At 46.4% G+C, this 70,486-nt stretch overlaps 5 protein-coding genes, 1 long non-coding RNA gene and 1 pseudogene across 7 annotated transcripts; 3 read left to right on the top strand and 4 right to left on the bottom strand.

Moving 5' to 3' along the window:
- The first annotated feature begins 7,738 nt into the window (after nt 1-7,738).
- Nucleotides 7,739-12,673, top strand: LOC136486202 (uncharacterized). Of its 2 annotated transcripts, none has more exons than XR_010766732.1 (4): nt 7,739-8,091; nt 8,212-8,411; nt 11,528-11,648; nt 12,565-12,673. It is a non-coding gene; the product is annotated as an uncharacterized lncRNA (long non-coding RNA). The 2 variants fall into 2 exon arrangements; XR_010766731.1 differs by lacking the exon at nt 12,565-12,673 and adding an exon at nt 11,831-12,217.
- LOC136486201 (potassium transporter 27-like) lies at nt 9,271-13,996 on the bottom strand. Its single transcript, XM_066483057.1, has 10 exons — nt 13,846-13,996; nt 13,222-13,444; nt 12,553-12,801; nt 12,368-12,418; nt 11,407-11,667; nt 11,248-11,300; nt 11,037-11,151; nt 10,690-10,944; nt 9,790-10,595; nt 9,271-9,659 (listed from the first exon to the last, which is right to left on the bottom strand). Exons 1-10 carry the CDS (start codon nt 13,909-13,911, stop codon nt 9,405-9,407), a joined length of 2,334 nt encoding a protein of 777 aa, XP_066339154.1. The 5' UTR covers nt 13,912-13,996; the 3' UTR covers nt 9,271-9,404.
- Nucleotides 13,997-15,536: 1,540 nt separating this feature from the next.
- LOC136486203 (cysteine-rich receptor-like protein kinase 10) lies at nt 15,537-20,979 on the bottom strand. Its single transcript, XM_066483058.1, has 7 exons — nt 19,949-20,979; nt 17,337-17,465; nt 17,125-17,252; nt 16,644-16,851; nt 16,319-16,556; nt 16,066-16,219; nt 15,537-15,958 (listed from the first exon to the last, which is right to left on the bottom strand). Exons 1-7 carry the CDS (start codon nt 20,844-20,846, stop codon nt 15,677-15,679), a joined length of 2,037 nt encoding a protein of 678 aa, XP_066339155.1. The 5' UTR covers nt 20,847-20,979; the 3' UTR covers nt 15,537-15,676.
- Nucleotides 20,980-21,662: 683 nt separating this feature from the next.
- LOC136487988 (uncharacterized) lies at nt 21,663-27,470 on the bottom strand. Its single transcript, XM_066485056.1, has 3 exons — nt 27,074-27,470; nt 22,062-22,153; nt 21,663-21,683 (listed from the first exon to the last, which is right to left on the bottom strand). The coding sequence occupies exons 1-3, from the start codon at nt 27,468-27,470 to the stop codon at nt 21,663-21,665; spliced, it is 510 nt and encodes a 169-aa protein (XP_066341153.1).
- Nucleotides 27,471-34,187: 6,717 nt separating this feature from the next.
- LOC136486212 (alpha-L-arabinofuranosidase 1-like) lies at nt 34,188-40,552 on the top strand. Its single transcript, XM_066483080.1, has 18 exons — nt 34,188-34,550; nt 35,031-35,258; nt 35,394-35,448; nt 35,641-35,837; nt 36,206-36,327; nt 36,408-36,555; nt 36,935-37,004; nt 37,320-37,465; nt 37,553-37,598; nt 37,676-37,728; nt 38,245-38,389; nt 38,577-38,695; nt 38,808-38,879; nt 39,256-39,359; nt 39,550-39,606; nt 39,701-39,893; nt 39,976-40,119; nt 40,269-40,552. The coding sequence occupies exons 1-18, from the start codon at nt 34,548-34,550 to the stop codon at nt 40,389-40,391; spliced, it is 2,025 nt and encodes a 674-aa protein (XP_066339177.1). The 5' UTR covers nt 34,188-34,547; the 3' UTR covers nt 40,392-40,552.
- Nucleotides 40,553-40,654: 102 nt separating this feature from the next.
- LOC136486213 (uncharacterized) lies at nt 40,655-41,660 on the bottom strand. The gene is made up of 2 exons (XM_066483081.1): nt 41,583-41,660; nt 40,655-41,355 (listed from the first exon to the last, which is right to left on the bottom strand). The coding sequence occupies exon 2, from the start codon at nt 41,259-41,261 to the stop codon at nt 40,674-40,676; it is 588 nt and encodes a 195-aa protein (XP_066339178.1). The 5' UTR covers nt 41,262-41,355; nt 41,583-41,660; the 3' UTR covers nt 40,655-40,673.
- Nucleotides 41,661-43,786: 2,126 nt separating this feature from the next.
- LOC136487990 (uncharacterized) lies at nt 43,787-44,922 on the top strand (annotated as a pseudogene).
- Nucleotides 44,923-70,486: the final 25,564 nt, after the last annotated feature.

The raw sequence follows: 70,486 nt of genomic DNA on the forward strand, positions 1-70,486 counted from the left end.
GCACTCCGCGCCGACAAAAGCCCCTGAGCATCGGCGAGCAGGCCCTTCTGCCGCCGGAGCTGGTCCCAGATATCCCTCTCCCTTCGTAGGAATACCGATTTCCCAAGGGATCGGGTCTCGAGCTCCTAAAGAGGCAAAACAAAAAACGCACGTCAAACATTGCGAGGGGGCTCGGAGAGAAAACAACGCGGCACGGGAGAGGAAAGTACTTACCTGGGTGACACCGGGCAAGTCCCCTCCCATAATAGTCATCGCTGTCTGCAGCGACCGCACTGCCAGTTGGCGGTACTGCTCGAGGGTATCCCACCGCCCCCCCTCTGCGATATCTTCAAGGGCGAACACAGGCTCCCCCTCGGGATCAGCCCGGTTCCGCCAGAAAACACGCGGGAAGTTCCACCCACGGGGCTCGGGCCGTAGCCGGGCAAGGGCCGAACTCCCCTCGGCGGGATCTGGGACTGGCTGCTCCGCGGTACTGGCCGCCTCGACGTCCGCCGCCTCCTTCCCTTGGGAGGAATCATCAGACGAGATTGTCTGAACCAGGGGCGGCGCCAAAACTTGCTCCGTCTCCACCTCCATCGCCTCGGCCTCGACGGATCCAGGGGCTCTGGCCTCCGCCATCTCTACCTCGGTGGCCCCGGCGTCCACCGCCCTGACTTCGGAGGTCTTGGGGGCTCCGGCCTCACCCTCAATGGCCTCGGCAATGGTGGACGCCCCAGCCTCCTTCGCCCCAAGACTCACGACATCGCGAGGCGTGGGCTCCTCCTCCTCCACTCGCTCCGCGGCCGCCTCGGCACCCTTTTCCTGGGCAGCCGCCTCCTCCGAAACGGCCCCGCCCGACGCCGCGCCACGCTGCACGCCAGCCTGCGCCTCCGCTGCCTGATGGGCGGAGGAGCTAACGTTCACCTTGAGCGCCTTACGGGGCGCCAAGGCAGGATCTTCCACCAGATGCTTCTGGCTGGAAGCAAAGACACTCCCAAGGTCAGCATGCGACCAAGGGGCAAACAAGAAGTACTACGGACTCCACCAGAAAAGACGCTTACCGCGAACGGGGATGCAGCCGCTTCGACACCGCCAGCCTCCTCTGCAACGGCGGCGGTGGTGGCAGCAGCGCGGCCTCGGTGTCCACCGGTGCCAGCTGGCCTCCGCCGGACCCCGGCACCTCCTCGACCCTTCGCGGAGACAATGGGGTCGCCCCCACCAGTCGCTCGCTCCACCTCCACCGTCGAACCCATCGGGCTGACAGCACGCTCCTCCGACACCCGCGCCTCGGGCGTGTCGGCCTCGGCCCCGGGACGGGCCGCCACCGGCCCCGGGACACCTCCTCCTCCTAGGAGCGTCAGGCTCCTTGCCGGCGCCCCGGGCACCATCTCCCTAATGTCGGGGAGGTGTTCCAGGCAGGCCGTCCCCACCTCGCGCCCGCCGCCGTCGCCCGAAGAATCCGACACCGACGACGAGGGAGACGGCTCCAACGGGAGACCGTCGAGCTTCTGACGCCGGCGATGGGCGTCCAGCTTTTCGCGCGCGAGGAGCTTCTTCGTGCGCTTCGCCTCCTTGGCATCTTTCTTCTTCTTCTTCTCCTCCTCGGCGCGCGCCCTGTTCACGGCTCGCCGCCGGGCGTCCTCGGGAACGGGCGGCGGGGAGTCTCGCACGTCTCTTATCCCCTGCGGGAACGACGAAGTAAGACAATAGACAAAAAAGGCGGAAAACAAGAAGGCCGCGAAAGCGTCGGCAACATCCAACTCACCAGTGAAATGTGCCCCCGCGACTGGGCGCATCGGGAACGGCATCAAATCATCGATCTTCGGCTTCCCGTCTACCGCCTCTCTCACCCGACGCAGGGTCTCGTCGTCGGTAAGGGCGAAGGCGGACATCTTGATACCGGCAATCGGGTCGCTCGGGGTCATCTCGAACAGCCGCCGCCGCCGGGCCATCAGCGGCAACACCCTCCGGCGGTGAAAGGCCGCCACGACCACGGCCGCCGAAAGGCCACGGTCACGCAGCTTCCCCAAGGCCCGCAAGAGCGGCTCCAGCCTAGGCTGATCAACCTTGATAATGCTATATCCCCATTTCTCTGGTTGACTCTCTACAACCCGCCCGGTATAAGGAGGAAGTTCTCCGTCGTCATTGCGGAGGTAGAACCAGCCGTCGTACCAACGACGGTTGGACGATGACAGCTGGGCTGGGATGTAGAGGGACTGCCGGTCTTGGAGCACATGAAGGGTGCAGCCATCGGCCCTCTGCACCTTCCGAGCCCCCCTCGTTCCCCCCAGCTTGGTGGTGAATGTCGCTCGGAACAAGTGGAGCCACAACTCCGAGTGGGGAGCGATCCCCAAGTACCCCTCACAGACGGCGACGAAGATGGCCGCCTACGCGATGGAGTTGGGGCTGAAATTGTGAAGCTCCACGCCATAGTAGTGCGGGAGCGCCCGCATGAACTTATCCACCGGCGACCCGAGGCCTCGCTCGTGGAAGACGACTGAAGCTCACCACGTAGCCGTCGCGCGGCCTCGGCTCCGACTCGTTCCCCGGAGCAATCCACTCCGGCTCGTCAGGGTCGGTGATCGGGCGAAGAAGACTGGCCTCCACGAGCGACTGCAGCTTCTCCTCGGTGACGTCAGACCTGCTCCCAGGGATCCGCCGGGAGGATGACTGGGACCACCAGCCATTGCGCGGTGGAGGTCGCTGCTACGGCGGTAATCTCTCTCTCTCTTTCTTTCAGTCTCTCGCTCTCGCCCTTCTCCTCCCCGGCGCTCTATGCTCTCAGCAACGGCACAGAGGCAGCGAAAGCGAATGCGGAAAAGGTAAGAAGGGGGAGGGCGAGGCTCTTTGCGTATTTATGCAGGGACGAGACGAAACCACCGGGCGACGAAATCGGGGAAGTTTCCCCCAAAAAATCCGGCGCGGTTATCCAGATCCGGTCTTACCGCCCACGCGCCCACTCCCTCCTCATTAATCGCGCGTGCAGATACGTCCCGTCGGCTGACGCCACGTCGCGTCCAACCACAGCAGCAGCAGGCGCCGTTTCGCCTCCCCGAAAAAGCCGCCTCAAAAGACGCGCCTGCCGTTATTAGCCGTAGGGAGAGAAATAACCCCCCCCCCCGATTCCTTTCAGGCAAAGGAACTGGGCACCGAGCCCGCTACGGTCCAGGGGTTCGAAGGCTGGGCCCTTAGGGGTTTCGACAGCCACCCTAGGGCAACAGAGTCAGGGGTGACTACGGGCGAGCCTATACGAGGCCGAGGCCCAAGCAAGCGAAATGCTTGGGACGCCCTGTGTCGTGTCCGAGACCGGTAGGGAGGTCTCCGAATGGGATCCCACCATAGGGAGGCACCGAGCCACCGAGGCCCAGCGAACGGCCTCGGCACCCACTAGAGAAACCCTCCGGTACTCTTGGAGCGCGTCTCCGGACCGCTAGCCGACCCCCAGCGAATGGGGTACGGGCCTCCACTCGGACTTACCCGATAACAGCTCACCGGAAATGTCATCGCTCGCGCCCACCGAGGGTAGCGCGGCACATTCCACCCCTCCTTCCGAGCGAAAAGGAAGCGCGAGGGTCGAATAAAAAGTCAGGAGAATCCCCGATGGCCCTCTTGCTCCACGCAGAGGCTAAGGGACTCTTCCTGCAAACCATTGCCGAGGCCCAGCGACTTGGGCTCGCACACGAGGGGGCTCGGCAAAACAAACCCTCCTTCCGAGCGAAAAGGAAGCGCGAGGGTCGTTCAAAAAGCCAGAAGATCTCCTGACGGCCCTCTTGCTCCGTGCAGAGGCTAGGGAGCTCCTTCTGCAAAAGACGCCGAGACCCCGCGACCTAGGCTCGCACCCGAGGGGGGCTCGGCAGATAGACCCTCACGCGCGAGGGGCGAACCAAAAGCCAGGGGGACCTCTGACCGCTCTCTCGCTCCGTGCGAGAGACTCGGGGGCTCCTCCTGCAACTTTGCCGAGACCCAGCGGCTCAGGCTCGCACACGAGTGGGCTCGGCAAACAGCCCCCCGTCCGAGCGAAAAGGACGTGCGGGGGACGGACAAAAAAGTCGGGAGGACCCCTGACCACCCTCTCGCTCCGTGCGGAGGCTCGGGGGCTCTTCCTGCACCCAAGATAAAGACAAGCGACCCGAGCCCGTTACGGTCCAGGGGTTCGAAGGCTGGGCCCCCAGGGGTTTCGACAGCTGCCCCAGGGCAAAAGAGTCAGGGACGACTACGGGCGAGCCTGTACGAGCGCGCCCTGTGTCGTGTCCGAGACCGGCAGGGAGGTCTCCGAATGGGATCCCACCGTAGGGAGGCACCGAGCCACCGAGGCCCAGCGAACGGCCTCGGCACCCACTAGAGAAACCCGCCGGTACTCTTGGAGCGCGTCTCGGACCGCTAGCCGACCCCCAGCGAACGGGGTACGGGCCTCCACTCGGACTTACCCGATAACAGCTCACCGGAAATGCCGTCGCTCGCGCCCACCGAGGGTAGCATGGCATCTTCCACCCCTCCTTCCGAGCGAAAAGGAAGCACGAGGGTCGTACAAAAAGCTGGGGGAACCCCTGACGGCCCTCTCGCTCCTAGGCGGAGGCTAAGGGGCTCTTTCCGCAGCATCGTCGAGGCCCTGCGATCCGAACTCGCACCCACGGGCCCGGCAAACACAATGAAAACCCCTCACTCGAAGAGAGAAAAAGCCCCTGAAGAAGTGAAATCACTCCTCCAGGGCCTCGGGGGCTACACCCGGCGGGTGCGCTCGCGCGCACCCACCGAAACCTCGAGTACAAAACACCATCCCAACAGGAACTATCAAGAGCCAATTCTCGTCAGAACCTCAGGGGGAGTGCCTCCACTCCCCCCAAGGCTCGGGGGCTACTGTCGGATACCGTGAGAAGGGGTACCCTAAGCAAGAACCAAAAAACGACTGCTTAGACTTCGTAAAAGTCGAAACCAGCTAAACATCGCTGGCCTCGGCCGATTCTCCGACTCGCCCGAGGCCCCCTCACCGCTGACCTCAGCGATCCCCCACCAAAGGCCTCAGCCGACCCCCTCTCGTCACAGGCCTCGGCCGGGCCACCGACCCTCCGTCTCGCGCGAGGCTGGGCTCGGCAGCACTCCGCTGCCTCTTCCTTCACCCGTCCCTCTGACAAAACTGTCGTGTCGCATTAACTCAGCCAACTGCTGCCCCTGACATCGGCCGCATGCTCGGCACAGTACAGCGGAATGGCCGACGGGACAGGAGGCAGGACTGGGCAGGGGTTACCCGCCACTGTGCTAACCACTATGCACATGGTTGACGCCCATGCCTCACTGTGCTGCCAACTCCTGCTCCGAGAACAACGCAGCGTGGGGAGCCACGTCTGGGATACTGTGGCCTCGGAATCAGTACCCAGGACCAATAATTCCCTCCAAGGCCTCGGCAGTTTGCTTCAGGGGCTCGGCAGCCTGAGGATCCATGCCCGCCGAGCCCCCCACGATGGCTCGGCCTCGGCATCTGCAGAGCCACAGCTCCCTACGACGTCATCGCACGATGATGGGGTTACCCGCCACTGTGCTAATCACTATGCATATGGTTGACGCCCATGCCTCACTGTGCTACCAACTTCTGCTCCGAGAACAACGCAGCGTGGGGAGCCACGTCTGGGATACTGTGGCCTCGGAATCAGTACCCAGGACCAATAATTTCCTCTAAGGCCTCGGCAGTTTGCTTCAGGGGCTCGGCAGCCTGAGGATCCATGTCCACCGAGCCCCCCACGATGGCTCAGCCTCGGCATCTGCAGAGCCACAGCTCCCTACGACGTCATCGCACGATGACCAGCACGTCGCCCGCCATGTCCTGCATCAAGCTGTACTGGAGCCCCACGACGCACAAGATCAAGTATGACCGGCGCGTCACTTTTGCACGACAAGGACGGGGCCACTCCATCGACCATACCACAACAGTGGCCGGCTACAGGGCTCGGACACGCCACCCCCATTTATAGAGCGCTATGTATGGACGTCCCTGGTTCTCCCTTAGAGTATAAAAGGGAGGGACCAGGGCCATTTCTAGGGAGAGGAGAAAAGACGAACACACCGATAGAACTACACACTTCTACGCTGCTTGAGAACAACGCCTCAAGCAGCCCGCACCACCCTCGCCGAGACCTGGGGCTAGCTCCCTCTCTCACCTAGCTTGTAACCCCCTACTACGAGCACTCCGGTGCAAGGAACAGAAGATCGATCTCTCAGACTGGACGTAGCGCCTCGATTGCCTGAACCAGTATAAACCTTGTGTCTCTTTGCATCACCATCCGGGATTAGGGGCACGCAGCACAAATTTACTCGTTGGTTGAGGGACCCCCGGTTCCAAAACACCGACACCATGTGCATCCCCCGGTCGGAACTCCGCCTTGTGGGTTCTCCCTTCCACGGGGTTATCCCAAGAGCGCAGGCATACCCACTCGGGCAGATCAATCTGCCCATCACGTTTGGCAACCGAGCCAACTTCCTCTCGAAGGTCCTCACCTTCGAAGTGGTAGACTTCCCAAGTACATCCCCCGTCCTCACCGACCACAAAGTCACGGTCGTCACTTCATACCCGCTCGGGGACATCATCCACAACCGTGACACCGCAGGACAGATCTCTAAGTGGGCACTCAAACTCATGGGCAATGACATGAGGTACATCCCCCGTACCGCCATTAAATCTCAGGCCCTCATGGATTTTGTCGCCGAATGGACAGAGGTGTAGCTACCGACCCCGGACGTCACCCACGAGTATTGGACAATGTACTTCGACGGGTCCGTAATGGCGCCTAGTTTGAGAGCTGGAGTGGTTCTGATCTCCTCGGACGGGAGTAGGCTCTGCTATGCCATCCGCCTCCACTTTTTAGCCTCAAACAACGTCGCGGAGTACGAGGCCCTCATCAACGGACTACACATCGCCATCGAGCTTGGTGCTACGCGACTCTACGTTCGCGGTGCCTCGAAGCTAGTTGTTGATCAGGTAATGGAGTCCTCCTGCAAAAGCTCCCTCATGGCAGTATACTGCCAAGAGGAGTGCAAGCTCAAGGACAAATTCCAGGGGATCGAGCTGCATCACGTCCCCCGAAAGGACAATGATGCCACCGATTTTCTTACAAAACTGGCCGCCAGGCGGGATCCATCCCCAAGCGGGGTCTTCATCAACGATGTCCACGAGCCATCCACCCGCATCCTTGAAGGTCCGGTCCAAACACACCCCGACGCCCAGCCGGTGCCCAGGGGCTCCGACCCCGACGCCAAGCCAGCGCCTCGAGGCTCCGACCCCAACGCCAAGCCTGCGCTCAGGGGCTCCGATCCCAGTACCTCCATAACAACGTCACCCGCTGACATCGCCATATTGGCACTTGAAAAAAATTCCATCTTTTAAAGGAGAGTCACTGTGAATTCTGTTTATCGATAGGAATAGAGATTTTAGTAGAATCCAACATCTTCTTTAAATATATCCTCAAATATTACCATTCTCTATTCTGTATTTCTCGTAGTCAAAGATGTAAAGCGAGATTGACTCTCCTGTGACTATTGAAAGGGTAAAAAGATATAGATTGCGATTTATACGTAAATGATTATCAAACGGTGATTTAGAGATAACGTTTAAGAAAATCCCTTCGAGATGCTCTTATAGCCTTTAAAAGAGGGGAAATAGCGATTTAGATGATTCAAAATAGCCTGGAAAGTTTCTGCACAAGAGACACATTGACATGAATCGATTGGAAATTTGTGATTGTGTTGAAATCTTATTACGTTACAAATCTTGAGGCGGAATAAATCCCTTGCGGAAGGTTTTCCGGACGGGAAAAAAGAGAGAGAGAGAAAGGTTCAAGTTCACAGGAACAATCGCATCTCCGCCGCGTCCTCCCCGTTTACCGACTCCCTATCCGGCATCCGCCCGCGGCGGCAACGAGAATGACAACGGCAGCCGGCGCAGGCGCCCACCGCTCGTCCCCTCTTTTCCCGCAGGCCGCAGCAACACCACAAGCGCCTCCACCTGATGACGTCCCCGCTCCGCTCCCTCGTCGCCATCGAGGACCCGCCGACCCGGAACGCCCGCCGACTGCCGCCTCGTGCTGCTACCGATCCTGCTCGCCCTAGCCTTGGTCCCACCTCGTGAGCTCCTGGCCCCTCTCATATCTTCCCAACGCCATTCCATTCCGTCTGGATTCCGGCTTGCCATTGCATTATGTCGTTGTTCCCCATCTGATCCTAAGGCGTGGCCTACCTGTGTAGTGCCACAAGGAGGGGATCACGCTCCACTGCCCTGAGGTGAAGTTTGCTGCATTGCTGCAAGCATTCTAGGACTTGGTCCAGAGAAGAATTTCTGCTCTGGGTTCAGACGAAGGAACCCCCCAGGCTATGGGAGAATCCGCGTGCTGCGACTACATATTGGAAACTCTGCGCAGAGCCGCGCAGCAGTGACGAGCCCTCAGGCAAGTCCACCATTCATGTTGCTTATAAATACAGTAATGTAGCACATATCGCATCCTTACCTTATACATCTCCCCAATCACTTTGAGGTCAGTAGCTAGTATGAATCAATTTCAAAGTTCTTGGTGTTAGACGGATTCTGGGTTGATTAGAAAGAGGTATTAGGAGAAAGAGGACGTGGATATGAGGAAGATGCTCAGGGATTTTTCTTTTTGTCATTTGGTGTCTAATGGCTCGGTAATAGCATTTCCTGGAATGATGGTTTGTAAAAGAAAAAACTGATTTAGTTTCTATATATGATAGAATCTGAGGAGATTTCTCTCAACTTATTTCAAGAACAAGTGACTGTAGTACCATACGACACTAGGTCGATACTTTGGTTCAGTAGCCACATATTGCCGAAATTGGTGGCAAGCAACATGGTCCATTTGAGATATTAGGAGCTATTTGTTCAACACAACAGGCCACAGCTTGTATATGTGGGTGATTTTCTTCCAAGGCTTTAGTGGGAAGAGGTCTTTATGCTTGATCTACAAACAGGACCATATCTCTTGAGAGTTTTTTTCTTGGGTGCAAGAACATGGAAAGCTTGCGCCTTCCCTTTGATAGAGGATTTGTTTTGTGGTTCTTGGTTGGGAGTAGAATTATGGGTTCGAGACAGATTGCAGCGTTCTAAGTAAGTGGTGGCGCTCACGATATCTTGTTATCAATATCTAGAATTCTTAGGATGGTCCTCACCTTGTAAGTTATGTTGTCTTTTGCGTCCTTTGATGCCATAATGGGTTTGCATCTCCCACCCCCTTCTTTTTGGTTAGTAACTTAATATCCATGATTCTAAAATATCAGTGAAACACATGCATAAAACTGAAGTTCTGTATCCATCATTGCTGTAGTAAATCAAGCACATTAATCTCCATGAAATAAATGAATACAGAGTCCTTTTTTGGGCATCAAAGTTGTGTGCAATCAGATATCCTGTTCTTCATCCACATTCCTTAGATTTCATATGAGATTCCGACCTTTAGGATCTGGCGACGGGGTATTGACAGCATCTTCTCACCATTTCTCGAGTTCTTTCTAAGAAAAGAGTATAGGTAGTTGACAGCTATCTTCTTAATGAGTGAGGAATGGGGTCTTGCCACCACCTCACTCTCTCCAAATATGTACACCACACCTTTACTCATCTCTTCAAGGACAGCCTGTTGCTCCTGCTGAATCTTCAGCATCTCTACTATATTCATTTTGTCTCCCTGACACAAAGTTGAACAAGCATCAGTACCACCATTCGAACAGAAATTTAACGGATACTGATAAAGCCAAGTCATTACAGAATGTAGGTGTCTTTATGTTTATATGAGGATAATGCAATAGATTATTCACCTGAAATTGCATAAAATGCTTGCTCTTTCCACTAGCTTGCCTTGTGTGCTCTGAGAACGACTCTGCTAGTGTGAGCATCTCCTCAGCATAGACTGCCTTTACTTTGGGGTTTTCATAGCTACCAAAGCTCTCAGCGTGAGAACTGCGGTAGCTGGAGGACTGCTTCATCATAGGCTCACAACCCACACCATAGAGGTTGACATCCCGGATGTAGTACTGGAGATGCTCTACAAGTTTATCAACAAAGTCCTTGGCCTCCTCAAAGGGGTCTCGGTACCCATACCGTGCCACACATTGGAATACCTTATAATCTTCTCTGTCTACCTGTCTAAAGAGAAAGCGTTCTGACATGTCGACAGATGGAATTGGCAAGTGCTTCATTGAGACGAAAATGAGCACTGAATGGATGGAAGGGATCTTCTCGATGAGATGACGGAACACTGGGGGTATGCCTTGAACCAACTCAGTATAGAAGAGGCCAATCCCTGGTACTCTCTGTATGTCACGGCGCTCAAGGAGTTCTTTCACTTTGTCACGGGGCACAGAATGCTCGAGCTCAAAGTTGTATTTCTTCACATGCACATAATGCCATACAATCATCACCACCATCAGGAATGCTGACATTGCCACAGGCACATATGCCCCATGCGCAAATCGATATAGGATAGCAGATAGATAAATTGACTCAGATGACATAAAAACAACAAAGAACGCAACAATCCACCAGATACTGATCTTCCATACTAGGAGCATCACGATTGTCAACAATAGGGTTGTGACAATCATCACAAGAACAACACATATACCTACATGGAAGGAAGAGACAAAGTCACATTTCTTTAGATTTGAAGATAGGCACAATACAAATGTAACTATAATTATAAGTTCTTAGGATCTTACCATGAGCTTCCCCAATGATGACGGTTGTCCTGAAGCCAATTGTGACAAGGCAAGCGCCCAAGCACAGCAAGTAGTTTACTTCAGGGATATATAATTGGCCCGAGTATTGCCTTGAGGTGTGCAGTATCTTTACCCTTGGAAAGCAACCAAGTGTCTGGGAATGTGAAATTGTTGCGAAGGCGCAGGAGATCATGGCTTGGCTTCCAATGATCGATGCAGCTAGTGCAAGAATGAACGTTGGCCAGAACAACGAGACTGCGTCCAAGTGGATATATATAAATGTCTCGTAAAGAATTCAGATGTACATATGTACCAGTGAGATACCAAGTGTTGGATTCTATACTTACTTGGAGTTGATCTGTAGAAAGTGTTAGCCACATCCTCCGGGTGTACTCTCAAGTATGCTGCTTGCCCAATGTAAGCAAGCAATACTGACGGGACTAAACCGAAGCCAAAGCTTAGCTGAAGCAGATGAAAATGTTAGTCTTATGGATTTTTTAGTGGTATGATAAATTAATGATCTTTTGTTCTTTAATAAATATTAAATGATACACATACCTGGATTGATTTGATGCTGAAGTATCCTAGATCAGCAAAAAGAGCTTCTGTGCCTGCGATATTTGCAGAATATTTCCTCAGTATGCATTCAGTGTCATGCTGTGCAGACTCCTGATTCTAGCACAATAGGCCACTATTTTTTTGATATACAAATGGTACCTGTGAAACAAAGGAGTATGCCTCCAAGGGAGACCCATCCTTTTTTCTTGTTCCTTCTAAAATAGTCGATGATGTATTTCATATTGAATGCCCTGAGAGCACCGGTATCATACTTTATCAGGTTGTATAACCCAACGCCTGCAATGAGGAGCAGCCAGAGGAGGATGATCGGTGCAAACAAGTAACCGACTTTGTCTGTCCCGAACCTCTGGATTGCGAACAGCACCACCAAAATTCCCACGGTGATCCAGACTATCTCATCTGTGTAAAATATCACATGTCATTGTTGTGCATGCACCTCATTCATATGTACTAGAAAATCAACTGTGCCATATTTTCTTCAAAGTATAAGTTCATTCATATGTAGTCGGTTGTGTGCAGTTAAAACAGACAATGAATCCTGTGCATTTTTTTATTGAATTAGATGTCACTAATGGAGGCTCCTGGCGTCACAGCCACATATACTTCTTAGGCTGGGCCACATTAATTGCTAACGGCGACAGTTCACTCCATGTCTTCAGTTCCAAAGATGGCCGGCAGATTTGAAAGTCAATAACAGAGGCATCGAGAGTCATTTTAGGTGCACTGTATATACTTGTGGCCCAGAGTCATTTGTAAATTACACATATTAACATATATGTGGAGACCATTGATACAGATTGGATGGTAATGGGGCAACATCCCTATAGATTATTGTCTGGAGTATTAATTGGTAACAACGACAGTCTTTTGCAAGTCTTCAGTTTATTAGCTGATAGAGATGTCATAACCATAAACAGTACTAGCGTGTAGAATAAAGTTGGGACCTCAAATTTTCTGCTGCCACAATATTCTGTTCCTACTTACTTCAAGGATTTCTCACATGAAAGTGAATCTAGAACAACTTTATGAAATACGTGTCTGAGTTGCACGTTCGCGAAAAAAGAGAATATAGAACAACTTTTGAGTGCTTTCCTCATACCTGTTGTAAGAAAAGACGCCTTTTCTTTTAGACCACCAACAGCAGAGAGAACTGCGCATTTTCAGGCAAGACGAAGAAAACCGAACCATGTTAGATTATGCATATTGTACTTGATATCTGCTTGGAAATATACTCGAATCCAGATCATGGCAAATAATGTACTCAAGATAAGTTTTTTTTTTAACCTGAAATTGCAGGAGTCAGAATAGCGTCACTGATAACCATGGCGGTGGCGAGCATGGTGATGAGGAAGAGGGAAATCTTTACAGTCTTGTTCGTCTCGAGCAGCTCCTTCATCCACTCCGCTCTTGGGAGCGTCGCCGGCGGTTTGTCGCGGTTGTACTTGGAGACGAGCTCGTCTTCAACCTGCTGGTTCGGGATCAGGTTCACCTTGGCGTGGCGCGAGATGAGAGTGTAGAGCGCGAAAGTTCCACCTGGAGCAGAAGGAAGGAATCAGTTTGCTTGGGGTTTGATTAATTTGTTTGTTTTGCGACTTCTCTTACGGCATCTACTGACTGTTGCGGTCTTCTGCTAGCACATCTGATCTTTCTGCAACGGTGAAAGGGAAAAGACTGAAAGAGCATGACATTTCTGTAACCTAGCTGTTACATGGTTATTGGAGCCTCATGAGTTGGTCCAGGAAGTCCAAACTTACCATTCACTGAGATAATTACACCCATCTCAGTCTCAGATAACACCTAGCTAGCTACTAGTGTATATCTTTGACGTGACTTGATATGAATTATGATGCAGTCTCCGGTGCATGACTGGCGAGTTAGTCTCGCATTGGACTAGTATGTACTACTGCACTGCATGACAGCATGAAGCAAGGAAGTTTTTGGTTGCTGACGTACCATCACCGTCGTCGTTGGCTCGTAGGGCGATGTAGACGTACTTGATGACGGTGAAGAGGAGGAAGCTGTAGATGATGAGGGAGAGCGCCCCGAGCAGGTCGTCCGGGTGGCCGACGCCGTCCCGGAACGTGCTCGAGTACACGAACAGCGGCGACGTGCCAATGTCGCCGTACAGGATCCCCACGCACTGGAACGCCAGCCGCAGCGTCGTCCCCCAGCTATCCTGTGTTTTGTTACGCGCACAAGTTCATCGATCGATCAGCACGTGATGATCGAGGCAGAGGCAGGCATCGTACGTGTTCAAATTTTCATACGTCGATCGTCCTGACAAAACAAACAAGCTAGGGCCTTGTTTAGATGCCATCCAAATTCCAAGTTTTTTCACTCTCTCTCCATCACATCAATTTTTAGCCGCTTGTATGGAGTATTAAATGTAGGTAAAAAAATAACTAATTTCACAGTTTAGTTCGAAATCACGAGATGAATCTTTTGAGCCTAGTTGGTCCACGATTGGACAATATTTGTCAAATAAGACGAAAGTGCTACTATTCATCGGGTTGAAATTTTTTCGCAATCTAAACGAGGCCTAGTACTAGCTAAGGTAGTGCAATACTGAACAACAACCTGTCCGTGGTGGTTCGCGCCGGCGGCTCTTGTTGCGGCCATGTACAGGGAATCCTGCCGCTGCATGGTCGCCGGCACGTCGTCGTCGACGGCGGCCTCATCGCTCTCGAGGTCCACGATGACGATCTCTTCCCTACTTCCTCTGCTGTCAGCTGCTTGATCCACATTTTTTATCAAGATCATAAATGAGAGGATAAAGCTTATAACATTCTTAATCATTTCTTACATCACTTTATTACAACATCAGAGTTCTTAAACAAATTGAATGCAACATCAGAATTAAAACTGTTTACATGTAAACGAGTTTACACCGTTTAGATTCACAAGTTTTATCTTACAGCGGAAAATAAACATATGATTAGAGTTACAGCGGAAACAAAGATTAATTTAATGACATGGTGAAGCATTAACATAGTGGTCATTTATATACAAGATATGCTAACAGATTTTACATCTTTTCTTATAAAACCTTTAGTGAGGGTTATAAATAAACACTATGATCGCAGTGTGAAAGGAATCCTGTCTGAGCGCACCAAGGTTTCCACACACAAAAATCAGCTCTAGCATTCATCTGTCACCTGCAACAGGGGGACTAAAACCTTAAGTACTCAATTTTACTCAACAAAACTTACCCGACAGGAGAAAAGTAAAAGTCTCCAAGGATATGTAAGGCTTATTTGGCTTGCTGGTTTATTACATTTGCAGTGAGCATTACTAATAGTGCATCCTTATATTCAAGTTTAGCAGTTATTTTTAGTTAATTAGCTAATCATTCTAGGTAAGCGCATATGTTACTTTCAAGCATGTGGTAAGCAATCAGAACAATTTTACCATCTTTCATATTCCAGTTCTTACTACGGTGCTAGACCATAGCCAAGTCGTTACCGTCTCACAGAAACGGCGATTCGCGAATCAATGTATCCCAACTGGGTATCCCGAAACGCACGCCTCGCTTTTGCCCCAGGCACAAACAACACCAACCCGTTCCACTCCTGTCAAGGGGTCTAGGTCCCCGTCTAAACTTGGACTCCATGCCCCCCAACACTTGAGACCCGATCTCAGTATGATGCTTAGACCTCCACCTAATACCCGTCCCCAAAAGTCAGTCTGGAAAGAGTCCGAACCCATGATAAAAAAGTAACAAGTCTTCCTACTCCCATAAGTAATTAAGTATATACTCAGAATAATAAGTCTGTGACCTGACTATCATCTACAGGAACGGATAGTCCTTTATCCACTCACGCGGGACAAATACAACCCGAGCCGCGCATGCATTCCCGCGACGCGACGCAACCTGAGCACCTGCGAACACGATACGTACTTGACTCGAGACACAAGCAGGCTGCAGCACACCGCACACCGCACACTGCACACTGCACACTGCACTGCCTTGTGCTTGGAATTGGATGCTACTCACCGGATACAGCGTTTCTTCCCCTTTGGCAGCGGAATCGCGTCTCTAATTCCCCGCATGGGCGGCCAAATCTTTTTAGTTTTTCCTTTTGGATGGAAAGTCCCCCAGAACCGAACGGAACGCAACTTGTGAGAAGACGTGAGAGGGAATAATCTGTGATCACATATTTGCACGCACAGTTAAAATTTCCCCCTTTGGATGATGCCTACTGCCTTCTACTTTGCTTCAATAGAGGAAGATAGCCATCAAATTGAAAAGGTTGGATGGCTGAGAAAGTTCTGTGTGAGATTGGTGTTAGAATGGCCAAACTTTTTTGTAACCACAATTACAACTGGTAACTACAGATCACACTTTGTGATGAATTGAACTAGTTGATCTGAACAAGTAACAATGTGCTACGATCCACAAACGCATGTGCTATCTGGCAGACAGATGCGTAATAGTACATGAATTATAGGAGTAACCACCTGTGCTTCTATCCAAGAAAAATGTGGGTCTCGCAGCAGGTGGTAGAGAACTAGTATCATCACCACTGAGCATCACCATGACATCAGACATCGTAGGTCGGTCCATGGGATTCTGCTGAAGGCACAACAAACCAATGTTAACGCATTTTAGCACCTCGGTCTCTGAGTAATTTCTCCCCAGAGAATCATCTATCATCTCTGCAATTGTTCCCTCGGTCCAGTGCCTCCATACCTAGCATCGTTTCATCGGTTCACAATGAGAAACAAATCAACAATATAATCTAGCAACATACATGTACTATTACATGTACGATATATAGTGTGTTTGTTGGCACTCACAAGGCTTATAATATCTTCATTTTGCTCATCATAGAAGTAATGCCCTGTGTTTCTCCGCCCTGTTACGATCTCTATAACAAGGATCCCGAAACTGAACACATCTGATTTTGTGGAAAACTGCCCACGCATCACGTACTCAGGAGACATGTAGCCACTGCGACGAGAAGAATTAGCGACATGGTTAGTTAGAGAGAATTATGTGTCAGAAAAGGGAGACTTAAATAATAGCTACTAGATAATAAAGATTGATTACAATGTCCCGACAATGTGTTTTGTGACATCTCTAGTCTGATCTTTCCCAAAGAGCCTAGCTAGGCCAAAGTCTCCAATCTTAGGGTTCATGTCTGCATCCAACAAAACATTGCTTGCTTTCATGTCGCGATGGATTATCTTCTTTTGAGATTCCTCATGGAGATATTGTAATCCTCTAGCAACTCCTTCTATTATATTGAACCGTTTCCTCCAATCTAGTTGTATTTTTTCCTTAGGGTCTAACAAACAATCAAAATTTTGATGTTATAGCACAAGTAGAGATGCTAAAAAATTATAAATTCTTTTGTAAAGATTATTTCTAGTACCAAAAAGAATAGTATCGAGGCTTTTGTTGGGCATGTACTCATAGACAAGCAATCTTTCTCCCTCTTCTAAGCAGAAACCTTCTAGGCGAACGAGGTTCTTGTGGTGAAGTTTGGCAACTAGAACTAGTTCGTTTTTTAGTTCTTCTAGCCCCTGACCCGAACCCTTTGACATCCTCTTCACAGCCACTTCCTGTCCGGGAAGATCTCCCTACAAAAAAATATTGTCTTCCATGAAGTTGATTAAACGATACAATATAAATGCTAAAAAGTTCTAAAAGCTTCATGTATTACAATTCACAATAATTGAGTACGATTACTTTTTAATGAACTTGAGTTCTAAGTTGAAGCTTTATAGTCATACTCTAACAATCCTTTGTATAAAACAATTGATGTATGTTGTCCAGTAATCATGCATATTCTTTTACATAAAAGCTTGCTACAAACTTGCACATGAGCAAGTATTGAAAGGGTGTCATCATACCTTATAAACTACACCGAATCCCCCTTCACCAAGTTTATTGCTTTCATCAAAGTTATTTGTTGCAACTTGTAGTGATGATAATGATAATAATGTTGACTGGATGCTTCCGAAGTCCTCAACCGTATGAGCTGGTAAATTTGCGTCATTTCAATTGTCATTGCTAAATAATAAAAGTTATTATAGGGTCATACCAAGCAGTATATAGGACTTACTTCCATGGGGTAGCATTATTCCTTGAGATCTTCTCTTTTTACAAACATAGAGGGCTATGGCAGTTACTACAACAACAAACACTATAGGCAATATGATTCCAAAAAGCTTGCCCTCTGAATTATTTTTACCTGTGATTTTCCCAAAAAGAAACTCAGTTCAATGGAGCTCGATATTGCATCCAAAAGTGTAAAGGAATCTAGACAGAACAATGGAGCTAATACTAGTTGTTTACACAATAGTAATCATACTTTGCATTCAATCCCTTACAAGATGAATACTAGGTTTTTTAAAAAAAATAGACAGGAAAATTATCAAGAGGAAAAAGTTTTGGCAAAGGCAAGAGCACTACAATTTTATTGGGACACTTAAGTGAGAACACCATAAAACTACTTCCTCAAGTCAATCTAGGTTTTAAGTCAAACTTTTTACCATAAGTATATAAATATCTTGAATTTATAGATTGACAAATGTCGATATTTACTTGTTGGCAAAATTGGCCAGCGGACACTGAAAGTGACGGTCATTTGCTGACGGACACCCAAAGTGGAGCCATTTGCTGAAAGACACTCTCGTTGTTGACAATAAAGCTACTAGACACCACGTCCCTTGTTTTATTCATTTCCACTGGTTGAGGAGAGAGAAAGATGGGGAAATGACATTCTTGCTCCCTACCTCTTTCTTCTTCCTCTCTCTCTTTCCTTTTTTCTTGTTAGTCTGCGTCTGGTATCCCTACACGTACCCGGCCGCGGGATGCTCGTAGACCAGGGCCGGCGACTGTGGGTACTGCTGGTAGTACCACGGGCTCGATGCAACTAAGTGGGGCAGCGCTGCAACGGCGGTGGCTGGGCCAGAGGCTTGTTGCCGCCCTCCTCCTTCTTGGCTTCAGCGACCTGCACGTTCTCTGCAGGCCCGACCTTCCTGCGCAGCGTATTGGTGAGCTTGACGGAGTTGACGTCGGCGACGACGCTGGTCCCTGCAGCTGCTTCTTTCCTTTCTCCATCCACGGCATACCAGGTGTAAGCAGCCAGACGCCCATGGCCAAGAGGCTGCCCTGTCCTTGCGACCCTGCCGACGGGCGATGGCGGCCCTGTCACTACTGCTCTTCTCCACGGGCACTAGTGCCCTCGGTACCGTTTTATCGCACCTGCCACCGCCGGTCAGCGTCCCACTGCTCGGCTCCAGGCCATGGCGCGGAAACAGGAGCTTTGCCGTGTGTCCAAGGCACATGGCGAAGCCCAAAAAACATTCGGCAAAGGCTTTGCCGAGTGTTACACTCGGCAAACAGCACACGGCGTACACTATGACGGCAAAAGTTTTTTTTGCCGAGTGTTTTTTATCGTGCACTCGGCAAAGACTTTGCCGAGTGCTAAAACCGACGCTCGGCAAAAAAAAAAAGTAACATGATGGCGAGAAGACGGTCACGATGCGTTTGCCGAGTGTCTAACGGCACGGGGCACTCGGCAAAGATGTCATGTTTGCCGAGTGTTCACGCGAAAAAACACTCGGCAAACATCCAGAGAGGAACTGTAGAGGTTCATTACCCGTATAAGTGTATTTCTAAAGTTTTTCTAAATTTATTTTTCTAAAGGAAAATGGCCGTATAATGTGTGGGCATGACTTCACGGTGAGGTCATCAGGCTAGCAAGGCAGAGTTCCCTATTCTGCTCGCTCTGGCCGCTCGCTCGCGCGGCGTTGCGTGCGTGCGTGCTGGGAGGGGTTGCAGGCGTTGTCGCGGAAGCCAGCGAGGTCGACAAGCCGCGTAGAGCTGTGCCACCCCGTCCCGAGCTGCCGGTCGGTTGCGCGCCGCATCCCGGAGCACCATCGGCCTGCTGGACCTCCACGAGGAGCACATCGTGAACATCGATGCTGTCATGAAGCGCGTGCTACTCGCCGTCGGCGTGCGCATGGACGACTACCCGCCGTTCCTCCGCCCATTCTTTGCTGCCGGCTTCTTCTCAGCCTTGGGCGCCATCGATGCGGCTTGCTGTGGGGTGGAGGCTGCGGGAACAGAGAGATTCGCTCGCTCGGTCGATTTGAGGAGGGAGAATTTCGATTGTTGTGAGGAGAGGTGTGGGGTGCGGTTTATTTATGGAATGGAGCAACAGTCTCTGATTGGTGGAGGGATCGGTGCCGTGGATCGACAACGTGGAAGCCGTGATGTGTTTGCCGAGTGTTCGAGATCTGACACTCGGCAAATCCGGGTTTATCGAGTGTCGGACCGGGGCAGCTTTGCCGAGAGTCAGATGGGGCACTCGGCAAACCCTGCTTTTTTTTTATTTTCCTTCTTTTCCGTAACGTGTTTTTCTTTTTTTTTTCCGATGTACTAACGGACAGCACACGTACTAACGGATGTGGACTTTGCCGTACTAACGGATGTGGACTTTGCTGAGTACCTATCTTTTGCCGAGTGTTTTTGTTCTCGTTTGCCGAGTGCCAAACTTTGCCGAGTGTTTTTTTACCTCTTTTGTCGAGTACAATTATTTTGCCGAATGTTTTTGTAGTAGGACTCGATAAAGAGCTTCTTTGCCGAGTGTTCGATATAATGCACTCGGTAAAGATTCTTACACTCGGCAAACTAAGGATTTCCGGTAGCGAGCAATTAAGCACTCACCTGCGGTGGTGCCAGGTACAACATCCGTCGAAGGCGCCGGCGCTGGAGCGGCCCCCTCGCCGTTCATCTGCAGCTTCACCATCGGGACGCCGGTGTAGAAGTTCCCCGTTTCAAACCTCAGGTTGCATCGCGAACCGTCGAGCCTGGCGCCGGTCTCCTTGCGGTCGAACTCTTCCCACCACTGCGCCAGCAAGTCGTCCAGGCAGCTCCGGCACTGCGCCGGCGATATGTCCCCCGCGCACTGCGCCATGGACCAGATGCCCGTCCGGAGCTGCAGCTGCGGGTCGAGCCCCACCATCTGCCCCGTGGCGAAGTACTTCCTCGGGGACGACGACGGGGCCGAGCTGTCCACCGCATACCGCACGGTGGCGTTGAGCAGCCTGGTGACAGCGCCGTCGTAGGCCGCGACGTCGACGCCTGCGGGGACGCTTTCGCCGTTGATGAGGTCCACCATGCCGGTGTTGTTGATGGAGGCGAGGAAGTCCGTCGGGGCGAGGCGGACGTAGCACTGGTTGTAGACGAGCGCCGCGTCCCGCGTGTGGTTGCAGACCCGGTACACGTCCTGGCCGGCGTTGGTGCCGCAGTCGAAGCAGTCGGTGGGGCTGAGGTCGCCGCGGCAGAGTATGAGCCCGTAGACGGTGTCCGGTCCTGCGCCGGCGGAGCCCGTCGCGAAGAGGGCGGGCGTGTTGGACGCGTTCGTCTGGAGGTTCTGGATGAGCTGCTTGATGCTGTTGGCGTAGGCGCTGCCGGCCGAGTATTTGCCCGTGGTGTCGTCGCACGTCGGCCACGGGCCAACCCACGGCTGCGCGGCGGCTGAGGGGAGAAGCGTGAGCGTGACGGCCGACGCCAGCAGCGCTGCTTCTAGCAGGGCGGGGGTGCGAAGGGCGCGGCCGTGCATGGCGCACGCGAAGGAGGGAGAACCGGTGAGCTGGATAGTTGGATGCAGAGAAACTTGGCACGGAGAGGAGCTCAGAGAGGATGCACCATCAGGGATGCATGCGTGGCAGTGGCATCGGTAGCCGGTACTAGTATATATGATAGCAGGCAGCTGGGTGGGTCTCCCTCCATATAACAGCGACTTGCTGGCGACTCTTGCCGATGCGTTCTCTTTGGAAGTTGGAGGAGGAAGATGAAACATAAACACACGGTTATTGATAGACAGACTCCTTTGGAATTCGCTTTCATTTCATCGTCGTCCTCCAACTTCCAAAGAGAACGCATCGGCAAAACACACGATTTGTAACGGAGGAAAAACCACGTGTTTTAGCACAAGCTAGCACATGGTTGTTGGTTGCCTGCAGAACATATGATTTTCAACAGAGAAGAAACTGTGTATTTTAAAACAAGCTAGCACTCGTTTGTTGGTTGCCTATAAAATAATGGATTTTTAAAGAAGGCCCACGCAGAGAAAAATCTGTTGTAATTTCTGTGTGACTGAAGAATAAAACAGTACAACCCATTAACTAAAATGATAAAATGGTCCATTAAACAGCCGCAGCCCATAAGAAAAGCCCAAAACCACGAATACATAGGAATATAACAGATAGACTTCAGAGAAGCAAAACAAAAACCGATCTACTGCGTGGGGAAAGCCTCTGCTCTGCTCACGCAGAACAGGGGAAAGGGACATACATCAGATTGCAAAGAAGAACAGAAAATTTCAAGAAGTAGCACTACAAGACTGATTCATACCTCATCAGCTAAGGTTAGTATCTCAATCTTTTGAATCTACTTTCTGAAAAAGCAATAAAAACAATAGCAACTCAGATCAAAGACTAGGAGAATGTAGATCCATGGAAAAGACATTCAGGATGACAAAGATGGCATGCTACTTGTGCTTGCTACAACAGCAGGGCGTAGCCCTGGTTGCTCAGTGTGCACAAGAAGTAGGTCCAGCACTTGGGGGTTCTGATGTAGTCTAAAGATACAAACAAGCCTACAGAAATAAAAAGAAACCAAGACAAAAGTCTACTAGCTTTTGCACCATCTTACAAAACCATCTATGGTGTACATAGAAATAAAGACAAACTGGCACACAACCACACAAGCATGACCAAAAACCTTGATGACTCATATCTGCACATACAACATTGTGTACTGCGTGTCCTTTTACATCTGCTTTCATTAGATCAACACCATGATCCAGTGGATACTTCACAGTGGATATAATACCTGACTGTGTAGAGGCCACAAACGGTGTTGCACCTGCAAAAGAAAAACATAAAAGTGCAATTTATATAACTCACACTGTCAGGTGCCAAAGAGTTACACATATGAGAGCATACAATTTCCAAAAGCACAAAAAAACTACAATAAGACTTATATGTATGAACCTCCACTTGCAGCCATATTTCGATCACACCCTAGTTCCTCAACCAATTATTTGCGGACATACAAATGGCCCTGGCATGCTGCTGGATCACAATTTTCTATGCCAAATGCTCAATCACCATTTCCTACATATAATTGATGCTCCAACTTTACACTAATGACATCATTTATTTCTAAATGCTTGTGCTTGCTCCAACAGCAGGACGTGGACCTGGTTGCTCACTATGCACAAGGAGCAGATCCAGCACTTGGAGGGTTGTGATGTGATCTAAAAGGCTAGAAACACAGAGAGCATAGTAAAAAAAAAAAACGGGTCTTCACTTATGTTTAAGTTGCCTTTCGCTGCAGACGTTTGGAGGCAGGTGCTAGTGTGGCAAGGATTCTCTCTACCTCGCCACATCTCCATGTAGCTAGTCACACCTCCATCGTTAACTGGTGAGAAGTTGCTAGTCACGGCCTATGCATCTACGTCATGTGAGATATTTGGAAAGAACGAAACCGGAGAATTTTCCACAATGATAGCATAACGCCTCTAATGGTGGTGCTATGAACAAAAGAAGACATGGAGCAGCGGCAGCGGGCCTTTCAAAACTTGGAAAAGATGTAATTTTATTTTATTTTGATCTTTGAGTTGTTTGTTTGCCCTCTCCTCTTGGGGATGATGTGCAGCCCTATGGGGCGGAACTGTGTCATGTTTCTTCCTAACTCAGTCCCATAAGTGATTCTTCCGGGTGCAAACAAAAAGGCGTTGTGGGGTTCAAATGCGCATGTTGTTCAAATGTTCACCAAGTACCGAAGTTCAGTACTAAGGAGTAAGCACTCAAAACTTTTCTATCAAGGATAACCCGGCCGGCTTCCATCCCTATAATGTTGAGGACCAATATTATATTATATTATATTATATTATATTATATTATATTATATTATATTGTTAAAATGAGCACAATGGTGATTGCCACGCATTCTTAGATCGAGAAAACAACTTATACAATATAATTGAAACAAGAGGGCACAATGATAAAGAGCTTAGTATATATAACATATTCTTTTGGTTTTGGAAAGACTCATAGGTCTCTTGTACGATGACAGCATGTTGCTTGCAAATGCATACAAAGAACATCAGTATTAGAAAAAGTTTCATCATCTACTACAGCTGAGAATACACATCCTATTAAGCATATAACCACAAAAAAAAGATGGGCCGGTGAGACAGAAAGTTCTCTCTGAATACGTTTGTGCACTTCTCTCTGAATCAATGGCTGCTACTGCTATTTGGCCTTTATTTGTTTTTTTAGTCCCTACTAGTCGATACGAAATTACGAATGCATGAGCCAACAACCCAATGTTTCCACCTAGCATATTGAATAGTGGTTGCTTTATCATGCAACTAATAGTAAAAGGTTCGCCATAGGTAAACTTTTAATTTGGATCCGCTACTACATCGCATCTTCTCTTTTAGGTGCGCTTTCTGAGCAGATGATGTAGCTAGCCATGTTAGTGTATGACACATGGGCGGATGTACATTCATGTAGTAAAAATGAAATAACAGTGGTTAGAGCCAAATTTTCATTATGTATGCACCCCCATGTCAAGTATTTACCGTACCCACAAGGCAAGCACACTCACCTTGGATTTGCTCTACCTCTACCTCTACCTCTACCTCTACATATATGGGCATGGTGATTCACAACCCTACCTCTACCAAGTACTAAAGTTTAGTACTAAACAATATCCACTCAAAAAAAATGCAATGAAGGATAAATTAGCTTCTCATATACATAGGAGGTTCATTCAGTTGTGTAAGTAACGTGCTGATAGTGCTGAACTTTATGGGAAACCACAACATTAAACATGTTGAGGAGCGCAAGACTGCCTGAACATTTTGCACTTATGACAACAGGAAGTTTTTTTTTAAAAAAAAAAACTGAGTTGTGATATTAGCACGTGCTTTCCAAAGTATGTCGTTGCTACTTACCTCTGTTCATTTGAGCAAGCATCTAGACTACCAATTTTACTTACAAATATATAACCCTACTAAAGATACCTGAAACATGAAACAATTCATATTATAGCTTTTACACACTAATTTGACTAATTGTTGATTAAAATGTATGAAGTTTATCCTTCTACAGTAAATTCTAACACACCTACTAACATGAATGAAGGAATATGTGTCATAAATATTTTATAACAAAAGATACTAGTCGTCAAAAGTTGTGTGTTTGGAACCTCACTACATATACATACAATTAAGATTAATGAGGCAGGCAGAGACATGCAATTATTTTTTGAATAATAAATAATTCGTATACAACAATGATACGTATTTACATATCTATCTATGATCTATCGTTGCCCTCACGAAAACAAGGGGTATCAATTCGGTGCAACACATCAGCCACTGGGGCCGCCAATAGCCCATAGGTAACCTCGGCCCATGACGATATACGTGCATACGAGACTTGGCCACTTGGGCCGCAAGAAAAAGAAAACACTTCCAATATCGGATCATAAACATAAGTAGTCGTCAGATTTTATTTTAATCTCAAAAAGAAAAGGTAGATATTAGTTTTGGGGCTCTGCTCACCCATTAATTTCTACTATGCGCGTCCACAACCAGCCTGTTCGCTTGTTGATTTCAGCCAGGGCTTATCAGTCAGTCAACATTGTTTTCCTCTCACAACAAACCAGCACCAGTCGAATTTATCAGCCCAGAAACCGACCAACAAACAGGCCGAACGTATATTCTAACACATTGTATCGTGGACTGTACATTGACATGTGGATACTATATGATATTAATTAAAAGTACAAGATAATCCTCCACATTATTCTTCTGTTATTAGTTGTTACGTTCATCTGGTCGTGCACACGCGCACGTTAATTAAGTTTAAAGGAAGCGATCGAGAACAAAAAAACATATGCATGCATGTCCATCTTTGGGCAATCTCCTAGCAATTAACATACAGTCTCACTTGATTGAACCATTTTATATATAGGTGGGATTTTGAATTGATAATAATTGAGGATATCCTTATGGTGCAATATATTTCTTCTTTATGTCTCTCATCTAGATACAACTAAAATATATGTTCGTGTACAAACATTCCAACACACACACCTCTCTCTCTCACACACAAAACTTGTACAAACAAACCTACAAGACTACAACTACACCTCCACCTTTTATGGCTCCACATGTGAGAGGTTGTACAAAATTATTTTGGGGACTCGCGACGGTTGCGTACGCACCTGGCTCGGCTAACTACCCAAGCACGCGCTCGGTTCTCTGGTGCAATATATATTAAGCATGCATTGTAAACAAAAGTGATATATATTCACTGGAGTTGTGTCTGCTCGTATTGTTATGTTTTTTTTTCTCGAATACGCACGAGTATGCATATCATTGTATTAGAAGAAAGAGTTTATAGTACAAGAGTTGCACTCTCGGCCGTTAGTTTTTTGCGGACGCTACATTATGGAAAAAAAAAAACAACAACCGTAATCCATGTCTATCCTGACAACGTCCTAGCCCTGTGCCAGCGCACGTAGCCCGCATGCTCTGGCCTGAATCCATCGGTCGGCTTCGCTCTTGATGATGTGCAGTAGGTCGCCGATGGACGATGTCGATTCCCGGAAACATCTTGCGTTCCGTTCCTTTCATAGTTGCCAGGAGACGAGGGCGAAGAGGGAGTCCATGCCGTTTCGCTGATCGCTGTTGCACACTGACCGCAATCGGCGCCACCAGGAGAGCGTCGTTTGGGAGACTGGTGGAACTTGGTGGCCAAGCGCTTGCAGGACGTAGTACCATACCTCACGGGTGAACGGGCATACTGCAATGATGTGGTCGATTGTTTTCTATCCTTGGTCATAGAGGTAGCATAACTCATGTGCCTCGAGACCGTGTCTCGCCCTTCTGTCGCCGGTCCAGTGCCTTCTTTTCATGGCAAGCCAAATAAAGATCTTGATGCGAAGCGGAGCCCACGTTTTCCAGATCAATCTATGGCCTGACATTCTGATGGATCCGCTGTGCATCATGTCGTATGCCGATTTGGCTGTGTAGCATCCGTCTGTCGTCCAGCGCCAAATGTCGTGTCAGGCTCATTGCCAAGATGGATGTCCTCAACGACTGTCCAGAGATGTAGGTAATCCGTGAGCTCGAGCACTGAGAGACCTCCACTTATGCAGCGCACCCATGTTGTGTCATGGATGCCTTGTCTAACCGTTAGCGTGCGTCGCACCCGCCGCGAAATTATCTGGTGCAGGTATGGGGCGATGGTGGCGACGTCCTCCCCGTCAATCCACCGGTCTTCCTAGAACAAAGCGTTTCGCCCATCGCCTAGGCTGGTGAAGGTTGACGTTCTGAAGAAGGCTTGGACTTCCTTGGAGGTATGGATCGGATCGGCAGCTGGCTCCACGCCCGATCTTGATCGGTTCTCTGCAGCCATAGCCAACGCATTTGTAGGGCGAAACCGGCTAGCTTCAGATCGTTGATCCCAAGTCCACCGAGCTCCTTTGGCCTGCAGCAGGCTTTCCAGGCAACCATGCACTTTCCTCTGACTGACTGGTCCTTCCCGGCCCAGAAGAACCGCCTGCAGATTCCGTCGATCTCTTTCCTTGCCCAAGTGGGAAGATTTTCTGCCATCATGGCGTAGATGGGAACCGCCCGTAGGACCGACTTTACCCAGACCAACCTTCCACTTCTCGCCATTAGCGAACCGTGGCTCGGTGGTAGCTTCCTGGCGACAGCTTGTACTATGGATTGGTAGTGTGCTTTCGAGATTGATTTGGTACTCTGCGGCAGCCCCAGATACTTGATTGGAAATGTCTGCACTTGACAGCCGAGGATGGACACAATTTCTGGCAGAACGTCGTCGCCTCCGTAGACGGCGGTGATTGAGCACTTGGCTAGGTTTGTGTGCAGCCCTGTGGTCTGTCCGAAAATGCTTAGAATCTCCTTGACTGCCCTTGCCTCCTGGATAGATGGCCGTATGAAGAGAATGGCGTCGTCGGCATAGATGCTGCATTGGAATTTGATTTCCGAAGGGGCTCTCTTCTTCAGCACACCATCATTTGCCGCCTTACTGAACAGTCTGTGGAGGACGTCCATTGCTATTATGAATAGCATCGGGGAAGGAGTCCCCCTGTCGAACCCCTCTGAGGTGCCTGATGGGGTGTCCTCGGTGGCCATTTAGTAGTATCCTCGATGAGGCGGTGCTCAATAGCGTCTCGATCCAGCCGCACCATTTGTCGCTGAAACCGTGCGCTTACAGTACCTCCAGCAGGAAAGGCCAAGAGAGGGTGTCGAATGCCTTGGATATGTCAAGCTTCAACAACAGCATGAGGATTTTCTTCCGCCGGATCAGCACTGCTGCTCGCTGCATTATGTTGGGTGATGATATGTTTACCCAACTGTAAGCCAGTATTTACCAGACTACCATCACAACTTTTGGCGACCATTACATTTAACTTCACAGCTGAATATTGAACCTGAGTATTAGTTCTCTGAGGAATGAGAGTACCGACTAACACAATCATTCCTTTCGCTCTTATGCTTCATCTATTCTGGCTGAGGTTTAATTTGTGGTGTAGGATTATAGGATATAAAAAATTTAGCAATCATGTTGAACACAAGCATCAAAGTGGCGCAGCGGGTCCCAGGATCGAAACCTGGCTTTGATAGATTTACTTTTTGTTTTTCCTTTTTTTTTGATAGATTTTTGTTTTTTTTTTCATATCGCGCAAGGTTTTTTTTTATTTGTCTCGACTCTCGATCAAGATCGAAGGGTAGTGTGGCTTCCGAATTTTTAATATCTTATTACTACTGTCAGCCATCAGTCGTGTTATTAAGGTTAGGGTTTGTCGTCTAGTAATGGACTAGCTGCTTTCTGGAACAGTTGGAGACAAAAAAACTAGCTGTCTATCGACCCCTCATTAATTTTGGGGTCAAAAAGAGTTACACACATATTTTATTTCTAGAATATTGTAGAACATTCGAGTTTTTATCCTACTCTTATCCTATACTAGTAGACATGTTGTACATGCGACGAAACTTTTACCTTATTTGTTCAAATACCTTTTGGAATTGACAAAATTTCTTATCTTTATGTGTATCCACATCAATCCACATGTGTTGGAATAGATTAGAATGGAATTTAGTTTAATTCCATTCCAATCCACTCAATACGTATAGATTGAGATGAATACTTTTCCTATATATGAAGCCACCCGCACTGTCACGTAGCCCCAAAGTAGACGGAAGTGGCGGATAGGATAAAAAAAGTTAAGGTGGATGGCAGGTAGGACGCTCAAAAGCTTTTAGTGATAGATAGTGAAGCAAGAAAAAATTTAGTGGCAGATAAGAAAAGAAAAACTTTCCTTTGAATTATACTTCGTGCCATGACTGTACGAGCGTTGTTATTCTTACTCCTATAAATGTTGGGGGTCATGACATTATAGATCGGAGTAAATCAATCGGTAATGCTCCACCGCGGACGTCCGTCCCACGCGTGGATGGCCGACGCTAGCTACGTGGTCGCATGTGGTCCACGTATTTTGTTGTTGTTATTCTTACTCCTATAAACGTTCTGGGCCATGACATTATATACCGGAGTAAACCAATCAGTAATGCTCCACTGCGGACGTTTGTCCCGCGCCTGGATGACCGACGCGACATGGCCTCACATTGTCCACATATTTTTTCCACCACATAAATATCTACTCCCGTCAGGTGGCCAAACTTATCCTCTCCGGTTCCATCTCGCCTCTCTCTCTCCTCCATCTCTCTATTCAAAGCAACAGGGAGAGGAAGGATGCCGTGGAGCCTATGCATCTCTGCTCGGGCTCGAACTTGCGCAGCCACCCGTCCTACACGTGTCACGGCCATACCCCACCCTATCTCTGCGCACCGGTGACAAAGCTCCACGCGCGCTACCGCCGGAGAGCCCCGTGTTGCCAACGAGCTCCACGCCGCCGGCAAGCTCCGCGTTGCCGACATCGATCATCGCATCGTCGCTAAGCTCTCCAAGCTGGCAACCTCTGTGGCATCGAGCATCATGCTAGTGTCGAGCTCCGCGTCGGCGAGCCTCGATTCGCCCAAGCAACAAGAACATGTTACGCTGAAAGCGCGCGTTGCAAACATATGTTTCAAGTGTTTCATATGCATGTTGCAAAGTGTTTCATGTGGATGTTGCATATGTTGCCATGGCTATACACGTATGTTGCAAGTGTATTGTTCCAAGTGTTTCAGCCTTTTCAGACGTATGTTGCAAGTGTTTTTATCTGGATGTTGCGTATATTTCACACATATGTTGCAAGTGTTTCATCTGGATGTTGCATATGTTTCACACATATATGTTGCAAGGTTGAAAGGTCCTAATGGCTAGAGGGGGGTGAATAGCCTATTAAAAATTTCTACAACTACACTTAATAAACGGGTTAGACAATTATGAGGCGAAGCAAATGTTGCGCTAGCCTACTAAAAATTACAAGCCACCTACCACAATTCTAGTTACTATAGTTTTTATCCTCACAATGGCTATGTCTCTATACTAAGTTAGTGTGCTCTCAAAGGCTAACTAAAGAGCCACACTAACCAAACTACCAAGCTCTCACAATTTACTAAACTAAAGAGCTTGACAACTAGTTTACGGTAATGTAAAGAGATAGAGCAAAATGGTAATACCGCCGAGTCGAGGAATGAACCAATCAATCACAAGAATGAATACCAATGAAGACCAATCACCTCGGAATCAAATGATGAACATAATGATTTTTACCGAGGTTCACTTGCTTGCCGGCAAGCTACTCCTCGTTGTGGCAATTCACTCACTTGGAGGTTCACGCGCTAATTGGCATCACACGCCAAACCCTTAATAGGGTGCCGCACAACCAATACAAGATGAGGATCACACAAAGCCACGAGCAATCCACTGGAGTACCTTTTGGCTCTCTGTCGGGAAAAGGTAAAGAACCCCTCATAATCACCACGATCGAAGCCGAAGACAATCACCAACATCCGCTCGATGATCCTCGCTGCTCCAAGCCATCTAGGTGGCGGCAACCACCAAGAGTAACAAGTGAAATCCCGCAGCGAAACACGAACACCAAGTGCCACTAGATGCAAACACTTAAGCAATGCACTTGGATTCACTCCCAATCTCACAAAGATGATGAATCAATGATGGAGATAAGTGAAAGGGCTTTGGCTAAGCTCACAAGGTTGCTATGTCAATGCAAATGGCCAAGAGAGTGAGCTTGAGCCAGCAATGGGGCTTAAATAGAAGCCTCTACGAAATAGAGCCGTTGTACTCTTTCACTGGGCACTGCTCGGGGTGACCGGACGCAGGACCCCAGCGTCCGGTCGCGCGATGCACGCCACATGTCCCCTGCTTTAAATGTTGATCGCCCGATCTCAATGGTCATCAGTACATTTAAATTGTGACCGGACGCGCTGCTCGAAGTGACCGGATGCACCAACACCAGCGTCCAGTTGTTTTCAGTAAGGTTCCACTCGCGAAAATTCACGACCGGACGCGTCCGGTCATGCCCGACCGGACTCACCCATCGTCCGGTCACTCAACGTCTCCTCTGGGCGCCACCATGTCAGCGGGACCAGACGCACCCCTCCAGCGTCTTAACTACTTCCACTGACCGGACGCACCGGTCCTACCGAGACCAGCGTCTGGTCACTCACAATGACATCCGTTCACCTAGGTTTAGCCACCGGACGCTTCTGATGCACTCTGTGAAAACCCTGTCTTTTCTGTACAGGGCGCCGGTGAAGTTTCGAACCCTTGCTTAAATGTGCCAACCACCAAGTGTATCACCTTGTGCATATGTGTTAGCATATTTTCACAAATGTTTTCAAGGGTGTTAACACTCCACTAGATCCTAAATGCATATGCAATGAGTTAGAGCATCTAGTGGCACTTTGATAACCGTATTTCGATACGCGTTTCACCCCTCTTAATAATACGGCTATCGAACCTAAATGTGATCACACTCGTTAAGTGTGTTGATCACCGAAAGAAAATGGCTCCTACCACTTATACCTTTGCCTTGAGCCTTTTGTTTTTATCTTTTTTTTTCTTTTCAAGTCCAAGCACTTGATCATCACCATCATCATGTCATGATCTTCATTTGCTTCACCACTTGGAGTAGTGCTGCATATCTTATAATCACTCTGATAAACTAAGTTAGCACTTATGGTTTCATCACTTCACCAAAACCAAACTAGAGCTTTCAAAGGTATTTTATCTGGATGTTACATATGTTTTGCAATGGCTACACGTGTGTTTTCCTGGTGTTTCAGGCATTGCAAGTGTTTCAACTATTTTAAATGCACGTTGCAAGTGTTTCAGGCATAGATCGAGATGCGGCCCCCGCGTGGGCGCACGCAGGCGCAGGAAGCGGAGCGGCGCATGCCCCCCCTCCCCCCATGTGAAGGAGGCGCAGGCGTGCGGATGAGCCCAGCGGCATCCGTATGCGGGGGCACGGGCAGGCGCGGGGCAGTCCCCATCCAAAATTTCGGGCGCTAGCCTCACTGTAAACCGATCAGAACTCTTATATATGTCAAAATTGTGTCTAAATTGTACTATTGTTACTCTTCTCATCTTAAAATAAAACCAAATAGTAGTATAACCTACAGTAGTGATGCACGTGCGTGCGTGCGTGCGCTCCCACGACGACGCAAACAAGAAGACTGTGCTCGCAGGCAAACGGCCGGATCGGATCGCTATGATTGCGATGCGATGCGATGCGGTCCGAAACGACGACGCGCGGCGTGGCTACTACCCTGCCGGATCGGAGTAGTCCACTTACGGTTGAACCGAGATCTCGCATCGCACGCACTATATACATTGCGTATGTTTGGAGCTAAGCATGCAACCGCAACAAGCAAGCCCATCGCGTCACGCATTGGCATTTGTACACACCATGTAGTAGTATGATGATGGACAGCAAAACGCCGAATTATTCCCTTTCATCCGCGCTCACTCGTCGGACTGCACGCGTGCATGCGTGCTCCTGAATATAGGTGCCGCCGCAATCTCTTGTGTTGAGTGCTTGCTTCACCAAGTGAAACTCGATGACGTAAACCCGATGGAGACGTTCCTATATGTATCCCAATTTGATCGTTGGGTGCCTACTCTATACAATCCTTTACAATTCATTAATTGACCGTGCACGCATCCCAATTTTTATAAAAAAAATTAAAGTACAGAGTAAATACTAATCCTACCCTTGCAAACACTCTTGAATATGGATGAAAATACAAATTTGGAATTGAGCAGTTGATTCATCATCAGCTCATTCATGATAAGTTAATTATAATGAGTATTCTTTCCACCAACTTTGACAAATTGACTCATGAGATATTATCTCATCTACATCTAGAATGAGGTGGTTCCCTCGAACCAAGCATCCCTTGTACAACCACTCACCCTTAGGCCCTCTTTAGTGCAGCTCCGGGCAGCTCTGGCTCCTCCGCCTGCGACACTGGGAAGAGCCGGAGCCGTTTCGGAAACCGAGACAGAAAATGAACTGGGAAGAGCCGGAGCCGGAGAAGCCACAATTTGAAGCTCCTCCGGCTCCGTGCTACAGTAGCACTACAGCAGCGGAGCCGGAGCCGCCGGGAGCCGTGCCAAACGAGCCCTTAGAGTCGCTCCAGCTCGAGATGTGTTCCTTTTTTTTTTCCCATTTGCTTGTTTTCCTATTTCATTTCTATATTTCTTGCAATCTGTGTGAGGTGCATGTACATACTGTTGGATAGGACATAAAGTGTCGTTGCTTTTGGCTAGATTCCTATTGGATCTAGGATATAAAGCGCTCTTGCATTTTTTCCTAGATTATTAAAACATCCATGTGTGCGATGCAACATAAAAAAGTAACGTGGGAGATGGAAAACGATCATATAGTTTTGTTGACACTTTCATACTTTTTGCCTTTTTGCTTTTTGCTTTTTGGCTAGCAAGTACAACCCCACTCACTACTAGCCATGTGCCAGTTATTTAATTTGCACTGCAAATTAAGCTGAGCCAGTTTAGATTTTGTATAAACTAATATTTCCTTTCTTCGTTCCTAATTAAATCAATTTATAAAAATGTCCTAAGTTAAACTATTTGAAAGTTTGATCAGATTCATAGAAAAGAGCACCAATATTTATAGCGTCAGATTAATATCACTGGATATATCATGAAATATATTTATTTGGTGTCATAGATGTTGTTACACTTTTCTATAAAATTAGTTAAACTTAAGATAATTTGACTTAGAAGGAATGGGTAGGCAAGTGAATTGATGTTAGCCAGCTAATTTTATCTCGAAACTAACTCTGTGTTAGCTAACTAATTATTATTAGCTACTAATGGACTCAAACAGGACAAGTCCTTCCGGGGACAACGATGACTCTTTTCTATAATTATTAATGAACAAAACCAATATCAGTAAATTATAAATATGCTCGTCATTGTCTTTTATAAAAGCAAACCTCGCTATTTCCAATCTCTACATGTAAGTTATCGCACGTATCATACTCCATTAGTGTCACATTATTCCCTAAGAAATACTAAGTCATCTTCCACTGAATACAGTTACTATTTATAACCTATCACATACAAACATCTACGTTGTACTATTTGTTTGGCCGCCACATTCTCCTATAATTTGATCTCACATTAACTGTTTTATATGCTTTTTGCTTATTCAGTTTTGGTAGCATATCTCATATATGCAGTGATGTAATTATTTTATTTTTAAAGAAGTAAAGCAATAGGCCAAAACCCTTCTTAACGACGACTACTCGTTTCGATGATTATCAACGAAAATATAAACAGTACCACTAGCGCCCGTGAACAAATATACACTCTGACAGCATGGGTCACGCGCGGGGTGGGCCCCACGTGCCCGTGGGCGCGCGCGGGCGACAGACAGGACAGCCACCGCCGAACGAAGTGGCCCGCTCCGGCAAGCAACTGCGGCCGCGCCGCGCCGCGACCTGGGCGCTTTTTTCCCCCGTCCGGCCGTCCCCGTCCGTCGCCGCGGCGTGACCCGATCAGAATCCGACGCGCGCCCCGCACACACCGCTTGCGTGGCTTCCGTAGCCCGCAGCCGCAGGCACACTTCCCTGCCTTCAAAGCCATTGCTAACCGCTTCCTCTGCCCTTCTCTACTTAAGCGCGAGCGGGCACGCCTCCCGGGCTCTCCTCCTCCTATGCCCTGCCCTGCACTCGCAGCCTGGGAGCTCGCATCTTCCTTCGGATGGTGGATGCATGGTGAGAAACCCTCTAAAGACCCTGTCTTTCGTGTTCCTCCTATTTTTTGTATTCGGATTTGGGGCTCATGACTTGTTTGATGGAATGCCCAGCTCAGGAGAATTTTGCTAAATGCTTAATCTTTGCGTAGTTGTGCTTTGTCTGGTGAAATAATTACACCGTTTTAAATAAAGGCAGCTCTTCTTTTTTTTATTCCAAGTGCCTGCAGCCTGCACATCTCCTGCATGACGAAACAATAAGCGTCATTCTAATTTCAGTCGCACAGATGAGTGCGGGTGTAGCTTAAACGTGTAATGTTCTGGCATCTATCTAGTAGTTATTGCATATGTGTGTAATATATAGCGGTGCAGCGGTTTTCTAATCTGATGAACGTGCAGCGGTTTTCTAATCTGATGAACGTGTCAAGACTCGAGTTGCTTGTGCTTATCGGTTTCCACCTAACTCTAATGTCCTATGATTATATCTGCCTTCTTCTCTCAGGTGTTCGGTAGACACACCTGCTCAACTAGAGTTGACAAGTGGAAGCGTATGGGTACCAGCAAGGACGCGGTCCCTCGTGCCATCCTCTGTTTCTTGTTTCTGCTCTGCTTAGGCTGCAAATGCCTGGCATCAGAATTAGAGGCCACCCAGACGGTGACCCTCGCGGTCGATGCCTCGCCACAGCTTGCTCGGAAGATCCCTGATACACTATTTGGAATATTCTTTGAGGTGAGGCGGTGATTTCTTGGTACACAATGGCCTTATTGATCTGCTAAAAGATTTATCACATGTAACTGGAATAATCCAAATGCACTCCGTGTTCCATTACTGTGTTCTCGCATAACAAGGTTGCTGTTACTGTAGGAGATCAACCATGCAGGAGCTGGTGGCATATGGGCTGAACTTGTTAGCAACAGAGGTAATTGAGCCATGCCTGATTTTACATGTCCTTGTTTTGAGCGTAACTCTAAAAATTTCTGAAAACGATAAATACAAAAATTATTCTGAGGACAAGCTTGAATAGATCATAATAGGCCTTTTCCTTTCTGAAGCTTCTGCCAAATATCGAGCCTGGATTTATGCATAAACAGCGTCTGCATTTATGCTGCAGGGTTTGAAGCTGGAGGCCTCCATACTCCATCAAACATTGACCCATGGTCCATCATTGGAGATGACTCTTCTATATACGTGGAGACTGATCGGACATCATGTTTCAGTCGAAACATCATTGCTCTGAGGATGGAGGTCCTTTGCGATAACTGTCCTACTGGTGGTGTTGGTATTTACAACCCGGGGTTCTGGGGCATGGTATGACTTTTATCATATGTTGCCTGTTCAGATCAGTATGACAAAAGGATAATTTCGTAAAAACTATTTAGTTAATGTCAATAATCTATATGATATTTGTTATTGCGCAATGCAATGATGCTGCGGGATTTGGTTTAATCATAACTTCATAAGTAACTAGCAATGCCAATATCCAAAAGCAGAGTAGCAATATAGCTGTAGAAGCAGAGTTAGGAATTACAACAGTCAGAGCTCCACTGTTTTATTTGGATTGTTCTGGTAGTGTTACTTTTCAGGTTCTGATATTAGACAGATCTGCAGTACATGCTCTTTTTTCCTACCTTTTCCACTTTTATGTTTTGTATAATGTTACCTTTTTCAACTTACAGAACATAGAAGATGGAAAGGCCTACAATCTTGTTATGTATGTTAAGTCACCAGAAGCAACCGACTTGACAGTTTCACTAACAAGCTCTGATGGGTTGCAAAATCTGGCTTCAGCTACAATAACGTTAGTATCTTTTTCTCGGTATCAGGACAAGTGTCAATATTTGGTTGCTCACGATATCTGAAAGGATTGCACTGCTGCAGAGTTTCCGGCGAATCAAATTGGACAAAAGTGGAGCAAAAGTTGGTTGCTAAAGGAACCAATAGAACCTCAAGGCTTCAAATAACAACTAACAAGAAAAGAGTTGTCTGGTTTGATCAAGTATCACTCATGCCTGAAGACACATACAAGGTATATTACATTGTTGTTCTTGATTCCGATAGTGGAAGACACAAATAAGAACAATAAAACACCTGTATGAAATATTAATAACTAATATTTATTTTCAGAAATACAATAATTATGTCACATTTCCATGAAATCTTGGGCTGGTTACCTCGATCATGTGCAAGTGGCAGCCACTTGGCAACAATATTTTAAGAGCAGGAATAGTAGAGATCCTGCTCACTACTTTGGTTTGTTTGATGAATCTAATCACCAATAAATGTTTCTGATCAATAGCCTGTTTTGCTGAATTTATATGTTGGTTCTTCTGTTTAGTTTACTCAATGTTTGTCATGCAAGGGTTGACCTGAGTATTTAACAACAATGCTTCTCTGCATACACACAGGGACATGGCTTTCGCACAGAACTTATATCCATGATTTTGGATTTAAAACCACGATTCTTGAGATTTCCTGGTATGCTCTGTGTTTTCTTATTTAGATAGAATCAGGTTCTTGATGCTAAGACATATATGATATATTGCAATATCTTAATACATTTAGAGATAATGGACTGCTGCAGAGAAGGGCAGGCCTGGTGCGGTGGTGAGAGCTGTCTCACTGAGTCACCAGGTCACGGGTTCGAAGCAGCCTCTCCGCAGATTTTGCAGGGGGAAGGCTTGCCTCGGTTTTTCCCTTCCCCAGACCCCACTCATGTGGGAGCCTCCGGCACTGGGTCTGCCCCTTTTTTTATTTAGAGATAATGGACTAGATTGCATGATACTATTGTAGGAGGCTGCTTTGTAGAAGGTGAGTGGTTAAGAAATGCCTTTAGGTGGAGAGAATCTATTGGTCCATGGGAAGAGAGACCTGGACACTTCGGGGATGTTTGGCATTACTGGACTGATGATGGCCTTGGATACTATGAATTTCTTCAGGTGCCAGTTTAAACTGCTTCCATTCGACCTTTCCTTCCCTGTTGTTGCCCTCACTAACAACAATTAGCTCTGAAAAATACATCAAAGCTTGCGGAGGACCTGGATGCTGAGCCAATCTGGGTATTCAACAATGGTAATTGTTTTCAGGTTTGTTAAACCTTTATCACTGTTGGCTTCTTAATTGACAGAAAGTTCCCTCTTGTAACTCAGGAGTCAGCCACAATGATGAAGTTGATACTGCTGCTATTACTCCATTTGTAAAGGTATGTTTTGACTCCGTAGTTATTTCTCTAGCATACTAAACATTTCTTGGTATAGAGGCAGAAGAGTCTTCACAAATTTAAAGCATCATACTTTCTCAACAATGGGTGCAAATTACCATTGTATATCAGAACATTAGATGTTGTAATAGCATTTCATTTTTTTGTGAGTAAGTAAGCATATCTCAAGATTAAAAACTTCATTGTCCATGATGAGAACAGTTACATATTATTAGTTTTGAATAATTATAAAGTTATTTCTTTTTCAAGAATGCTGAAAACTATATGATGGTGGACTTGATCCTTTACTTTTTAATTCAGGTCACAACTTCACATGCAGAGATGATGCTTGCTTGAGTTTTACATTCGGTTTTACCAAGATTATCCATGAACTAACCTTTTCTGTTTATATGAATAGCACCAAACTCAATAAGATACCTTATATCTTTCATAAACTTATGTACTTTTTATACTCATAATTGTAGCTTCTTCTTTATGGAACTGTTTGTCTTTCTACAGGATGTATTGGACAGTATAGAATTTGCAAGGGGGAGTGCAAATTCAACATGGGGCTCTGTTAGGGCTGCAATGGGGCACCCTGAACCATTCCCAGTGAAATATGTTGCGATTGGAAATGAAGATTGTGGGAAAAAATTTTACCGCGGTAAATTTACCATCTACATTTTTGTACATCCTTTGGCAGTTTCTAACCAACCTCTCTTCACTAGCAAAGAAACTTAATTAAATTGAACATATCTCCCAGTGGTAGTTAACATGGAAAATACTTGCTAAAATCTGTTGTAACCTACTTTTTGTTTCATGGCATGATATTCTCATTTTTTGTTGATCAGGTAACTACTTGAAGTTCTACAATGCTATAAGACAGGCCTACCCAGACATTCAAATGATTTCAAACTGCGATGGTTCATCTACACCACTTGATCATCCTGCTGATTTATATGACTTCCATGTAAAGTTCTTGCTGCAAGTCTATTTGTCTCAGTTTTCTGTCTTCATCCTGCAGTTCTGTTTAATTATTTATTTGCCTTCTCTTAAATTTCAGTGGTGCTTCTTTTTTCTAGGTCTATACTGATTCTAAGACTTTGTTCAACATGAAGAGCACATTTGACAGAACATCTCGTAGTGGGCCCAAGGTAAGTTTCGATTTCACAATGAAGATTCTTGTGAAGAAGCCCTCTTTCATGAGTAGCATTTACATTGTATTTGGGATTTCTTGACATTTCTCTTGGGATGTTCTTAGGATAATATGAAATGAGTCCTCTTTTTCTTGTAGAATATTTGTGCATAACGCTTGAGAGAGATAGAGAGGATACAATTCTTCTAGGTGTTGTGAGTTGTGATCCTAACTGACAATGAGGAACACATATATGTGGGGCCAATGTGATCTGTGATGTTATTTCCATGTTCTGGGGACTGTCAAGAACTTCATTGATTTTCTTGCTTAGTTACATTGACGTCACCATATTCTGTTTTGACAGTAAATATCTTCTGGATATGATTCAAATGCAGGCTTTTGTAAGTGAGTACGCTGTTTGGAGAGGTGATGCAGGTAGAGGAAGTCTTCTTGCTTCATTAGCAGAAGCTGCTTTCCTTACTGGACTGGAGAAGAATAGGTGATCTCTCCTTTTTTGAAATTTTTTGTTGTAGGTTACCTGATGATCAAACCCGAGTCTTTGCAGATGAATTTTAGATGTTATATTTGCTCGTTGAGTCACATGACCTGAAAGAATTCTGCCTGCTCTAGTCTCTTTACGAAGATAATCTTTACAGTGAGTTGATGACCTTTGTTTTTCTTCTTTGCAGTGACATTGTTTACATGGCAAGTTACGCGCCACTGTTCGTAAACAACAATGACCAAACGTTAGTACATATGGCCTTACACTTTTCCCACTGTTTCTCGTCGTGTTCTTGTCAATCCAACATTGTGATAGTTCTGTTGGGATAAATCAATCAGGTGGAACCCGGACGCTATCGTCTTCAACTCCTGGCAACATTACGGCACTCCTAGTTACTGGATGCAGACGCTTTTCCGCGAGTCTAGTGGTGCTATGTTACATCCAACTACAATCAGCTCCAGCTACTCTGGTTCGCTCGCAGCGTCTGCGATTACATGGCAGGACTCGGAGAACAGCTTCCTAAGAGTAAAGGCAAGTAAAACAATTTCCTTGCATACATCCTGCATATGAGGGAACTACAAACTTGTATTGATCTCAGAAAGCTCCTGTGCAGGTTATAAACTTTGGGTCAGATGCTGTGACCCTGACAATCTCCACGAGTGGACTCCAGGCCAGTATCAACGCTCTGGGATCAACCGCCACTGTTCTCACATCAGCAAATGTGATGGACGAAAACTCCTTCAGTAACCCAACCAAGGTAAATTTGCCCCCTTGTTTGTGCTTATTACCTGTGTCTGAATGATCACATGCCTCAAAGCATGTTTGCGCTCTGTTTTCGATTTCAATCTTGTGTTTTCTGAGATCCCATCTGAATGCGAAACCTGGCGGTGAACAATTGCGCTGCAGGTTGTGCCGGTGAAGAGCGGTCTGAGCAATGCTGCAGGGGAGATGCAGGTCACGCTAGCTCCTCACTCCTTCAGCTCGTTCGATCTCGCTCTGGTTCAGTCCAAACTTGTCGCCGAGATGTGAGCTAGGCTGGTGGCAGGTACTCTACACTAGGAGTATATATAAAAGGTGTGATACGCAAATGCCAGCAGCTACAGGGGTTGTTGTTAGCATCTTGAACACAGGGCTTTGTATTGTGTAATAACATGATGCAGTAAATAAAAATCACATCAGGTTTTCTTTGCTTTGTATTGTGTCACGCCATTTTCAATTAGTTTTTTCACTCATTTTATTATTATGATTTTCCCCTAAAAAACAGCAGTCTACAGCAACATTTTCTCCCTATATACTACGAAGAAGCCCTCTTCATTTATTAGCATAGACCTCGCCGAGCAGCGCGACGGCGAGCTTGGCGAGCATGAACGCGTTCTGGTTCTCCGCCGTCACCGGCGACGCCACCTTGCTCCTCCGGAACCCGTCCTCGCACTGCTTGGCCGCGGCGGCGGCTTCCTCCAGGCACCTCGTCGCCTCGCCCTTCCTGACGCCCCGGACGGCGGCTGCGCAGCCGGGCTGCCTCCGCACCGTGCCGCCGTACAGCGCCTGGCACGACCGGAGGCAGCGCGCTGTGGCCTCGTCGCCACCGTCGTCTCTGCCACCGGCGCCGGCGCCGCTGTCCCGGAGCAGGCCGTCGATCTTGGCCGCCGTGGCGGTGACGTTGGCCGCGAGGAGGTCAGCGGCGATGACGGAGTAGGCCTGGTAGTCCATGCAGTGGCTGATGCTCCGGCCGTCGGAGCCGAGTGCCGCCAGGCAGAACTGCACGTCGAAGAACTGGCTCCCGCCGCCCACCGTCTTGCATGCGGGGAGCGCGCATGGGAGCTCAGCCGGCTCGGCGTGAGCTCCGGCGAAGAAGAGAGCAAAGAGCAAAATGCTGGCAGTCGCGGTGGCGGCTGCCATGGCCGTTTTTAAGGTGGATTCTTTTGTTCTCACTCAGGCCCTATGTATGTGAGTGAGATGGGGATGGGTGGCAGAAGGATTTTATACAGAAAGACTGGGGCGCGTTTAGTTGGTATTTTTTTTTGCTACTGTAGCACTTTCACTTGTATTTGATAATTAGTGTCTAATTATGGACTAATTAGGTTTAAAAGTTTTGTCTCGCGATTTCTCACCCAACTGTGCAATTAGTTTTGTTTTTCGTCTACATTTAGTACTCTATGCATGTGTCGTAAGATTCGATGTGATATTTTAGGGTAAAAATTTTTGGAATCTAAACAGGGCCTAGCTTCAACTTGTGTCAACTGTCAACTAGAATTTGTGATGCAGAAAAATCATTAGTTACTACCAACTTATGTGCACACATTTTTATAAGCATTGAATCACTCTGTTCGCTTGTTGGTTTCAGCCAGCACAAACTAGTCAGCCAACAGTATTTTCCTCTCACAACAAATCAGCACCAGCCAACCTAAACTAGCCCAGAAACCAACCAACGAACAGGCCGAATATCTTTGACCAGAAATCACAGTAGGTAGCAGGTGGCAGAAGGTGTTGACCACTTGGCTAGCAGGCGATGAGGAGAATGGCCAAATGTAGTGCCATGCCTTACCAGTCTATCACAAATTTAGCAGGAGTATTTATTGTGATAAAAAAATACTTATCACATTCTATTTTACATTAAAGCCTCGGTCACAAATAAATCGACTTCTATACTTGCCGTAAGCTAAACTTTTTTAAGTTTGATCAAATATATTAAAAAGAGCATAAATATTTATGGCGTCAAACTAGTATCATTAATATACCATGAGATATATTTTTATAATGTTAATTTGTTGTCGTAAATATTGATGCTCTTTTCTATAAAGCTAGTCAAACTTATCAAGATTGACTTAAGACAACTCTAGAAGTTGATTGATTTGGGAGCAGATAGAATATCTTAATACATGTTTTTTTTACCAAAATGGTTTTTAAAAAATATGTCCTACAATAATTTAAATTATGGCATGCACTAGTTAAAAATGGCATAATGGACATCTTATCTGTGACTTATACAATTACAAATAGTTGAGCCTTTTTCTGCGAATAAAATAGTTAAGCCTTTAACTAGGTGGAATATTTTTCCTTTAAAATAAACTTTTTTAATCATGATGGAACATTTTTCAAGGCTGTGGATAATTGTTTATTTTAGTATAGAAGAAACACTATATTTGCAAAGAAAAAATCATTTCTAGCAAAAGAAAATAGATTTTGAAATCCACGGCGTGACTACTACCAAAGGAAAGAGAGAGAGAGAGAGAGAGAGCGCAAGCTTGAGCCCAAAATAAGAACACGACCAAGATGGCATCTAAAGAGCATCTCCAATAGTTCAAAAAAGCAATTGGTATATCAATGAGTTTTCAAGAGGCTAAAAAAGAGTTGGGAGCATATTTGTTGGGTTCCTCCAATAGATTTCAAAATCTAGACCATAAAATATATATAGAAGATAATTTTGTATCAGAAATCCTAGACTATTTTAAAATCATCCTAAGCAATTTTATATTTTATTTCTCTCTTATATATTTGAATTAGGAACCATGTCCTACATTTTATTCTTCCCCACATCCTTCCACCTTTAGACTGGCGGAAGGATACGCGCACGTATTTATCCGCACGATTGGATTGTTTTCCCAAGTGCGGAAAGATTGGGGGTTAAGATAGGGAGTTGTTGGAGAGCAGTTTTTTTTTTAAATCTTGCTAGAAAAATCTAGATTGGGAGTATGTTTTGAAAACTCTAGAATTCTTTCTAAAACTCACTTTCTAAATAATTACTTGGGGAGCCATTTGCATAAAAATCGTTTAATAAATCTTTTCACTCGTCGACAACTTTTTATATCTGGTACACACTTTAGAGAGTCATTCTTGCTTTCTATCCTTGGCTAACGATAAATCCGGAACAGAGGATTACTATCTTGCCAAACTAGGAGAAACTGTCGAAGGTCATTTTTTTAATCAAAATCTCTATTTCTAACCATTAGAAATGATACAAAGAGTCTCTTGGAGTTGCTCATCCCAAATATGACATGAATATTCTCTAGGTGGGATGACTCTATCCCACCGGTCCAATAAATACTATGAAAAATAGAATCATCTCTTTAACCAAACACTATCTAAATAAACACATTTCTATATCGTGCGTAGACCTTTTTTTCGATTGAAAATAAACCATGTGTGCTAGGATAAGAAAAGGAGAAGAACGTTATTAGAAAACAATTTGGTGATCTGCGATGTGGGCGTGTACCTGCCGCCAGTCGCATATGTGATTTATTTTGCGATCGAACACACACAACAAAAAGAAATCATGTAAAAATGGAAAACAAAAGAAAAACGTATGATCCTGTACTACATGGGCCGGCCTGTAAACGCTGTGTTTTTGCGTTTTCATCAGGAGCCAGTGTTCCGTTGCGAGAAATTCCGCAATCGGCCACTCCTCACAGGCTCGCAGTCACAGCATGGCCGACTCGCCACCGCCACCGCCGCCGCCGCCGCCGCCACCCGCTCCCACCACCACCACCATAACCGCGCTCAGTGATGACCTTCTCCTCGAAATCTTTCTGCGCCTCCCCGCCGTCACGAGTCTCGCCCGCGCGGCTTTCGCCTGCCGCACATTTCTCCGCGCCGTCCGCTCCTCCCCCGCCTTCCGGCGCCGCTTCCGTGAGCTCCACGCACCGCCGCTCCTCGCCCTCTTCCTGCCGCCCTACAAGAACACCATCGTCCCTGCAGCTGCAGGCAAGAGCAGCGACATCGCTGCCGCCTTCGAAGGTCTACTCCATGACTCCGACGCCTCCGAGCCCGCGTGGCGGAGCGATACCGAGATCCTCTACGTCGACGGGTACGCCACCTTCGTCAGCCGTGCCACTGACAAATGCGCCCGCTACAACCCGTACTCGCGGGCCCTGAACATCTACCCCAGCGACGTCAACAACGCCTTCCTTGAGTTCCACACGCTCTCCCCCGACGGCGAGGAGCAGCGGCCGTCCCGCGTGGTCTGCGTCCACCGGGACCGCGCGTGGCCGTCTTCTCGTCGCACACCATGGAGTGGCAGGTCGTCTTGCCGGAGATGGACACCGGGGGGCTGCTGGTTGACGATGACAGATACGCCACTGGCACGGTTGTCAATGGCTTCGTCTGTTGGGTACACAAGGGGGAGGGATGCATCCTCGTGCTCAACACCGCGTCATTGCAATTCTCTCGGATGGATTTACCACCGCTCTGGAAAGTGTCATCCTCAATGTTTCAGCTTGGTCACACCAAGGATGGGAAGTTCTGTGTCGTCAATGTACTGCAATGCATGCTTTCTGTTTGGCTCTGGGCAGCCGACGATGATGGTGTCGAGAGATTCATGCTGCACAAGACGTTCTCATTGCGCTCAAATGTCAGTGAGATCACCGAGTGTTCAGAAGACGCTGATGTTCGGATGCGGCCTATGGTGGTTATCAATAGCTTTGTATACCTATCTCTAATTATTGACCACTGTGGACCCTCGCTCTCCTGAGTGGTTCCTATCCTTCTGCCTAGAAACAGATGAGGTGAATTTGCTCCATAAGGAAAGCCACAGTATTTGGTGCTCAGTTGATCCCTACATCATGGTTAGCTGGCCGTCTATCTTCTTTGATACATGGCAAGGTGAGCCTATGCCTATGTCTTTGATACACAATAAGATATGTTTCTTCCCTCAATTGTAGGCATTTTGCATCACATGAGAGTATTGGGTTAATATATTGTTGTGGAGCACTGCCATCGGCTTTCAGGTTTAGATGAAGTAACGTGAATAAACTTTAACTTGTAGCAGGGGAGCCCAATTGCTGGCTGTATACATTAGCATGAGGGTTTGTGTACGTTATATGATACCAAAAGGTTTTGAAATGCTGTATTGACGATATTTGAGGCTGAAATTCTTAGTCCACTTACTCTATAATGCTAACCAATATGAGATGGCAGAGCTGTATTCAAGGGTATTTTATCTTCTTTCAGTTTCATTTGTTATGTAAAAGCTAAATAAATAGATCTGTATCATTAGAATCTATTGCCCTGCCAGCTGCCACAAATTTCTTTTCTATGCAAAATCTTACAGTACTTATATGACTATGGCTGTGTTTAGTTCGCGAATTTTGGGAATTTGGCTACTGTAGCAATTTCGTTTTTATTTGGCAATTATTGTTCAATTATGGACTAATTAGGCTCAAAACGTTCGTCTCGCAATTTCCAACCAAACTGTGCAATTAGTTTTTTTTTCGTCTACATTTAATACTCCATGCACGTATCGCAAGATTCGATGTGATGGCTGCTGTAGCACTTTTTGGGAAACTTTTTGGGAACTAAACAAGCACTATGTATGAGTTCTCTTTATGTCACAGGAGGATTCGGAAGCCGGAGTTACAGGACACATTTCTGAAGATGATGGTCCCATTGGCAGTTTGGCACAGAAGAAGCTTCCCCAGTCCTTTTCACCGCGTTGCAATCATTCAAAGAAAAATTGATTGATGATGGCAACTCGAATTTCGCAGAGATAGATTCCTTCTTACTTGATGATGAAAGGAACTCTCTTCTAAACAGAATCGCTACTTCAGAGTCAGGATTAGCGGCTGCAACAGACCATGTCTTGAGAATACGTACTGAATCGAATAGCATGAATGGGATGGAACTCGTTACTTCAGAGTCAGAATTAGCTGCTGCAAGAGACCGCGTCTTGAGACTAGGTACTGACTCTGATAGCATGGAAGGGATGGAAAAGAGTGAGCTGCTGGCAAATGAGCAAGGTAATGTTGGGTAGAGTCTGTTCCCGCTTCTTTACTAGGTGACCCTGGTCCTGGCGTCTCCCTTGTCGAGCTTTTGTTGAGATGTGTTGTGAAGGAAGGATGAAGTCATTATTTGCTTAGTAGTTTGGTTTCATGTTCCAGGTCTGTTGACTGTAGCTATCAGTACCTATGTCTAGTTGGCAAGAAACTTATTATCTGCATGCAGTAGTATTAAGTGTCATCGTCAGTAGGTCTGTTGAGTGTAACTACGGTAACTCAGTACCTATGTGACTATCTAGTTAGCAAGAAACTTATCTGCTTTAAAAAAAAGGGCGTACCCTGCGAGGTCTGGGGAAGGGTGTTAGTGGCGAGCCTTATCCTCGCCTGTGCAATGTGAGGAGACCGCGACTCGAACCCGGGACCTTCCGGTCACAGGCGGTAAGACTCTACCGCTTGCACTAGGCCCGCCCTTCAAGAAACTTGTCTGCTTTAATGCAGTAATATTCAGTGTTATCGTCTGTATGTGTTAGGTGTCATTGATGTGCATTGTTGAATGAGAGAATTCTGTATTTGGCACCGAAACAAATCACTCTTCCGTATTTGGCACTGAAAATTTTGATCTTCCTTATCTAGCATCAACTTGAAAATTTCTTCCGTATATGACACTTCCGTCCATTTAATGCAGTAACGATGTCAAATGCCACCTAAAATGACATATATGCCCTTCTATGTACCAACAACATATAGTGCCAGATAGGAAAAGAATAAATGGACATAATGTCAAATAAAGAAAGCACAAATATACTTGTGAATGAAACATAGCATTTTGATAATTGAAGAGTGGCAATAACAATCAATAAATTTGATGCACAAGCTTCATAAATCTAACCACATTGTCAGCATACTTAAAAAACAAAAAAATGTAAACATCTTGCACACCTCACATTAGCTCAACAAATCCATACAATAGGAGTCTAAGTTCATATGTCTATGTTCATAAATATGCATACATTATCAGGTTCATAAACATAAACACATGAAGGTTCATACATAGGGGGTCTAAGTTCATATTATAGAATAGCAGGTTCATCATACACACATCAGTTGCACTACATTATAGTTTATAGAGCACATGCCTTACACATTGCCAAGCACATCTACATAGAGAATCACAAGCTCAACCTTCTCTTGCTTCTTGTGCTATTTGCAGGACTAGCAAGCTTAGCTATTTTGTTTTTGGTGCCCATTACAGGGCTATCAAGTGGTAGCATATGAAATTTTTTTCAGGTTTAAAGCAAGCTGTTTCTTGGTCCTTTTAGCCTTCTCCTTTGTTGGAGAATGAAACTCGGTGGAAATTGGCTCGGGTTGATTGGAGCCGCTTCTTGACCTGCACATGTACATATATCGAAGTTGAATTTAGATGTAACAACAACAGGAAGAACTACCATATCAAATGTAACATGTTACCTTTTTATGCTCTAGAGATGGAGTTACCATGTTTCTCATTTTTCTTGCTTGTAATCTCCATGCTTTGGCTATGGTGAGAGAAGATTGGTAATTAGGTTCTCTAATTAGATTGGAAACCATGTTTCATTAAATAAAATACAAAAGAGATCTTAATACCAGTTTGAACTCTTTGAAGGTCCAGATGTAGAGTAAGGCTTTTTTTCTCTTCTTCTTACTTGTTATCTTCTTAATTGGAGACTTCTTAGTTGTAGTTCCCAAGCTTTGACTATGTTATCAAACAATATAATTACAAATCAGCACAGGTGAGCAGATTTTGTACATAGAAATCAGCACAAGTGAGCATATTTTATAATTAGAAATCAGCACAAGTGAGCACAAGTAAGCAAATTTTGTACTTAGAAATTTACAAGTGAGCAGATTTTATACACACAAATCAGCAAAAGTAATCAGATTTTGCACAAGTTCATAGATTTTGCACAAGTGAGCACATTACCTAGGTGGAAAAGACATAGATAGCACTGGTACTTCATCCTCTAAAGGCATAATATAACTTTGAGCATATTTTGTAGTCTTTGCCTTCTTCTTTCGTGGTCCTCTACATTGAGCAATAAGAGATTAGTAAGTGGGTTGTAGCAAATTTTTTGATGCAGCAAAATATGAACACATTTCTTACCTCACAGCCTTCATAACTTCAATGTCAACCGGGTTGCCTTTCTTGTAATTGTGCCAATGATGCCCATAGTCCAGGCAAATAGGACACTGGTGCTGGCCCTTTCTTTTTTTTCTCAGTGCCACCTTTATGCCTCTCAGTTTTAGGCCTACCAGCTACGGGTGTCAATAGTGGGGGATGCATAAAAACCCCATGGGAAGATTTAGGCCATTGTGTCTTATCAATCATAGCAGGGTATTAGTTGGGCATAGGCTGCTCTAAATTTTTCAATGGAGTAGTAAGAGTCCACATGCATCTCTATTTTACCATTAGCAAGAGCTGACCAGAAACTTGCCACTCTCGACAATAACAAGTTCTATCTTCCAAGTTAACCACAAATCTAAAGCCACTACCTCCTAGTGTAGTTATTTCAGCAACATGTGGTCCACATTCAAGCACTTCCAAGTTTAGTTCTCTACTCTTTTCATTAAGCTCCTTGATTATGTGTGGCAGAATCAATCCATCTAGTTTCTGTCCAATCTTCCTCCTTTGATGCCACTTCGTCATAACCATTTGCCTAATCTTGTCCATGAAGTCATCTAACTTCATGGATTTGTGAGGCTTGATCCAGTTGTTGAAGCTCTTTGTCAAATTGTTTGTAACATAGTCAACTTTGCATATGGTCAAGAACTGACTCCTAGTCCACAACTTTTTGTGGCATTGCCTTAGATAATCTGTTGCGGCTAGCCTAGCCACCTCCATTGCTGCCCAATGTTTCTCAAATAAATAGGAGTTCCATGAGTATGCTGCAGGCCAAAGATGGTCATCAAATGCCTTCCCATGGAATTTCTTCTTTAAGTTTGACACCAAGTGAAACATGCATTCTCTATGTTCAGCTTGTGGAAACACTTCTGCTACCCCTGCCATCACAGCCTATCCAGCATGAGTGCATATGGCTAAACCCCTCGGTGATCCAATCGCCTCTCTAAGCTGACTCATGAACCATATCCAGTTATCATTTGTTTTAGAATCAAAGACTCCTAAAGCAACTAGATACAACCAATTATGTCCATCTACAGCAGATGCACTAGCCAATTGACCTTTGAATTTGCTTGTCAGAAATGTGCTATCTATTGCCAAATATGGCCTGCAACCACTAAGGAACCCTTCTATGCAAGGTTTCAAGGCAAAAAAAATCTTCTAAATCTGATTTCATCTGCAATAGTGTGATCATCAATAATTACTAAACTACCAGGGCAGCAGCTCTCAATTTGTGCCTTAAATCTGTACAAATTATCGAATCTGGAGTCCTAATCACCATATAGATGCTTTAATGCAAGGTTCTTACCATCAAATACTCTCTTGTAGTGGATGGTAACATTGTAGTGTCCTTTGAGCTTTTCTTGCAATGCACTTGCTCCTAGAGTTGCATCCTGTATGAGTCAGTCCTTCACCTTTTCACAAATCCAGTGTCTGGTGGCATTCCTCACTCTCTTCTTTCTTCTACTACTAGAGCAGCAATGAGCACTAGGGTTCTTTTTCACCTACACAAAAAGGCAAACATAGTAAATTAAATATACATATCAAGTTTGCAATAAAAGCAAGATGTGCAATTTTGAACAGTAGATAATTACCATTACTGTTATTCGATTAGCCGTTGTAGAAGCATGTATCCTCCATGGACAATTATCGGCTTCTTTCCTTGAACAATAAGCCCTCAACCGTTTTGGTCCACTTCTCTCTGTATTATACTCAAACTCAATTTTGATTGCATGCTACGAAAGAGCCAACTTAAACTCTGCCATATTGGGATACATACTACCTACTGTCATCGGAGGGTCTTCTTTGTCATATTCCACATGCGGTCCATGATTTGGATCTTTTTGCATCTCATCTTCTGTCATCTCATTCTCTGTCACCTCCTGTTCACTACCAAATTGTGCTTTATCTTCAGTTAATGGAACAGAGGTCTTCTCCTTCCCTTTATCAGAAGGGACAGCTACCACACGGTCTTCCTTTAAGTACATACCCTCCTCATCCACACCAACATGCTCATTGTTTGGTAATGGATTCATGAGATAGGTATCCAACTCTTGTTCTGTGTCGTCCTTATGTTGTGCTTCTCCTTCAAATTGCCATTCAGTGATAGGCTTGTAAGGTTCAGATGGATCACAATAAGTAATGAATATCTCGATGACCTTTTCCTTATGTTTACTGAACATTACCATCAGTTCTTGGTCTGAAGTTACTTCTGGAAAAGTTTTTAACTCAGCATCATAGTATTGCACATGTGGAACTTCCAAGTACCCCGGAGGATACTGTTGAACAATGGATTGAACAAGGTCCGTATAATTTGTGAAATCAGCATCCACAACCTTCTCCAAGCAAAAACATCTCACATCCTTTCTACTTTTCTTTGGATTGCCAAGAAGATGAATTTTGAGCAAGTAACTTGTATCTGTATCCATTCTGTGTGTCCAAACAACTACTACATGAGCATTTGTACGGTACAACTATTGCTACTAGATTGTACTGGAGATTAAGAGGATAAGATGAACTCACCCTTGTGACCATTCATGCTCTGCTGGTATTGCGGCGCCACTGTCCGAAGTCGGTGTTGTTGTTGCTGCTCCACTAGAACCATCGCCAGGGGAGGCCGCTCCACGGCCTCTACGCAAGGACCTCGCCTCGCCGCGCAGCATCCTAGAACCAGCCCCGGCGGGCGAGGCCGCCCCGCGAGATGGGGCCAGCGTCGGCCGGTGAGCCCGCCCCGCCGCCGTGTCCCCAGCCGGAAGCTCGGCCCGCTCCGCTGCTGCGACCCCTGCTAGACCCGCACGTCGATCTGCCACCATGGGGAGACCTCGGCTGAGGGACCGACGCCTCTAGCTGAAGGAAGGGCGCCGTGATTTCCTAGGCGCCGGCGGCCGACGGCTCCTCCGCCCCATCCTCATCTCCTCCGGCTTCCATCTAGGGTTTTTTTTTCACAGGAAGAGAAGACTGACCGGGGAAGAAAGGGAGCGAGTGTGCGAGTTTCGCCCGTAGCGACTGCCGAGCAGGTGTTTGCGACCAAATTAAATAGAGGGGTATTTTGGTACTTATCAAGAAAAACTGACATGGTCAAGGAAGTCAACCAACGGATAGATGGCCAAAATAGACGGAAGTGCCATATACGGAAGGAATTTTTAAGTTGATGCTAGATAAGGAAGTTCAAATTTTCCAGTGCCAAATATGGAAGAGTGGTTTGTTTCAGTGCCAAATACAAAATTCTCCCTTGTTGAATTTGCTTGAGTAGCCGTTCACTTTCGAGTATGGATCCACTGTGTTGATCTCCAGATTGGCATTAACATTATTAATTCCTGTTTGCTTGGTTTCGATCCTACATTGTCACACTGGTACTTTTATAGTGTTCAGCCATCTGTGCGCGCATCAAAGCAGAGCATTTCTTGAGAACGGAAACAGAGCAAGGTCTAGACGCTGCAGAAAGTAGAGCATTTCGTGGCTCCACTTGCACCTGGGGAATGGGCCCATGTAGTTGAACTGGTTTTCTTCTGTTACCTAGCCCAATGTGCAACTGCTTGCTTCTGTTTTCAAAAAAAAAAAAATCGAAGAGTTTTATCATGCAATGAACAAAATTAATTTTGTTGCAAAAAAAAAAAAAAATCTTGCTTCATAGATCTGAGAGAACATATAGGGAAATAGTAGCCTCTGAAATGGTCCCTCCTTTTGTAAATATACGACGTTTAGAGCAAACCAATTAATTCGAAAGTATTTGAAACCGGATGGAGCAGTTAGTTTTGAGTTTGATTCACATGCCTTATCAACCAGAACCCTCATTGATTTACTTATTGAAATATAAAAGTGAGACAAATCGCTATAGTTCTAAGTGCATGTTATTATTTGCTTTTCATTACTTATAAAGACATCCCTTAACTTTAAATAGTATTTCATCTATAAGTAAATTATTTAAATTTCATTTGTATCAATTATTGTATGATATCATAAGTTCCTAGTATTAAGATACTACAAATTTATGTATAGAAACATATAGAGTCTTTACCTAAAATTGAGATACTATAAAATTCAGGATATATGATAGGATACGATCCTAGGATCATACGATTGTAGGATAAGGATGAGGATACGACCTTGAGTCCAAAAACTATTAAACATTAAAGATAAATGAGGATATGAATGCTACATATTTGTTGATGATTTACCTTTTATATAAAATTTAAAAGCTAATTTGTTTTATAATGACCATCACATACATTATTAATTCTTGTTGCTTGGTTTTACTCATACATTGTCACACTGGTGCTTTTTACACTACTCCCTCAGTATCAAATAAATCAACTTCTATACTTCTCATAACTCAAACTTTTTAAAAGTTTAACCAAATTTATATAAAAAAGAGCATAAATATTTATGGCACCAATGCAAACTAGTGCCATCACGTGCCATAAATATTGATGCTCTTTCCTATAAATCTAGTCAAACTTATTAAGCTTGTCTTAAGATGAATCTAAAGTTGATTTATTTGGAAATAAATAGAGTATCTTAGTGTAGGAGTACTTTTTTTTACCAAAAATACCTTTATTATGTCTTGCAATAATTTAAATTATGGCATGTGGTAGTTAAAAAATGACATAATATATATCTTATCTTTGACTTAAGTGATAAAAATAGTTAAGCCCTTTTTACGAATAAAATAGTTAAGCCTTTAAATCTTTTTTTAATCACGGTGGAACATTTTTCAAGGTTGTGGATTACTCCCTCCAAGTTGGTAAAAGAAGTCGTTTTGGATAGCGACACGGTCTCCAAAGCATAACTTTGGCTTCTTATTTCTATAAAAATATTTATTGAAAAGTGATATATGTATTTTTTATGAAAGTATTTTTCAAGACAAATCTATTCATATGGTTTTCTTATTTCCAAACTCAACACCTTAAAAGTTATTCATGATTTATATTCTCAACGTTTGACTCAAACTTTGTCCAAAATGACTTCCTTTACCAACCTAGAGGGAGTACTATTTATTCTAGTATAGAAGAAATACTATATTTGCAGAAAGAAAATAATTTCTAGCAAAAGAAAAATAGATCTTCAAATCAGCGGCGTGACTACTACTAGTCGCATATACAATGCATAATATTCACTATTATACCAAAGAAGAAAGATAGAACTATAAGATCGTGCACTAGATGAGTCTTCATATCTTGGGGCTTGTCGACATGCATCATACTACATGGGCTGGTCTGGAAAAGGATAGGAGAGGGAGGTGTGCAATAGAAGAGAAAAGATGATGAGGCTTGGGCGATTCAGGGGCATTTTGGGTAGTACACATGATAAAAGAAGGTAAAATTAGATTAAATGTTTTGTTAAATCATCACATGGAATTATACCGATGCACTTAGTTTCATAATAACTCCAAGAGGAATCATAAGTGCGGGGGTGATATTCTTGTGAAGCCCATATTTCGCAGAGTAATCATATATTTCAAAATTCTCGTCAGTACAATGGAGAGAGTGAGCTTGAGTCTAAGATAACGACAGAGCGAAGGTGGTATCTCAGTGGAATGGTTCAGTCTCGTTTTTTTCCAAGACAAGCTCATTCCGAATATAACATGAATATTCTCTAGGTGGGATGACTTTATCTCACTAGTTGAAGAAACACTACGAAAAATAGTTTAACTAAACACTACCTAAATAAACACATTCCTATCGTGGCTAGACCTTTTTGTCGACTGAAAATAAACCACGTGTGCTAGGATAAGAAAAGAGGGAAGATCGTTCTTAGAAAAACAATTTCAGGGTATGTTATTTATTTAATATTCAAGACCGAACACACGCAAGAAAAAGAAATTATGTAAAAAGTGGAAAAGAAAAAGAAAACGGTACGATCCTGTACTAAATGGGCCATATTACATGGGCCGGCCTGTAAGCGCAGTAGTTTTTTTCCTTTGGAAAAAGTCCATTTAACCTTTCTGAATTATCCTCGAAGTTTAGTTTTGCTCCCTGAACTTCAAAACCGGGTAAATCACCTCTCTCAACTTTTAAAATCATTCATTTTACCTTCCTGACCCTGTTATAGGTGATTTTTAAAGGCGGTTTTATCTTTTTATTTTTTATTTATTTTGGCTAGATATTTGAAAAATCATAGTAAGTCAAAAAAATCATAAAATAAAAAATCCAATTTTTTTGGACTCCACATGAGTAGATCTACACAGTAAACATATAATATGTTATGCTTTTGTACAAAGTTTTTGCTATAACTTTATATTTATATTTTTATGTAATTAATACATAGCTGCAGTTTCTATGGTCCAATCGTGGTGAAACTTTTACTACAGTTCAATCATATAATAATTAGCCCACCATAAAAATTTCACCACAATTGGACCATAGAAATTCAAGCTTTGAATTATTTACAGAAAATCATAGATTTAAAGATACAACAAAAACTTTGTGTTAAAACATACCATATTATATATTCACTGTGTAGATCTACTCATATGGAGTCTAAGAAAATTAGATTTTCCATTTTATGATTTTTCTATAATTTACTATGATTTTTTCAAAAATTCAGCCAAAATAAATAAATAAATAAAGACAAAACCACCTATAACCGGGACAGGGAGGTAAAATGAACATTTTTAAAAGTTAAGGGAGATGGTTTACCCGGTTTTTGAGTTTAGAGAGGAAAAGTAGACTTTGAGGATAGTTCAGGGAGGTAAAATAAACTCTTTCCTTTTTCCTTTTGCCTTTTCATTCAGGAGTCGTGGTTCCATTCCCCACTCGGCCGCAAGTTCCTCCCGAGCTCACAGCCATGGCCGACTTCCTACCGCCACCACCCGCTCCCACCACCATAACCGCGCTCAGTGATGACATTCTTCACGAAATCTTCCTGCGCCTCCCCTCCGTCACGAGCCTCGCTCGCGTGGCTTTCGTCTGTCGCGCAGTTCTCCACGTCGTTCGCTCCTCCCCCACCTTTCGGCGCCGCTTCTATGAGCTTCGTGCACCGCCGCTCCTCACCCTCTTCAAACAGCCCTACATGTGCGCCATCGTCCCTGCGGCTGTAGGCTAGGGCAGCGTCATCGCCACCGCCTTCGCTGGTCTACTCCAAGACTTCGACGCCTCCGAGTGGCGGAGCAACCACTACCACAACTAGTATGCCCACTTCATCAACCAGGCCACCGACCAATGCGTCGGCTACAACCCGCACTTGCAGGCTTTGAACTATTAGAGAATTTAGGACCAACTAGGAGTAGATCTAGCGGGTTGACTTCACTAATTTGCATAAACATCATATAGTTCATTGATGTGAAACCTAGAGAGAGAGAGGCCCATACCTTCGGCTTGGTAGAGGAGGAAGAAGTCGTCATGGCATTGGCGACGTAATGTGGAGCGGTGGAATCCAAAGGACGACAGCACGGCCGGCGGTGCTTCCCGTCGCTCATAGCGCGCCCTCTTGATCGGACTAGGGTTAGGATATCGATGGGAACTGGTGGCCATGGTAAACCTCGTATCTAAAGCCCAAGCCCCCACCTCCTATTCATAGCGCTACGTGATAGGGGCCCACCAACCAGGAGAAGGGCAGGGCGCCCCTGATTAGGGCGCGAGCCAGGGTCTGACTCGATCATTGAATCGAGCCGGGTGGAGATCAATCTAACATCCTTCCCATTGATCTCACCTTATGACTTAAACTTATTTTACTTTATTTCTTTCCTATTCCATCATAGATTAGTGCATAGAGCATGACTCGTCATAACAGTTAGTACCATTAGATTAACAGCTACAATACACCTCTCTATTTTGAAATAGATTTTCAACTAGGCCCTTAGTATCTAAAAATCATAGGCTTTTCCGTAAACTCATGTCGACTGTGTATTCTCTGAATGCACTGGGTGGTTAGCCTTTGGTAAGCGGATCCGCAAGTACTTGCTCGGTACTTATATGCTCAATGCTTTCAAAATGATTCTAGATCTTCTTCTTTACAATATACAACTTAATGTAAATGTGTTTGGCAGCACACTTGACCTGTTGTCATAGGAGTTAACTACTTTAAATGGTTATTGCTATTGTCTACCATTGTTAAATGTAGGTACAAATTCCCTTAACCACCTTTTGCCTATTCCTGAAGCCTCGTGACAAGCTATACTATGGATATGCATCATTAATGATACCATAACTATTTCTTTAGAGCTTTTCTATAATAAAACTCCAACTATGAGTGTTAGCTACTACTATGGATTTCACTACACATCTAGTTGAAGTTTAACATTTGTACCCACAACTATTTGAGAGTACATGTTCTATCTTACTCAACATGAGGCCGACAACACTTCGCAAAATTGCAAGACATTCTTAACTCCATTCCAGTGATCTATATTTGAACTGGACTTCTGCCAAAACATCCCGGATATGTGAGCTATGTCAGGGTAAGTTCTTACTTATACACTCATTAAGCTTCCAACAGCTGAAGCATATGGAACCATGTTCATTTGATCGATCTTATATCGGTTCCTGGAACACTAAAAGTTCCCAAATCTATTACCCTTGAATATAGGGGCAGGCATAGGTTTACTCGCATGCATACTTTATTACTTTAGAATCTTTTCTAGGTATGCCTATATTATAGACCTAATACCCCTTTTCTTCTATCTCGGTGAATTTCAATTCCCAAAATGAATTACCCTTCACCAAGATCATTCATATTGAAACTTGAGAACAAGAACTTCTTCTCCAATGGTAGATTAACATCACTACTAGTGAGTAGGATGTCATCTATATCCCAGTCTCTAGGAGCCTTGGTGCTACGTTCATTGAGTTGACAGGGTAGCCGACACCGCCAGATCTATATGTCCCTAGTCCTTCCACAGTTGCTCCTAATACTGGGACTACAGAGACGCTCCCTTCATCAGTTGCATCATCAGAGCCACCTGCTTTAGTGATACCTACAGAGTCACAGGCCACACCAGTACCAGATCTGACCTAGACCGCTTCAGCATCACTTCCAACGATAGAGGGTCAGACTGCTCAGAGCTCAAGATCAGATGAAGATGCTGCCCAGTTCTAGATCGCTCATCGCACCTCAGTGCCTGACTTGTCCGCTGTAGCCCCGCTGATAGACCCTTAGGTTTTGGTGTTTGACGCCAAAGAGGGAGAGAGATCGAGTATGATAGACTTAGGGGGAGCGATATACCTAGGGGGAGCTTAGCTTATCTATTACATTTGGTTTTTATGTGTGATACTCTATTATGCATTCATGTTTACCTTCATGCATCGAACTATATAAGTGTGATTGTGATATTTATGTGATATGTGACATGTGTGCTCTCTACTTTGAATTATTTAAATATGTCATGTCACTTGGTTATGCTCATTTGTTTTGCTTCTGCGTTTTACTCCGATGCAAATGAGCTTTATTTTTTGTACTCATGCTTATTTCATATCTATTGAGTACATCATGTTGGCTTGGGTCATATAAGCTTGACTAACTATTTTGTTCTTATTGTCAAAAGCTTATATGAACCAAGCATGTTGAAAACCTCATCTCTTTTTACATACTCGAGGTTGTATTGTTATCAATCACCAAAAAGGGGGGGATTGAAAGCATCTAGGCCCCTAGTTGAGTTTCGGTGATTAATGACAATACGAGATTACTATGACTAACGTGTGTTTTGCAAAGGCAATTAAGTTAGGTCATGGTAATGGCAATTGATTGGGCAATCATGGTTGTCAAGCCCCTACAATGGAAATCGTTTCAGTTTTCAAAGGATGGACGACAAGGTTAAGGATGGACTAGTTCTAAGTGTCGCCTGGTGTTGAAGAGACACTTATAGTAGTTTAGAACTTTATTTTTCCTTTGGCCATACTATTAAGGGGGATATGGACGGGTAGCTTGACCTAGGTGAGTCTAGTGGGTTAGATGTGGTGCACACTTGTCAAATCTAGCACTAGGTAGCTCCTAAATATCCCTAAGATCAATTGGAGCGAACTTCATTCATATATGATTAAGAGTTGGAAGTGAATGGAGGGTCAAATGTTGACCGGACACTGGTTCCAGTGTGACCAGACGCTGGCGCATAGTCCGGTCAGTTCATTTGATCAAGGTGAAGTCGTCTGGATGCGACCGGACGCTGAGCAGCAAAGTTACCGAATGCTGGGTGCTAGAGTCCGGTCAACATCAGTAAGGTTCTAGAGAATAGTTTTTGTGACTGGACGCGTCCAGTCAGTGCTGATCGAACGCTAGTCAGTGTCCGGTCACAACTTAACTGCTCGGTGGCGGGGAGAACTAATCGGAGCGTCTGGTCACCCCGCAGTGGCACATAATGGTTTGTTTTGAATGAGGAGTTATAAATACTTCCTCTATTCACTCAAGGGATCACTTTTGCTCATTTCAACAGCTGAGAAACACCCTTGATAGTGCCAAGGAGAGTAAGGTCCTAGCGAGGTGATTGAGATTTGAGAATCCAAGAGAGAGGCCTCATTAGTGAAAAGAGAGTAGCAAGTGTGCATCCACCCTTCTCATTAGGCTTGTTGTGGTCAAGTGAGAGTTCTTGCTTGTTACTCTTGGTGATCGCTATCACCTAGATGGCTTGGTAGTGATTGGGAGTTTGATGATCATCCGGTGGAGCGCTTGGATGACCCAACTCAAGTTGTGAGCGGTTGTGGGTGATTCACCACGACGGAGTGTCGAAGAATCAACCCATAGAGAGCACTTGATCCTTACGTGGATCATGGGAGAGCTACACCCTTACGCGGGTGTTCCAACGAGGACTAGTGGGGAGTCACGACTCTCCAATACCTTGGCAAAACATCGCCGCGTTCCTCCTTCTCTTTTTACTTTAAGCATTTACTTTGAGCAATTCAATTCTTGTCTTTACATTCATAGAATTACCATGCTAGAGTAGGATTGAAACTTTGGTTACAAAACTTCAATTCTTGTCTTTACATTTATAGAATTACCATGCTAGAGTAGGATTGGAACTTAGGTTGCAAAACTTTTGTGCGGTAGAACATTAGAAACACTTTCTAGACACAAGGGGTGAAGTGGGCTAGATGTAGGGTTTAATTATTGCAAAGAATTTTAGAATTAGCCTAATTCACCCCCTCTTAGGCATCTTGATCCTTTCAGCTAGTTCGAGGATCCTGGCATGATATCGACCTCCACCTCCACCGGACCGGCCTTTCGCTCGAGCTACTATGCTGGGCGAGGTGAGCAACGACAAAGAAACCAAATGCCTTGACGATTGGCCTTGCTAGCGGGCTAGGCAGCGTGAGGCGAGTGGAGTAGGCGAGGCAAGCAGTGGGAAAGGTTGCTTGCCAAAGTTGCTATTCACAGCCGAGCCCTACCAGCCCTATCCCAGCTTTGCCTTAGCCCCTGGCCAGCCTTGGCTAGCAGCTGGCTTGTCCTAGCAATCCATTGGCATGCTCCACTTGTCTGTTAGCCCATGGGTGAGCTACTGACGCGTAGTCGATACTTATCCCGTAGTCTTGTGCCCATGCTTTGAACCCAGTTGCGGTGAAGGGAGAACCCAAATCGGTGATGATCCCATGGGCATGCCGAATCGATGCATAATGTCTTGTACGAACTCGTCCGCCTTTGCTGAGAAAAATTTGACCAGTGGCTTGTACTGGATCCACTTTGTGAACTAGTCAATAGTGACGTAGACATACTCGAAGCCGCCTGATGCTTTTGCCAGCGGTCCCACCATATCAAGCCCCCATCAAGAAAAGGGCCACGAAGGGAGAATGTAGATGAGGTTATGCTAGTTGAGTAGTGATAGTGTGTGGGGGTACTAACCCCTATACCCTTACGGCTAAGCTTGGGCCGGCCCGGATCGATGGGTCTGGTCCATCCGAAAGACGACATGCGGCCCAGCCAACCTGGTTGAAATCCCGCGCAAGGAGTCAAGGTGGATTTGGCGATCAAGCAGGATCCTGGTTGGTTAGAATAGGAATCCTTATCCGGCCACATATGGCAATTGTAACTGACTAGGATTAGTTTCCAGATCTGTAACCCTGCCCCCCGGACTATATAAGGCGGGTAGGGGATCCCTCTAAAAAACATCTCTCATTGACATACAACAATACAAATCAGACGCAGGACATAGGTATTACGCCTTCTTGGCGGCCGAACCTAGATAAAACCTCATGTCCGTCTTGCGTCACCGTCTTGTTTGTGGCTTGCGCATCTGTCTGCCGACAATCTACTACCTTGGGCATACCCCTAGGTAGACTGCCGACCATATTTCGTCGACAGTGGCGCGCCAGGTAGGGGGTGTGCGTATTGCTCTCCAAGCAAACAAGATGGTCATCATCTCCGGCTCCATGGCTACGCCGAACGGCCTCACGTTCACCGTCGGCCAGATCACCTGGACCATCGACTCCGACGATGCCATCGCCATGACCACGGAGGAGGCGTGGATTCAGTCTGCGCCGACCACTGCTTCACTTGCATTGGCTACGGCTCCGACCACTATGGCTACGGCTCCGACCACTATGGATACGGCTCCGACCACTATGGATATGGCTCCGACCACGATGGATCTGGCTCCAACCACGATACATCTGGCTCCGACCACGCCTACATCATCTTCAGCCACGCTGACAACCCGTCATCCGCTTCCCCGCTACAAAGCGAAGCAGATCGACAACACCGACCTACTCGACTCCATCGATCGGGTTGGCACCAAACTCGCTGAAACCCTAGCTCTAGTAAGTACGATTCAAAGTCAACCTAATGAGCAGGTAACCGCTCCCCACAACAGATCTATCCGACCAGCATGGACCAGTCGTCCTACGTGACTTGGAACAGATCTCGTGGTCATATCTACTCCTGAGGGGCGCTCTGCTCATGCCCAGCCGACCTTCGCAATGGGTCTCCGACTCTCCGAGTACGAAGCCTCGACAGAGAACCACCAGGTCCAGCCCTATGGCCTACGAAACGCTGCTTCCAGCTACGTGTACAACCTACAACGCCACTCGGATCTGTGTTTTATGCACCGACCTCAGCCGAAGCCACGCAACTTCATCAACATGGTCCAGATTGAAGATTATCAAGAAGGATCCATCCACACAGTCCGAGAGGGCGACTCTAGCTCCTCGTCTGGCATCACATCTAATGCATCTGTCCACACCGAGCTTCAGCATCACGTAGATGAAGGCGTCAAATACGATCTGGATATACCAGACCACGCCCCGGGTTTCCCCCAATTTCTGTCTTTCCCGCCAAGACGAGGGGATTTGATCCATGTTGTCAGCAATGACGAGCCGCCTGCAGTTGGTGAAATAGAACAAGAAAGAACTGCTCGCGAAGCACGCAATATTGACCGGTTTAATCGCCGACAGATCGAAGCTGAAGCAGACCAGGAGGCACGACGCATAAGGGTCCAGCCACGTGACCTCAACAATGCTTTCGACAGGGTGGGGGACAAACAAGTCTTCAAGACTCCAAGCACCAATGTAGCCGTCGCCATGGCGATAATGCAGCGGCTACCCAACACTCCCGAGACCCAGGCAGTTTGCGACGACATACAAGCTTATCTGACAGCTACTATGGCTCAGACCATAGAGATGATGAATCAAGCCTAGGCTCCATCCATTTCAGTCGAATCAAGCCATAGCCGCCAATACTCAAGTCGCTCACAGCCACTCAACCAATGTGGCTCGCGCAACAATGACCCATCGGACAACCGTCAAGGCGGAAACGGTGGTCGGGATGACAACCGCCCCGGGAGGATAACCGCCACAACGTTCGAGATGACAACCGCTGAGATAACCGCGACAATCACCGTGATAATCACGGTTGTAGGGCTAATCCAGATGGCAATCGAGATCGCCGCGATGGCAATAACGATCTCCGCCATTACCTCGGTGGACGTGACCTGCGTGCTCGCATCAACTAGAGAGCCAACGATCGTGCATCCCATGAAAGCTATCGCCGTATGGAATATGACACTGCCCATGGCCTGCCGGGTTTGAAGCAGTTTACTCCACACCTTCGCCAAGTCATATGGCCCAAAAATTTCAAACTCGAAAAACTTCAAAAGTACGACGGCAAGGAAAACCCCGAATTATGGGTCATGCTCTATGAGACCGCGTGCAGATCAGCCATGGCGGACGAACACGTCATGTCTAACTATTTCCCAGTCGCTGTTGGCCATGCAGGTCACCAATGGCTGGTCAGCTTGCCTACAAACTACTTTGACTCTTGGCAGGAGCTCAAGCAAGCCTTCATCGACAACTTCATCGCTACTTGTGAACAGCCAGGCAACAAATACGATCTGCAATGGATTCGAGATCAGAAAGATGAACCACTGCGCGAGTACGTTTGGCGTTTCTCGGAGATGCGCATCAAGGTCCCATCAATCTCTGACAACGAGGCAATCGAGGCTTTTGTCACTGGCCTCCGCTTCCACAATGCCCTAAGAGACAAGCTCCTCCAGAAGAGACCTAAATCAGTCACAGCGCTCTTGGCCACCGCTAAGAAATATGCGGACGCCGACGACGCTAAAAAGATAATTGTTGAAGAAGCAGCAAGGGTTCCATGCTCCGACCACCCTCCACACCGCGACGATTACCGCGGCAATCGTGGTCGGAATGACAATTTTGACCACCGCAACCAGCGCAATGACTCCTGCGACCACTGAGACCAACATAATCAGCGGCACAACCGCCGTGACGATTACAGGAGTAAGCGTGCTCGGGAAGACGACGGTGAGGTCAATACCGTGAAAAAGGGCGGCGGACATCGTAACTACAAAGACGACTACGCCAAAGCATTGAAGGGGCCCTGCCAGCTCCATCCTAAGTCGAACCATACCATGGAGAATTGTCGCATCCTCAAGACTATCTACACACGTCAATAGGTTCCGGATACGTCCGACAAGCCTAACAACGCAGGGGAACAGCGCAATGAGGATAACGACGATGACGATGTAGATCCTTGTCATAAATATGTCAAGCCAACTGATCACGTGCACACCATCATCGGCGGCAAGGTGTCCATTGAGACCAAACGAGAACGCAAGCTGCTCGCCCGCGCTTGCTTGAACGTGGCAAACACCGACAACCTTCTCACCGATCCACGGCTCCCTCCGTGGTCTCACCGTGAAATCTACTTCAGCAGGAAGGACCAATGGGCCGCCATACCTGAGCCAGGGCGTTTTCCCCTGGTCCTCGATCCTTGTATCAACAAGGTTTAGTTCGACAGGGTACTTATCGATGGCGGCAGCTCCATCGATATACTGTTCAAGAACAGCCTGCCCGCCCTGAAAATAGCCCAGGCGGACCTGAAGCCGTACGAGGCACAGTTCTGGGGCGTTCTCCCCGGACAGAGCTCTACACCTCTCGGGCAGATCACGCTACCTGTGCAATTTGGGACTCCGGACCACTTCCGCACCGACTACATCAACTTCGTGGTCGCTGACTTCGACGGCACCTACCATGCTATTCTTGGTCGACCGTCGCTCACCAAGTTCATGGCCATACCTCATTACAGGTATCTGGTGCTCAAGATGCCTACCGAGAAAGGAGTTCTAACCCTCAGGGGCAACGTATACGCAACTTATAGCTGCGAGGACGACAGCTTCAAAATAGCAGAGGCCCACGACCTCTCTATTCGCATGGCCGAGACCGTGCTCGACGCTAAGAAGACCTCAGCCGACCACCTGGAGATCCCAGACCTCGAGACTCCATGCAAGAACATCAAGTCAAAGGAGCACAAGGTGATCCAGCTGGTCGACGATGACTCCAGCAAAACGGCCCTTATCGGGGCCAACCTGGATCCCAAATAGGAAGACGCGCTCGTCGGGTTCTTGAGGAGCAACATGGATGTGTTCGCATGGAAACCTGCCGACATGCCTGGTGTACCTCGAAACCTGATCGAGCACTCCTTGAATGTCAACAGCAAGGCCAAACCTATCAAGCAGAAGCTACGACGTTTCGCTCGCGACAAAAAGGAGGTGATTAGGGTAGAAGTGACACGGCTTTTGGCAGCCGGATTTATCAAAGAAGTGTATCATCCGGAATGGTTAGCCAACCCGGTTCTTGTACGCAAAAAGAATAATGAATGGAGAATGTGCGTTGATTACACTGATCTCAACAAACACTGCCCTAAGGACCCCTTCGGCTTACCTCACATAGACGAGGTCATAGATTCAACCGCCAGTTGTGAGCTCCTTTCCTTTCTCGATTGCTCTCAAAAAGGACGATCAGATCAAGACATCTTTCATCACGCCTTTCGGCGCCTACTGCTACATGACTATGTTGTTCGGGCTCAAGAACGCTGGGGCTACATACCAATGCGCCATTCAGGCCTACCTCGCAGGCGAGATAAAAGATGACCTAGTAGAGGCCTATGTGGATGATGTAGTTGTCAAAACCAAGGAAGCACATACCCTTGTTGACAACCTAAAACGTACCTTCGCGGCCCTCAATACATTCCAATGGAAGTTAAACCCAAAGAAGTGCATCTTTGGTGTTCCCTCTGGTACATTGCTAGGCAACGTTGTCAGTTACGATGGCATACGCCCTAATCCGGAGAAAGTCAAAGCTGTCTTAGACATGAAACCCCCCAAAAAGGTGAAGGATGTCCAGAAACTTACCGGATGCATGGCTGCTCTAAGCCGTTTCATATCAAGATTAGGAGAAAAAGGACTACCATTCTTCAAGCTGCTCAAAGCATCCGAGAAGTTTGAGTGGTCGGAGGAAGCAGACGCTGCCTTCACGCAGCTGAAACAATACCTCTCGTCACCTCTGGTCCTTACTGCTCCCAGAGAAGACGAAACTCTCCTACTTTACATTGCGGCAACCAATCGGGTGGTCTCCACTACCATGGTGGTCGAGCGCGAAGAGCCGGGCCACGCCTATAAGGTACAACGGCCAATTTATTTCATCAGTGAGGTACTCAACGAATCCAAGACTAGGTATCCACAGATTCAGAAATTGCTCTACGCCATACTGATAACATCCCGAAAGTTGAGACATTACTTCGACGGATATCGTGTGGTGGTCATGACCGAGTACCCTTTGGGGGACATCGTTCGCAATAAGGATGCGAACGGGCGCATCGTCAAATGGGCAATGGAGCTATGCCCCTTCTCCTTGGAATTTGCAAGCCGTACTACAATCAAGTCTCAGGCACTCGTCGATTTCATCGTCGAGTGGACAGACTTAAGCATGCCTGCCTCTCCGGGATCCGACGAATATTGGACGATGTACTTCGACGGCTCTCTCAACATTGACGGTGCGGGAGTAGGGGTTCTTTTCGTATCACCATCCAAGGAGCAGCTCCGGTACGTCCTCAGGATTTACTTCCCGGCATCTAATAACGCCGCCGAATATGAAGCATGCCTGCATGGTTTACACATTGCGGTTGAGCTTGGTGTTAAACGTCTCTATGTCTATGGAGACTCAGCTCTGGTCATCAACCAACTCAACAAGGACTGGGACACGACCAGCGAAAAAATGGACGCATACTGCAAATCGATAAGAAAGCTGGAAGGCAGGTTCTATGGCATCGAGTACATACACGTGGTCCGGGACAAGAACCAAGCAGCGGATGCACTGTCAAAGTTAGGATCATCCCGAGCCAAAATCCCACATGGCGTATTCGTCCAAGACCTGCTCACGCCTTCTATCGAAGAGGAAGATTCCACGGTCAACAAAGCTCAAGACCAGCAATTGGTGGATGCAGTTCCGGCGCCAAGCACAACCGAGCCACCTCCGACCACTCATGAGCCAGACTGGAGAACACATTTCATCAAATACTTAACAGATGGCAGCGGTTATACTGATCAGACAGAAAACGAGCGCCTGATGCGTCGCAGTAAGCAGTATTTGCTTGTCGATGGTAAGTTATGGCGCAAAAACGCAAAGGAGGAAATCTTGATGAAGTGTATAACCCAGGAGGAAGGCGAACATCTCCTGGACCAAATCCACTCTGGCTCCTGCGGCAACCACGCGGCCTCAAGAACACTGGTCAGTAAGGCTTTCCGAGCAGGGTTCTATTGGCCGTCAGCAGTAGCCGACGCAGAGAAGCTAGTCCGCCACTGTGAGGGTTGTCAGTTCTTCACCAAGAGAATCCACGTACCAGCACATGAGATCCAGACGATTCTAGCCTCTTGGCCCTTCGCATGCTGGGGACTGGATATGATCGGGCCTTTCAAACCGGCTCCTGGGAAATTTACATGCGTCTTCGTGCTGATTGACAAATTTTCTAAGTGGATAGAATACATGCCTCTGGTACATGCATCCTTAGAGAAGGCTGTTACGTTCCTCGACCAGGTCATCCACCGTTTCGGCGTACCCAACAGCATCATCACCGATCTGGGTACTCAGTTCACCGGGAACGCTTTTTGGGACTTCTGCGATGAAAGGAGCATAGTAGTAAAATACGTCTCGGTGGCGCACCCTAGAGCTAATGGACAAGTCGAGCGGGCAAATGGCATGATCTTGGACGCACTAAAGAAGAGGATGTACAGAGAAAATGACAAAGCTCCCGGAAGGTGGCTCAAGGAGTTACCAGCCGTGGTCTGGGGCCTCCGAACTCAGCCTAGTCGTAACACCGGCGTCTCACCATACTTTATGGTTTACGGCGCTGAGGCAGTCCTCCCACCAGATATAGCTTTCAGATCAGCACGGGTAGAGAACTTCGACGAGGGCAAGGTCAATGAAGTACGGGAACTAGAAGTGAACAGCGCAGAAGAGAAAAGGCTCGATTCTTGTGTACGTACGGCCAAATACCTTGCTATTTTGCGCAGGTACTACAACAAGAACGTTAAAGAGCGTTTCTTCGTGGTCAGGGATTTGGTCCTGAAGTGGAAGACAAACCAGGCTGGTGTACACAAACTCGCAACCCCATGGGAGGGACCCTTCATGATCAAGGAAGTCACACGACCAATGTCTTACAGGTTAGCTCACCTGGACGGTACGGACGTACCAAACTCGTGGCACATCGACAAGCTTAGATGTTTCTATGCTTAACTACTGAGATATGTACTCCTCTTGTACTTTCGATTTAATTCAATAAAGCAATTATGATTTCTCCGACCACTCTAATGTGTCACTTCGAGTTTTATGGTTATTCTAACTTAGCCAGTAAAAGCCGACCACCACTCCTTCTACGGTTTTCGGAGCAGGCCCTGTCTTCGGTTCCTCCCAATACGTGCATGGGTGAAAGCTCTAGTTTGGTTTTGGTTAATTGATGAAACCCTAAGTGCTAACCTAGTTTATCAAAGTGATTATGAGATAGGTAGCACTACTCCAAGTGATGAAGCAATGACGAATATCATGACAATGGTGATAGCATGGTGATGATCAAATGCTTGAACTTGGAAAAGAAGAAAGAGAAAAACAAAAGGCTCAAGGCAAAGGTATAAAATGTAGGAGCCATTTTGTTTTAGTGATCAAGACACTTAGTGAGTGTGATCACATTTAGGATAGATAGCCGTACTATTAAGAGGAGTGAAACTCGTATCGGAATGCGGTTATCAAAGTGCCACTAGATGCTCTAATTCATTGCATATGCATTTAGGATCTAGTGGAGTGCTAACACCCTTGAAAATATTTGTGAAAAAAGGCTAACACATGTGCGCAAGGTGTTTGCAGGGTTGAGATGGGTTTGGGTCCCTCTCTCCCTCCCGCCGAGCTTGCGAGGCAGGATTCGGCGCTTTCGGGAAAATGAAATGTCTATTTTCTATTGCGCCGGATGCAAAATTCTTGGTGGTTGGCACACTTGAGCAAGGGTGAAGAAGTTAGAGTTGAAATGGAGTTGATCGAAATGATGCTGGCGTCGGTCTACTGACCGGACGCTGGGTCACTCAGCGACCGGACGCTGAAAGGCTACGTCCGGTCGAGCTGTCAGACGGCACAGTCGCTGGGGTTGAGCACCGGACGCTGGTCTGCGTCCGGTCAAGGTGGACCGGACGCGTCCGGTCGGAAAAATATGCCTCGGGGAGCTTACTGGAAACGACCGGACGCTGGGGCTTCAGCGTCCGGTCAGTTTTGACCGGAGCGTCCGGTCAGCTTCGTAGCCGTTGAAATCTGACGAACAACGTTTGAAGCTGGTGACGCGTGGCGTCCATCGGACGACCGGACGCTGAGGGCCAGCGTCCGGTCAGTATGACCGGAGCGTCCGATCAGAGCGTGTTTTGCCCAGTGAAGGGGTATAACGGCTCTATTTGATGGGGGCTCTATATATGGCCCCATGGCCGGCTCAAGGGAGCACTCTTGCACATTTTCATTGACATAGCAACCTTGTGAGCTTAGCCAAAGCCCTCCCACTCATCTCCATCATTGATCCATCATCATTGTGAGATTGGGAGAGAATCCAAGTGCATTGCTTGAGTGATTGCATCTAGTGGCACTTGGTATTTGTGTTGCGCTGTGGATTTCGCTTGTTTCTCTTGGTGGTTGCCACCACCTAGACGGTTGGAGCAGCGGTGGAGGATCGGCACGAGTTGGTGATTGTTCGTGGCCGTCTCCGGTGATTATGAGGGGAGTTGTACCTTCCCCGGCGGAGCGCCGAAAGGTAACTCTAGTAAATTGCTCGTGTCATTGAGTTACCTCACTTGTGGGTTGGTTCTTGCGGTGTCCAATCGTGTGGACGAGATTTGTGAAACACCTCTTAGCCGCCGAACCACCAAGTGTTGGTCGACACAACAGGGACGTAGCGTGTTGGCAAGCACGTGAACCTCGGGAGAAAATCGATTGTCTCTTGTCTTTGGCATTCTCCCGGTGATTGGCTATATATTCATCTTGTGATTGGTTCATCCCCTACACGTCGGTATAATCACTCTACTCACTCATTTACATTCTTGCAAACTAGTTGATACAAGCTCTTTAGTGTAATTAGAATTGAGAGCTTGCTTTATCATTTACATTCATCTAGTTGAGCTCTTTAGAGTAGCAAGGTTGAGAGCTCTTAGTGAGTAATTACATAGCTAGTTTGTGTGCCTAAGTATTCATTGCAACTAGAATTGTTGGATAGGTGGCTTGCAACCCTTGTAGAGCTAGAGCAAGTTTGCATTACGCTATTTGTCATACTAATCAAATTGCTCTAGTTGATTTGTAGATTTTTAAATAGGCTATTCACCCCCCCTCAAGCCATATTAGGACCTTTCAATGGGATTCGCTCTCTATGTTATGGGTGATCGGCAGGTCCCCCTTGGTTTAACTTGTCCACGTCTACGTGTGCATAGGTCACCGGACCTCACACTCCGACCACATGGAAAAACTAGGGCCGCACAAACTTTTCGGGATGATGTGTCGAGCACGATGGTACAACTAAACAGAACGTTAACACGTTCTTACTTAGTTACACCAACATAAAGTATCAAGCTTAAATACGCTTTATACAAAGCAAACAAGCTTATAATAATATACAGTTACGTTATTATAAGCTTGCCTGAAGAGGCTCAAGTTCACAATAACACAACTATGTCCTCCTTCTACAGCTCTAAGCCTATTACATTGGCTGGTCGGGGCGCATGGCACTTACTGCTCGCCGCTTCCGATACCCTACTCGAGTCTCGAGGACTCTTGTGCTAGTCGAGCTGAAGGGGATGGCCCCACTGGTGCCTGGTTGGTCGAGACCACATGCTTCGTTGGTTGGCTTGCAGCTGATGGCATTTCCAGCTGACTTGTCGATGGCATACCCTATACAGGTGTTGTCCCACCTCCACATAGGTTAATATCGCCAATTATCTTTGACGACAAGTCCAACTAGGCCGTCTGAAGCTCCTCTGCCTTGTCTGGGTCTACCTCCTTCGGGTACCCAGCCTCTAGGCGCTTGAGATCGATCAGGGGGTAGTGGGCACGCACCATACTTAGTACATGGGCACCCGTGTACTCACCCGTCTCCTTCACGAACTCTTGGAACCATCCCCACGCTTGTCTGCATCTCTCGACCAGTCCGAGCTGGGGCGTCCTCGGCTCTTCCTCTATGAGCGCCGGGTCGATAAGGTCGAGGACGGGCACAATGCCAATTGCCACTTCTTGGCACCGGTTCTTCCACGTGTCCCGCTCCTCGGTGGCCTTGAGGCATCGTGCTTTCCAGTCGTCACACTCTTTGATCACGGCCTCTAGGTGCCTCTTGGCATTGACTTTCAAAACTGAACACAGTACAAGACATCAAATGTAATGACATGACAAGGCAAGGTGGGCAATAGAATGAGAAAGGTGATCTGGAATACTTACTTTTTAGTTCCTCCTTCATTTTGGTGGTGTGGTCTTGGAGTTGAGACTGGCTGCGTGCTAGTTTCTCATTGTCCTCCTTCAGGCGACCATACTCTG

This window comes from Miscanthus floridulus, chromosome 10 (genome assembly GCF_019320115.1).
Source record: "Miscanthus floridulus cultivar M001 chromosome 10, ASM1932011v1, whole genome shotgun sequence".
In the NCBI taxonomy this organism is placed as follows: domain Eukaryota; kingdom Viridiplantae; phylum Streptophyta; class Magnoliopsida; order Poales; family Poaceae; genus Miscanthus; species Miscanthus floridulus.

Bases quoted from the DNA above. Each gene is read 5' to 3' on its own strand.
- LOC136486201 (XM_066483057.1), bottom strand. From the start codon at position 13,911: ATGCAGCGGCAGGATTCCCTGTACATGGCCGCAACAAGAGCCGCCGGC. The intron at 12,419-12,552 runs GTTAAAAAAAAA...GAAAATGCGCAG, and splicing joins TCTGACTCCTGCAATTTCAG to TTCTCTCTGCTGTTGGTGGT. The intron at 11,668-12,367 runs GTATGAGGAAAG...TATTTTACACAG, and splicing joins GGCGTCTTTTCTTACAACAG to ATGAGATAGTCTGGATCACC.
- LOC136486203 (XM_066483058.1), bottom strand. From the start codon at position 20,846: ATGCACGGCCGCGCCCTTCGCACCCCCGCCCTGCTAGAAGCAGCGCTG. The intron at 17,466-19,948 runs GTGAGTGCTTAA...GGAAAATCACAG, and splicing joins TGTACCTGGCACCACCGCAG to GTAAAAATAATTCAGAGGGC. The intron at 16,557-16,643 runs GTACTAGAAATA...ATTGTTTGTTAG, and splicing joins CCTCGATACTATTCTTTTTG to ACCCTAAGGAAAAAATACAA.
- LOC136487988 (XM_066485056.1), bottom strand. From the start codon at position 27,470: ATGGCCACCGAGGACACCCCATCAGGCACCTCAGAGGGGTTCGACAGG. The intron at 22,154-27,073 runs GTACCAAATCAA...TTTCTTTTGCAG, and splicing joins GTATCTGGGGCTGCCGCAGA to GTGCAACACCGTTTGTGGCC. The intron at 21,684-22,061 runs GTAAAAGGACAC...TTGCTTTTTCAG, and splicing joins TTGATCTAATGAAAGCAGAT to AAAGTAGATTCAAAAGATTG.
- LOC136486212 (XM_066483080.1), top strand. The intron at 36,328-36,407 runs GTTAGTATCTTT...GCACTGCTGCAG, and splicing joins CTGGCTTCAGCTACAATAAC to AGTTTCCGGCGAATCAAATT. The intron at 39,360-39,549 runs GTGATCTCTCCT...TCTTCTTTGCAG, and splicing joins ACTGGACTGGAGAAGAATAG to TGACATTGTTTACATGGCAA.
- LOC136486213 (XM_066483081.1), bottom strand. From the start codon at position 41,261: ATGGCAGCCGCCACCGCGACTGCCAGCATTTTGCTCTTTGCTCTCTTC.